General features: G+C 38.4%; 1 protein-coding gene across 1 annotated transcript; it reads right to left on the bottom strand.

The window, feature by feature from the left end:
- Positions 1–1,128: 1,128 nt before the first annotated feature.
- STXBP2 (syntaxin binding protein 2) lies at positions 1,129–38,691 on the bottom strand. The gene is given in 21 exon segments (XM_032210043.1): positions 1,129–2,745; positions 2,834–2,990; positions 3,382–3,467; positions 3,934–4,029; positions 6,288–6,394; positions 7,121–7,259; positions 7,427–7,507; positions 8,720–8,785; positions 9,539–9,596; positions 9,929–10,036; positions 10,153–10,283; positions 13,181–13,265; positions 13,752–13,827; positions 13,830–13,899; positions 15,650–15,678; positions 15,681–15,752; positions 17,371–17,449; positions 17,762–17,838; positions 18,149–18,230; positions 19,527–19,576; positions 38,289–38,691. Coding segments are annotated over 20 exon segments (1,683 nt in total). The 5' UTR covers positions 38,326–38,691; the 3' UTR covers positions 1,129–2,745; positions 2,834–2,836.
- Positions 38,692–72,089: the final 33,398 nt, after the last annotated feature.

Here is a 72,089-nt window from a genome sequence, read left to right on the forward strand (position 1 = left end):
ACAGGACATCACATAAAAACGACTTATAGGATACTGAGATCTCAACCCCTTTCATCATGCAAGAGTTTGCCAGATGGAAGTACATAAAAGTTGTATTATATACTTCTGAATCTAAAAAAATGAAACCCAGCCACAACACTAGGAAAAATAGCAGAATTCAACCAGCATGAATGGGAAATTGATTCACAAACAAAGTGAGACAATAGCTTCAGTCAATGCATCAGCCACATTGTAGCCCATCCCAGGTCATTAATGTTGCCACATAATGATGGATGCGTTTGGAACATCTAGTATACAGTATGTATTAAAGATGACCGTGCATCAATTTTCAGGTGCAAACATTTATCACAATGTTATACTGGTGTAAAAGTATTGAAGCAGAATAGTGTGCCATCATTTTAAAATACATTTGTGTGGTTATGCACTGTGTTACTCGCACCTTAGGTAGAACTGTCCCTTCTTGCAATAGTTGGATATGCTTCATACATTAAATATGAATCCATTCTAAAAACCTTTGCTTGTATTTGCATGGAGTTTCTTATAGAAACAATATTCTGCCTGCATTACTCAAGAGATGCATCACAGAATTTCAATAAGGGTTAGCTATAACAATCACTCTGTTGTAGATGTAACTCAGAAGCTGGAACATTAACTGGTAAAAATTATTCTTTCCCTGTTATGATTGTGCTTTGGGCTTTAAGAATTAATACAATTCTTAATATGGGTTTACAGCTTGAGTTGAAGTCTACTTGGAAACAATCAAAGTAAAATAGAAGGGGAGACATGGGAATTAGCTAAAGGAATCAATACACATTGGAAAGAGAAATCTACAACTAATTTGCAGTGGTGGATTGTTGCTACGTGCTTGTAACCTTTAGAATTTTTTTCAACAAAAGGGAAAGAGAAAAATTGAGCAATAGGAAGCTTTTACAATTACATATTATTTCTCTCTTATTATTATTATACTTGTCAGTTATGAGATTGTATTGATCCTTTAATACTTATATATACCTGTACTTTTGCTGATTAGTTTAGCATTAAAATATTAATGAAAAAGGACCTCTCTACCTGCAATTATCACAGGATGTAAAGCTATTCCATGTTTAGCACAAAATCAAAAGGCATATCTATTTTCCTCTCATGGCACAGCAAAATTATCTTCTCTATTTTTATTTGTCTCTGTCATAACCAATAGCTACATTTATCTGGACAGTTCAGTGAATGCAGCTTAAACGTATACAACATCAGATAGAATAACATACCCCCTCTAAACATTAAGAAACAAATACATAAGAAAGCCTGAATAAATCTTGTGTCACAGAAAAAGCTAAACAGTTCAAATGTAGATTTAAAAAACAAAACCAAAGATGAAGCCTTGTTTATTTTCACAGGCCACTTATTCCAAGGTGATCATTTATGCCAGATAAGTCTCTGTAGGATGAGTGTCATCATGGTCTCCATCTCACCTTTTGGGAAGATGTCTGAGCTGGACCATCTGAAAATCCCTAATATCTTTTACAGAAATGCATAAATAATCTTTACACATTTATTGAAATTTACTAAACTTAAAATACTGTAACATCTTTTAATAATAAATACGTTAAATATCTGAAGGTATTCTGAAGACAATTTGGAGCTCTGGTTAAATGTTTAATTTCAATATTTTAAACTAAGGCCAGAAATACAAGCAAAGACACTTGTGGAGTGTAAAGCAGTAGCCTACATGTCACTGCATCATGGTGAACAGTCTTGCTGCAACATTTTTGACCGGCTACTGTTTCCATGCTGTTATCAGGAAGCCCCTTGTAGTATATTGTGGAACAAGGCCAAAATAAAGACACTCATAAATAGTGTCTTCAACTGGCACAGTAACTTTCCAAGATAAAGGCTGACATACCCAATTCTTTATATGGGAAGCAAAATTATTTTCTTTTCTATCACAGCTTGAATTCTCCTCTACAGAAGAGAGAATGCCAACAATCTTGAATTTCATATTTATTTTAAAGACTGAGATTCCTCGGCTGAGCTGTGCAATCTTTATAACGAAGACAGCACATGACCTCTTCAGCAAAATCACCTTTCCCACTTTTTAAAAGCAGCAATCAATCATCCTTTCAAGCTAAGTGTTAAAGTCAAGCTTCTAAATGTGGGAATCCAGAAATGAGAGTTTGTTCCAGAATATTTTCATAAAGGAGGAACAAGCAATCACTTCTGTTGATCGATTTCCTTTGCTGGGGGAAAAAAGAAAAAGAAACAGGCTCTGATGAAAGCCATCAAATTTGTGTAGGTCAAGTCAAAAGAATTGATTTCTTGGCAAGTCATCATGTAAGGGAACAAATAACTTCTAGGCAAAAGTAGGAGAGACTTATTCATGAACTACATAGCCCTTCCTTCTTCCCTTATTTGTGGGAGGGCAGAAAAATAAAGTGTGTCCAGAAACCACAACATAATAAGAGATGAAGATAGATCCTTATCGTCATTCTAGGCCCCGGGTGAGGTCCTTCCAGTGTCAATTCAATCATGATAGCTGGCTAAAGGTTGGATCAAGATAAGGCCAGCCTCAGAAGAGTTCAGACAAAGGCACTGATGAGGAAGAAGCCATCTTGCTGAAGAAAAAGGTAGCTAATAGAACAGCTGCCAGCAAGTCTCTTAGGGGCTAGAAGTTTTAAGTCTTCAGCGGTGTCTGCTCAGTCAGGTTGCGTACATCTTCCAGGAACTGCTTGGGAGTCAGGATGTGGGATGACCCTGTTGGGAAGAGGAGGATTACCACAGGAACCCATAAAAAAACAAGGCACATGTGAAGAATCAGCCTATCCATTGGCTGTCTACTTACCAATCAGCACTTCCCATTTTCCATCAGTAGCCTCCGTGACTTCATAGGCACAACGCATCTCTGACATGGTAACACCGCCAAGCACATACAGGATAAGACGGGGTCCTGTCCTGTACTCAGTTGCTGTCTTGGTCTTGTGCCAATGTCCAAACGGGCACTGTGAGACAAAAATGGATATGGGCAGAGGGACCATCTGCAAAAGACTGTCAACCTAGCAATCTGGGAAAAAAGCCTTTCCTTGCATTTGGGAACAAGCAACACCAAAACAGGCCCAAGAGATGAAGGATCCCCACCCTCCCAAATGTACATAGAGGGAAAGAATCAACTCTATCATATACTCTTCAGCCGTTCAAGGAATTGCACCTACAATTCTTTCAAACAGGAGCGTACGTGATGTGAGCGTGTTCTTCAACACAGCTTAAGTGGAAAAGCAAACATCTTTACCTAAGAGGTGAGTACATTTTCTCCTTATCATTTACATTTAGATCTGGTGTCTGTGTTAAAAATGGTAGCGCCTTATGCTTTCTTCTATTTGGAGCATGACTTACCTCACGGCAGTTTGGGAACAGGGACCAGGGGCCGGGCAGGACACATAAGGCCAGACCTTCTTATCCAGCTTGTCTTCAATGGCATCCTGTGTCAAGATGAGCAAAAGTAAAAAACGGGTTCCCTTTTTTTCTGGTTTGATAAAATCTGGCATTGTGTAAAAGACTACAAAAGCCGTATGGCTGATCCTGGCTGCTCAATTTGCATGCCCGGGCACAGGCATTTTCGTTTGTTTTTCCCCCTGGGGGTGTTCTATTCTCAAACATTTCATCCTAATCACAACTACTATCTAAGCAAGAAGTCAAAGTTGTGCAGTTTGGCTGCACAATAGATCTGGATTACAGAACAACATAGTAATAAGGACTTCAAGATTTATCTTTTGTTTATTTTCTATGGCAAGAGCTTAATATTTTTTCTTGTGCAATCCAGGTCACAAAGATACACAGGGTAGATGGATTCTCAACTGGATTTGCCTCAGGACTGAAGCTGAATCCATCTTCAAGTACACAACCAACACTCAAGGCAGCCAGCTCCCTCTCCCTCCTTCTAAGTACCTCCATGACATCCTTAAGAATAGGAATCCACCGGGAGAGTTGGTAAGTAGGCTCTAACCGCACTTTCCTCACAGGCTTCAGGTTTCCAGCAGTGTCCTAAGAGTAGAAAAGCCCATTAAAAAAATAAAAAGATGAGGAGAGAAGCCAGAAGCATCACAGAGAGACCGGCTTGGAAAAAAGCATGCTCTCTGAGCCTCGTGGAAATCCAGCTGGACAAACCACTGTTGGGAGGTCTTCGGACTGAAAACCTATCCTGGAGGGACAGGGGAAAGGGAGGCTCTGATGTCCTATCCTTCCTTGTCTTGGGAAGTTGGAGACAAAACCCTTCAAACCGGCAGCAGGGGCAGCGGCCATAACTGAATGACTGCTATAAAGCTGGGGCACCTGGACTAAGTTATTGGGCAGGAGTGGTGTCTGGAACGAGTGTTGGAACCGGGCGAGTGATTCACCAACTCACAGAAAAAAGGAAAAAGCTGATTTTAATCTTAAAAAGGATCCCAAAGCAAAATTATTGGCTAACTAAATGTCTTTCGTGGAACGTTACTAAAAAAAGGTGGCAGAGGAGGCTAAGCATCAAAGCCTCAGAGGATTGTGTCTTCCGCAATGTGGAAGTGAAGGAAAAATTAACAACTAAAAGGAAGAGCCCTGGGGGAAGTCTCTTTTCTCCTTATCTGATTCTAGTCTCTCTGGATTAAAATTGTTTTTTATGGCTATTGACAACTAGCTGTGGGATTGTATTGCTGTTTGGAGAGAGCCATTTACCTGTGAGCAGAAAAGACTACGCTGGCTAGTGAAGAAAAATAATAATAATAACACAGGGAAATCCTTTTCCTCCTTATTTTCACTTTATTTTTTTGTGGATTTAAAATACTTTGAAAGAAAGGGGGGGGGAGTGAGAGCCGTAGTGTGATTCAGGAAGAGGCTTTGAGGCCATGGGAGCTGCCTTTTCAACATTGTTTTGACTGCAACTATCTACAGCTGTGTAAAACATGGACTAGACTGGATTAATTTTAAAATTGAGCAATAGAATTTGGAAGACCCTAAATTTGCAACTAAATGTGATATAACCCTAAAATTTAAAAATCTGTTAAAATAGTTAAACTTGCAAAATGGAGATTTGGATGTATGATGAATTATTTGTGAGGTTGAAAAGCACAGATGAAACGTTAATTGGTAAAGGGAAGCTAGGAACTGAAAGGGGATATACAGAACAAGAAATAGGAGAAGAGGGGGTAAAAGTGGACACAAATAAGATACAGGAAGATAAGGTGGAAAAAGAAGAATTGAAAATAAAATGCAGATAGAAGATTTCACTGGGATTTTTTAGTCACAAAGGAAAGTAGATGAAGGGGGAGATCGCCCAAAAAAGAAACCACAAAATAGTAAGGAAAGGAGGAGAACAGGGAAAATCTTGGGGGAAATTACTAGAATAATAAAGTAAATACGCTGAAGAAAAGATACAATTACCACAAAATAGGGGAAAGAAAAAGAAGAAATTAGGGGAGAAGAAAAAATAAAATAAAATTGGGATTTTAGAGAGCCCAAGAGAAAATGGTTAAAAAAGGAAGAAAGGGGAAAGAGCTATATTAGTAGGCTAAAGAAAATAGTAGTAAGATTGTTATTATTACGTAACTAAAAATAAAGAAATGATAGTATATAGTAATGGTAGGAAAAATTGAAAGAAATGCTGTCTATATTAGAGGATGTATGCTGTATATAGCAAAATATACCAATGAAGAAAATAAAAAATGAAAATTTGCTGGGGCAATTGAAGATATTGTTTATGCATTAAGAAAAAATAACTATAAATATGAAAAATAATGGAAGAGAATAATTTGACTGAAAGTGAAAATAAAACTATTATACTATAACATAAAAAGGTCTATGTAATTGAGAGGATGTAAAAGAAAAGACCCAGACAACTCTTCTTTTCTATAATATGTATAATTTGTATTAAAAAAATAAAACCTTGAATGGAAAAAAATAAAAAAATGAAAAGAGCAGGAACCGGGCCTGCTGGAAGAAGGGCAGGAGGGGATGGACAAGAGGGTTCAGGAAAGTTCAGTGTTTAGAGGAAGATGGAGTGACTTACCTAAATGGCTCCAGCAGGACAGGCTGAGGGACAGGCAAGTGAGGAAAAGAGCAGAGAGAAGAATGAGTAGAGAGAAATACAACATTGGCAGACTAAATAGTTTTCTCATCTTCATCAATAGGATAGCCAGAGATTACCCTTGTCCTTGAATTGTCAGGGCCATCATTCAGACTGCACTAGTAAGTGGTAACTATGCACAAACTGCACAGGTACAAGCTACCTGCCCAACAAATGTCACTAAGCAGGTATGCATATGAAATACCTCCGGCATGATGGCGGCTCCCAGACAGTGCATATTGTAGAGGGTGTCTCTCTCCTGTTGGATGTTGGCATGTTGGATGAGCTTTGTGAGGTTCTCCTCGTTAATGCCTAGGTGAAAGGAATGAAAGTTGAGTCATTCAAAGTATAACCTTTGCCTTTTATTGTATTATCCCCTGCTGTTGCCACATCAATCACCCACACTTTATTTTTCTCAACCGCTGCTAAATCTGGTGTGTTATGCTCCAAGGCTTTATCAGTTTGTATTTCAATTTGCTCTATGCAACTAATTTTTTCAACTCAATGTTCCCACCAATTATTACAGGTGCTCTAGTGAATCTTTTTGTGAATCTATTTCTTCTGCTTCTTAGCAGAATCTGCATTTTTCGGTTGTAAGTCATCACACTGGAACTCCTAGGCTCCTGGTTTCTAGGCTAGCAGTTCTCTCCATTTCAGTTTTCTTCACCCAGGAGTGGAAGTGGATAAGCACTAACCATGAGTCTGATTGTGCTACTATGGATTTTTATGCTTTTTAAAAAATATGTTGTGTAGAAACAAAAATTTAAAACGAAAGCAAGGACCTTCTTTTCTGTAGTGGTTCAGAGGATTATAAAATGACAGTTGAGACAACCACCTGAGACATATGAGTTTGATGTAGTTAGTCATAGAAGGAACTTAATGCCTCCTAGGAGACAGATGTAACACCTAGCAGTGCTGTGTAAATATGGCATCTGGGTATGGACAAGAAGCATCCTGAAATTTCTCTTCCTTTTGGTCCTTGCAGGGGACCTTTCCCTAACCTAGGCATTTGAGAGAGAAGTTATCCAGCAACGGTACCATTCTGGAGAAGTATGCAAAGCAGGATAATGCGAATTTTATCAAATGCCTCCACACTGGTATCAAGGACAATTGGCACGATACTCTTCATAGGGTTCTTGATTTTCTCCCCTTCAGCATCTGCCCCTGTGGCCAGGTCCTGTGAGGAGGGAGAAAAGGTGCCCATCAGAATCGATCCTTTTCACCAGGGAAGAGAAGGAGACACCCAAAGTAGGTTGTATTTCACCGTGAATACACAAGAGTTGGGCTGTGATGGCCGTTCTCTCTCTCTCTCTCTCGCCTCTCCTGAATTCATAATGTACCTACCTGCTCCACGCTGCACAGCTTCTCTATGGTGCCCTTAAAGCTATTCATACAGTCTTCAGCCAGATGCAAATGGGTGGAATACTGCAGGATGAAAGAGGATGATAAACCGTGGGCTTTTTTTTGCCAGCATTGAAGTTTTTCCCTACTGTTCCTCCAATGAACAAAACAGTTGCCTGTAGACAATGAGCAAGGCAAGATCCAAGGGACTTCTGAAAAAATAGCCACATTCTGCAGTAGCTAGAAATGCCACAATCAATAAAAGTTATACAAATGAATTAAGCTGGTCCCTGTGATTATTCTGCACAATCTGTCCTGCTTGTCCTTCTGGCAGTGCAATGGCCCCAGCCCTGACTACCCAATCTCCTTTACAGCTTTGGAAGACTGGCTGAAGAGCTTGAGAGTTTCTGGCAATTATAGACCCATCTTAACAACCGGAAACCTGGCTATTTAGAGAGAGAGAGAGATGAGAGTTTCAGGGTATCTCTGAGGCAAAGATTTTGGTTCAGTACAGTATGTGGAAAATGACTATTTTGAAGACAACACAAAATGAGAGATATCTTTCTCACAACCAAATATTATTCTAAAAAAAAAAACACCCTCAGCTAGCTTCCATGGAAGCCCAAGGAAGAAGCAGAAGTTTGGTGCAGAACATTCAGAAAGTATAAGAATAGTGGCAAGATGGGATGGGCTAAGCTTTGTGGAAGTCGCAACAATGGGGATTGCAGTCTTTTGGAGCTGTCATATTATAAGGTACTGTATACAATCCAAGTCCTGCCTCAACTCTCCTAGAGCTTAAATTTAGCCAGGCCATTTAGATACACAATGGGTGAAGGAATTAAACTTTTGGGTTTAGAAGTTGTAAACGCATACATTTTTCTACAGGTTTGCAGATAAAGAACTGGGAAGACTGTACCATGTCAGCTGAAGTCAAAGAGCCAGAAGGCAGGGTGAGGCAAACATTCTTACTGCTGGAAAAATTAGATCTCTATATCTATTAATGGGGAAAAGCTTTTTTCTGCTATTGGATTAGCTGCATGAATGAGAAATATATTAGCTCAGCAAATTAAACATAGATGAACATGTCCAGATCTGATTTTGTGGACATGCCTCCAGTTGCTTTTATTCAGCCTTTTAGTGTCAGATTTAAAGACATTTTAGAACATGAAACAATTTGCACTGTCGGTGTACTCTAATTTATGCTAATTGATAGTGGGTGATTATAAGACTTATTTTAAATCACTTATATAACTGACTGCAGCACACAAATAATTAAGTACATTTTGCAGCTTTTACCTTGTGAAGTTCTTTCTGGTATTGAGGCATCTTCTTCAGGATCTGAGAGAGGTCTTTAATGTTAGCCTAGAAAGAAAAACAGCCATTGCCCTTTACAAACTCAACATAAAGGTAATCCAAGTGATAGTAAAATTTCAGATAAAAGCAACTCTCTCATCTTATAACAGCTCCCTTCAACCTGACTGAGTGAGCTCCTAATACTCCTAGATAACTCTGGATTTAGCCCCAAGATATTCGCAGGGCATCCAGGTTGATGAAAGCTGTTTTACAAGACCTACAGGCTGATGGTTCTTCTATTTTTCTACGTTTGGCTAAGTAAGCTCTAAATTTCTAGAGCAGTCACTCAAGATGCGTGAAGAAACTCCATGTTAAAACTTCAAAGAATGGAAATAAGTCATTTTGTCTAGAATTTCTGTTTGGATGAAGGCTCTATGGGGGAACATCAGTCTCTATCCTATGCTGCCTCTTATTCTCCCAAATGAATTCAATGTCACTTTTGCTGCTCTGCCTGAAGATTCCTCATCTTGGTGTACCCAAAAACCTTCCCGTTTTTGCACCCTCTGTACCTCTCGACCTTTCTTGGGCATTGTGCACGTAACTGAGTTTTCAAAACGTTGCCCAGAACAAATGAGACCTAGTTAAGTAAGGCTGATTTTCCTCCCTGATAAACCAAACAGCAGTCGGATGTTTTCTTTCACTGTCAAGTAACTTGAACCAAAGAAGCCTGGCTTGCAAGATATAGAATGCAAGCTCCCCCCCCCCCCAGCATGTCTTTCAGGAAAGCAAATCACAGGTAAGACGAGGCTCTGGCCATCCTACCTTATCTGTGGTGAGCCTTTTGCTTTCACAGAAGGTACGCAGGAGCTCAGTCACTTTCCTGTGGAAGGAGGTCACATTCAGGGCCAAATACAAACATCCTAAAGTGCACTTCTCCATCTCTCCCACAACAATGGACTCTGTGCAGTCTTCAAAGTTCAGGGCTCTCTGCACCAGAAATGGCAGCAATTCTGGAACAGAGGGTAATGGTGGAAGAAATCCCCCCCTGCCCCCCTCCACTCTTTACAATGGACACCAATGGCAACCCAGACCAATTTAGGAAGAAAGGCTCCAGCAGGGTTATATCGCTCCAGCCAATTATCGTTCTGGCTGATTCACAAACCCATCAGGCAGACATTGTATGTAGGGCTGCGTAGATGGGTAGGGTCTCACTTGGATACGTCTGCGATGTGCATGTGGCGTAATTGCACCCAGAGGTCATCGTCCTCATCCAAGAGTACTACCTTTTCCCTGGAGTCACTGATGCCTGTGGATTCATACCTGAAGGAAGGCAACAGAGTAATATTCTGTAAGAAACTTATGGTTGCTTTCTAAGTGGGAAGGCACAGAATTCTTTTATTCTCTTCCTCATTCTTCACCCCCACAATAGCTCTCACCGGTAAGTATCGCTGTCAATGTTAAGCAAGTCATAGGCCATGGCTTGAAAAGTGAGCTCATGAAGAAGTGGTGACACCAGATCATAGCTGCGGTCAACTATCAGAAGCTGTGATCGAGATTTGTCAGGGCCCTGAAAGCAGCAAAAAGGGGAAGACAAAACAAATGAAATACTTCTTTGTGATTTTGGTCTCTGTGTTATGTTGCATCCTTCCCTGCTAAGTGGAGTCCTTAGGCGTGGTCATCCACAGGACACCCTGCATCTTATGAAATGTATGAACCATGGCAAGATTGAATCTGTAATCCTATTTGGAAATAAATTTCTCCAAGCTCAGTGGGCCTGAATAAATAAAAAGACTGTCACAGAGCTGCGCTGCTAATTATTTAATAGCAGCCCTGCTACAGGCACTAAAGAAGAGTGGAGCAGCTGAACAGTGCAGATCCAATCAATCTCCCCTCCAAACATTGTTGACTATGTGCAGCTCTCTAATCATCCCTAGCCTGGTCAAAAATGTATTATTCAAGCAATGCAAAACTCCTTCCAAGTCTAAATTGCGTCCATTGCTTTGCCCTGATCGAGATATGTAGTATATGTTTTGCATTGTATTTGTAGTTGTATATTACAGGATTTTTTTCTGAAAGCAAATTGTTTGTTGGAGAGTAGGTTGTTTGTCTCTAGGTGAAGGGTTATAGATTGGTTAATGAGTGATTCCATGACTCTGCAGATGATGCAACATAAAGAGATTGGTCTATAATTTTCAACTGGTCTCCTTTTTGAAGATAGGGATGACTGTGGCTTGTGACCATTGCTTGGGCAGGTAGCTAATACTGAAAGATTTTTCAAAACTTATGCTTAAGAGGTTCTGCTATTCCAGTGGAAAGGGTTTTTTTAAGAAGTAGGCACATAGTCCATCAGGTCCAATAGATAGAGATGGTTTTAGACTGCGTATTGAAGTAAATACCCACACAAGCATAATGAACTTATACTTGTGATACTCTGCAAGCAACAAAAGAGACAAGCTAGAGGCTATTAATTCTCTGTAGTGCAGATTTGAAACAAGTCCTTTAGATTTTACCTGGACATCCCACCATGTCCACTATATCTTTAACTGACCTAATAATGTCCTGAGTTTTGAGGGTACTTTGATTATGATGACTGGGAGAGGATGGCAGGAGAACCCAGTTTTAGCTAAATGCTGCCAGCTGTTTAACATCTAGTTAAAACATTTACAAAGGCAGCAGCAAGGGCATCATTGTTACCGAGACACTTTCAGCATGCCCAAGGCTATCCAAAACAGTTGTAGGACTGCTGGCCCACTCTTTGGTGCTAGAGTACAATGCAATACATCATTTAGCCTGCAGGTGGCATGCAAATACACTATAAAGGCCTATGGACATTCATCTTTTTTTCAGTTAGTAGCACTCCAGATGTAGGTTAGAACAGCCTTTTCTAAACAAATGTTCGCTGGTTATGTTGGAACTGCACAATCTCAGAAATCTCAAACATAGCTACTAGCAGGGGAAGCTAACATATCCAAGCACTACTGACGCAGAAAGATAAATAGCATCCTTTTTCATGCATTCAGGAGTTTAATGACTACTCAATAAAAACACATGCATGGGCTGTAAAAATGCGTCGTATAAGCAAGTGTCTCAAAATTGCTTGTTATAGATAAATCAACATCAAACGAATCTCTTCCTTAAAGCAAAAAGCAGTATTCCTCCTATTCGGAAGTAACGCACTCCCAGGTTTCTAGATAGAGTTCTGTTATGAAGTCACCTTGCCTTATACATAGAATTTTGCAGTGGTTGGGTTTTTACACAATAATGTCCTGTGTTTGCTTTTCCTTGTTTTATTGGCAGGCCTAAAGGTGCTTTTTCAAGAGGCCACTGGACTTTCTTGTATTTCTGTAAAGATGAAAACTGAAGAAGCTTCTTGGATAAGAAGCGAAATGTCTTCGAAGAAGAAAAACAACAATAAAAAGATTTAAGCCCAATTACCGCATGAAAAAACACCTTTTGGACAACTATGATCTGGATGACTGAGAATCTCCAGAGACAATTGGATTGGCAGAAATCAATCAGACATTCTCCTGTTTCATTTTGGTTTCTTAAGTCATATAGTCCAACTACATTTTCTTCCTTGATATTTCCAGTTTTGGCATTCTAGTCTCCAATCACAAGCAGCACATTCAAACTGAACTTGACCATCAAATTATGCTTCTACATCAGTCATTGGAGCACACATTAGGATAAATGTCAAACTAAAAGTCTAACTGATGTTACTGTCCACAAATCAAACTGATATATTTGATTGTAGCCAAGTACTGTTCTTGCTATACCTTTCCTAACTATAAAAGCAGTTTCCAGCCCTGTTTTTCATGTCTTTAGTAGCAAACAGTGTGATCCTCTGACTCAAAATGTGGACTTCCAGTCCATTCGCTGTTGCCGATGTCATTTTGTAGTAGTTTTACTTTTTCACTGTTGAGCTTTTTCATGTTCTTATGCTTCATGTCCCCACCAATTCTGTCTCTGCAGCTTTGAATTTTCTTTACTTCCACTTAAATACGCTGTTTATAATCAAGGATAGTACCATGTTTCCCCAAAAACAAGACTTATTTCTTTTGACCCCCAGAAATAAGCACTTGGCCTTATTTTCGGGGAGGTCTTATTTTTGAGGTGCAAGAAGCAGTGAGTGTGGTCACCTCATGGCTGCTGTGTTGCAATATTTTCGGGGAGGGCTATTTTCAAAGAAGGGCTTATTTTCGCACATGCACTCAAAAGCCTGATTGGGCTTATTATCCGGGGAGGTCTTATTTTCAGGGAAGCAGGGTATTTGGAAGATGGATTCTTCCAACTCTTCTTGAGAGACCAGTTTCTTCCTAGATATGAGAGGCTAGAAAATGGTCCATTTCTACACCCAACCTCTTCATTCTTAAATCCGTCACTAAGTGACACAACAGTCTTTGCTATCTTGTTCCACCCACTGGCCTGCTCTTTGACATTCTGGGATACTCTTGGATTGCTCACCTCTCCCATGGTTGGGTTGTCTGCTTTGAAGGCATTCAGCTTTGCCAACACTGCATGGGCCAATAGGCAACACTCTTCAGAACCACTGCAACCACAAACACATCGTTATTTAGAAACAGGGCTTCTGGCATTCTGGAAGGGAGACCAAGGGAGACAAATGCCTGGACAAAGTAAAAAGTGTCTTGTCTCTTGCATTTCTTGGCCTACTTTCTTATACACATATACTGTAAGAAAATTTGCTTTCAATCCCTGGCAGCAGAGATGTGTCCAGGGGGCTCAATTGATGAAACAATGCCTCACACATGATTAAAGCATCAGATCCTGCAGATGAGCTGGTCTGGCAGCAAACATTCATTATAAGAAGTAGGCCAGTCCCTGTCTGAATCAACTAAAAGTAGCAGGATGCTTCATTGTATAATGGACAGATGTGGCCTCCCAATATGCTCCACAATTGCACCCCAAAGTTGTCAAGTATTACACCCCAATTTGTTCTCATTCTCTTTATATAGTTTTAAACAGAGCACTGGTAAAATATCAGTTCTTTCCCCCCTCCCTCTTCCCTTGTACTAACTTCCTATAGCGAATTGAGGGGTATTCCTTGAGGGTGTCACACAGTGTGGCAATCTGCTCTGCCATCTTCTCTAAGGGTTGTTTTTATCTTCCCTGCAGTAGGGGCTAAAGAGATGATGGAAACTTTGAGCGCTGTCCAAGGTATACACCTGAAGAGAAGAAGGATGAGAAGAAATGGGGGAAATGGGAGTGTTATATTAGTGATCTATGAGAAATGCAGTGTAAATACAGTGTTTCTGGTAACTTTTTTTTCCACAATAGTGGTGTCCTTCCTTAAAAATAGTCTGTTTCCTCCAGGAACCACTTGCCCTGAATTGATCCTTGTCCTGCATTTGTCAGGATACTGTGACCTTAGATGTCACTCCTCTAGACATAGTTTCCTCATTCAGAACTTCAAGCCATCATACTACGGTAGGACCAGAGTTAATGGTTATTTGAAAATCTGGATGTACAACACTTCATTAAATGCTGCCAGTTTCTTGGCTCTGTGAACTTTGCAATTAACATTGTGTATTATGGTTCATCTAATCTTAAAAGAATCTTGAAGTTTTAAGAATTTTCTGCTTGCTGTCTTAAGAGTAATCAAAATGCTGAGTGGGGAGAGGGTATTGATAGAAAAAGATGGGAGAAATGGGTGTACAATCACAGGAGTTTTTAAAAGATTGTTTTTAAAATTCCGCCTTTATTTTTATAAATTACTCAGGTGGTGAAGATACCTAATGCTATTCCTTCTATTTTCCACACAACAACAACCCTGTGAGATGGACTGAGAGAGAGTGACAGATCTAAAGTCACCAAGCCAGCTTTCATGCCTAAGGCAGAAGATTAGAACTCATGGTTTCCTATTTTCTAGTGTTGTAGTGCCTCAACCATTAGACCAACCTGGCTCTCAAGCAGGCTAGTTATAAATTCAATAGCTAATTCATAAGAAAGAAAAAAGAAAATCATTCTCTCTATTCAAATACATGAGAATAAGCTGCAGGCTACTTGACTTATGACAGAAGTGAATGTAATAGACACAAACTGATCAAGAAGACTGACAAAAAAAACCCATTCTCAACACTTGGGTCCAGCAAGTCTTTTGCTCAAATTGGAAATGGGAAGATTACAGATTTTCTTTTAGAACTCCTACTGGAATTTCATGTAATATATATAAGCATTACATGAGTCCAAGTATTGATGATTCTTGTCACTTACTAGTAGATTCTCATAATGATCTCATAATATAGTCGATTTCACAATGCCTATCTAAATTGACATTACAATTCCAAATCCTCGTCACTAGCCATGGTTGATGCCAGTTGGAATCCAAAACAATGGAAGGGACCAGGATGTCTACATGTACTCTCCATAATTGCACAGGCTCCATCCTCAAATTCTAAAGATAAAGAATTTCCCCTAACCAGTCCTGTTGGACCCTAGAGGCGCTGCTCATCTCCATTTCTTAGCAGAGGGAGCCAGCCTTGTCCAAAGATGGTTCCATGGCCAACACGACATCACACTGCAGAGCAGAGCATGCGGCAAAAGTGGAACAGTACCTTCCCACTGAAGTGGTACCTATTTACCTACTGCATTTTCATGCTTTCAAACTGCTAAGTGGGCAGGAGCTGTAGCAAGTATGGGAGCTTGACCCGTCCCACAGTATTCAGATCTTGAAACGGGTTATTAGCTTTCCAGCTGACAATCTTGGCTTTTTAACCACTGAGCTATTGTACCTCCCTCCCCTAAGTTCCATAGGACCCTTCTTTTCTTCTGCAAGGATTTTTAGTGATAGCTAGTAGCTCAATATAATTATTTTTAATTAAAAGTGAAATCTGTCAAAGCAAATTCATTTATCCTTACAACCTTGAGATATAGTGAAAATTAGAGGCCCTTGCTTTGTTCCCTTTTCCACCTCACCTGTGATTCGTAGGGAAGGAAGGCAACATGATCTCCTTGAGTGTCTTGATTGCTTTTGTTATCCGGGACTTGCTAAGCTCATTAAAGAGGTCATCTGGGCAGGCTGAAAGACAAGGGGTGGGAGTTAATGTTCACCATCCTCCAGATTGTACCATTCATTTTACTGAAAGTTTTTTTTTATGGTTATAGGTCAACCCCAGAAACACTTTTAAGTACACTTAAACTTCCTAAGTGCCTCAGAATAGAAATGTACTTTTGAGCCTCTTGGTCAGATTCTTCTCTGGGATCTAGCACAATTCATAATCTCAGTAAAATAGGTACATGAACCACACTAGGACGTAATTTTGTTGTCTGTTGGGATGTAATGTGTTAGATGAATCTAGCCATTATGGTGTGCAAAACATGGTTTACCTCTCAACAGAATTCATGAACCAAATAATTTATTCATCAAATCATGAGTCTGTAGAGATTCTCAGTCATCCAAGTCATGGTTGTCCCAAAGGTGCTTTTTCAGGAGGGAACAGGACTGCCTTGTTTTTTCTTTCGAAGACATTTTGCTTCTCATCCAGAAGCTTCTTCAGCTCTGACACTCCCACTATCCTGTCAAAGGTGAAGAAGCTTCTTGGATGAGAAGCAAAACATCTTTGGGGAAAAAAGCCAACAAGAAAGTCCAGTTGCCTCCTGAAAAAGCACCTTTGGGTCATCAAATCATAGTTAACAAATTATGGCTTAACATGAATTGTACAATTTTGAATCAAATAGATAAAATGCATCAACTATGGATTAGAGAGTCCAATTTGGGATGGTAGTTAAAGCATGAGGCTAGAAACTAGGAGACTGAATACTAGTTCCATCTTGGGCACAAAGCCAACTGGGTGAACTTGGACCATTCACATTCTGTCAGACCTAGGATGGAGGGAATGACAAACCACTTCTGAAAAACCACGTGAAGAAACTGCAGGGACTTGTCCAGGCAGCCTCTGAGCATCCAAGATGATTAAATGGAAAAAACCTCCCTAGGCCCATACAGCTTTGCTATTATATCTCAAGCAATTGATTCATAGTAAAAAATGTAATATATTACAAGGCAACACTTAGATTGGCTAAGTGTCTCTTCAGTTGCTTTTATTCTTCTTCTTCTTCTTTTTTTTTTGCAATTTCCTTCTGTACAACATTTCCACCTGGGTAAATACCCAATGTAAATGTACTTCTCCCCTCTTATTTCAGTTTCTCTTTATTATACATATGATACTATTATATACAATCCTTAATTTACAATCCTTTCCATTTATACATGTTTATCTCTATCTATACAATGTTAATTTCTAACTCCTGTGTCTTCATTTAGCCTTTCCTTAAGCTTTACACCTGTCCTCTAGCCATTTATACCATTCATTCCATACCATATAATATTCTATTTCCTCCTTTTCTTTTATTTCTTTTGTAAATTTGTCCATCTCTGCACACTCTAACACTTTCATTATAACATTCCCTTTGTTGGTATATTATTATTCTTCCAATCTTGTGCATATGCTATTCTTGCTGCCGTTATGCTATGTATAATTTTATATTTTTTCCATAATTCCTTGTTGCTTTTATTCTTCATTAACCCAGCTTCCAATAAATGTTATCCCAGGATCCCCCAATCTAGAAGACACCAAGTTAGTAAAGATAGTCCTACACATCTTCTTGTTTGCCTGAGAAACATTCCTTGAACTTACTGTCCGTGAAGAAGACGTGGGCAGCCTTGTAGGTGAATGTGGGAGTGCTTTTAAAGTCATTTATCAGAGCACGGACAGACTGCAAATGGAGAACAGGCTGTTAGCAGCAGTTGCACAAATCCCAAACATTTTCTACTAACTCCCACATCTTGACCCTCCAGTTATACTAACCACCCTTAATCATAGTGATCTTTGGGTGGATAATATTCCTCTTGAGACTTCAGGGAAATCGAAAGCATTTGCCTTTGTTCTTCCCAACTTTTTTTTTTCCTTTCCAAGGAGTTGGCAGAAAACTCTAATTAGTAGCCTAAGTATCTGTGGAAATTTGACAAGATATATCTAAGGAGGCATTCATCAATGTATTAACTGCCTAACTAGGCAATGGACCTACCGTCTCAATGGGGCTGATCAAATAGATGGCTTCCAGACTGGGAAGGGGCTCTCGGCGCTTGTTTATATCTTCAATAACTGAAGAAAGTAAAATGTGTATTAGATGTCTGGATGGAAAGACAAAGAATTGGGCAACATTCCTAGGGGTTATGGAAGGAGGAAAAAAATGGTAAAAAGATATACATATTTGATTCTGACAGTATTAGAAGAAGCTGATTGTAGATTGATCTAAAGAAACCAGGGCCCAGCTGTACCTGGCTGGACACATTGGGTTGGAGAACTAAGGCAGGAGTTCTGCCACAAAAGATAGAAGTCTTTCCAGCTCTAGTGGAGGCTTCTGCTGACAGGATCAACCATAGACAAATAGTATCTTGCACATGCCACTCACTTGTGATTCCTTCAGCCAGAAGATCTGACATCTTAAAGCAGGAGGAAAGGATGCGGGTGCTGGATTGATCCATAATGAGGACCTTAAGCGACAGAGAGGGAAATAATATTATATATAAGAAGCCATTTTTAAAGTTGAGCAAAGGTATAATTACAATGATAGTTATGTCATAAAAAGGCATGGAACAATAGATAGCTGTATCATGTCCCAAGCACTTCCTTCTGTGTAATGAAATTATAACACCAAGGAATCCTATTCTCCTATTCAGTTCTATAGTGGCCTTCCCATTTTTCATTTCTACTCCCAAACATGTATAGATATTGAAATATGCCCACATTACATCCATTTCTTGCCCCCCACCTCCCCCAAAGTCCTATTTCAGAATAAGCCAGAATAAGAGGTTTTTAGTTTGGGGAGCTGACCTTTGTTCTAAGGCATCTTTATCATTATGAATGGCTGGACCATAATACCACTTTGCTAATAAAGGGGTATGTAAGTCAGCATTCAATAGTCCAGTTCTAAGACTACTATAGAGAAGAGTTAGCATTTAAAACATTTTATTTGCATTGCAGAGAATCCTTTAAAACCTGTTATCTCATTGGTGTAACTTCTCTGCAGAAAGGTAAAGGAACTGATACTTTAAGACAGTGTTTTTCAACCACTGTGCCGCAGCACACTAGTGTGCCGTGACATAGTGTAAGGTGTGCTGTGGGAAAATTACTTTATATATAGTCAATATAGGCACAGAGTTAAATTTTTTAACATTTTCTAATGGTGGTGTGCCTCGTGATTTTTTTCATGAAAAAAGTGTGCCTTTGCACAAAAAAGGTTGAAAAACACTGCTTTAAGATCTGCTTTCTATCTTTAGCTAGTATTTTTCGGCTAGTATAATGCAAAATTGGTCACAGCATTGGGGGTTCCGTGTGTGTGTGTGTGTGTGTGTGTGTAAACTATAGGTGTATAGTTTAAAGGGGCAACTATGTTTCAGAATATTCTGAGATGGAGAATATTTATTAACTTGACAGCAAATTGTAGGATAGATGATGAGATAATCAGCATAGCCACATAACACACTTGCAAACCCAGTAGAGCAAAACTAATTTAATAACATCTTAGTCTGTCTCAGTTAGTAATTTCAAGGCTGACTTGCCACCTTGCTGCATCAGGAAAAGATATGAGAAGCGTGAAGAACCTTAAGTGTCACAGTGAAGGATACAGCAGGTCTCTGAACACAAGGCCCAGAGTTTAATGTACGATGAATTAACTGCATCAGAGATTTTTTTTAAACACGTAAACAGAAAGTATGCAGATGCATACAATTTAATTAGTAAACCGATCAGGCAAATTTAACTCATCCAAGACACTGAGGTGTACTAACCTTCCATTCTCCTTCCTTCTTCATGCTGTGTATAACATCATTCAGAATCTCTGAAAAGTGAAGGTCAATTAAGTTAGAATGGAGGCTTTTTTATTACAATGAGAATGATTAGCTGAGCCCTGTGCCAGACAAATAATTTTCTTATCACCCCAGTATAGCTTTTTGTCACAATAAGAAAGGTTGTTCTTGACCCCAATACAAGCCAAAATTACAAAGCTAGGGTAAAACAAACAAAAACCTTCACTGATAGTGAAAAGACTATAACGTAGTCAGATGAAATTTTCTTAGGAGGGCATTCCACAATATATTAATTTTATTATAATATCTAAAACATTTTAAAAACAGCCTCCCAAAATCTTAAAAACCAGAAATACTAGGACTACTAATGGTCATTTTGTCTCATGATGAAGAAAGGCTTTTCACAGCATGTTCTCGTCTCTAAATAGCAAAATGTTGCCATGGAATAATATTTCCGTCATCTGTATAAAATTCCTCAGGGCAACCTGGGGACACTCCACAACCAGGGTCCCATCACTGGGCATTCTACCCTCTTATTTCACACATTAGGGGGAAGCTTCTGAAGATCTTGAAGACCAGGTCAACATAGGAGGTGTGAAGTGCTGTCCAGGTTGTGTGTTTAAATAGTTGATTCCAGAGAGTTTGAGATTCATCTCAGAGATGCTGCTGTATGTCAGAAATCTGAACACTTGCTGCTGCTTCAGAACACGAGCGTCACAGATCTGCTGTGTGTGTTCTGTGATTTTACAAAGTCCTACAGTCTTGAAAGGTTTCCAGTGCATGTAAAAAGAGCATTTGTTGCTCTTTCTGCTGCAGGTTCTAACTTTATATTTTAGGTAATTTTGCTACCTATAGTATTTCAGGTTTTCAACTGGTAACTGCGAACTCTGCATTGGATTTTATTGGCGTTTATGTATGTTGTACATAAACAATGTTAGAGGTCTGATTCTGAGACCCCCATTTCTCTTTGAAAGGTGGGAGAGATAGGCAGGTCCTTTATAATACTGTTGCCTTATCTGTGCTCAGCTAACATATTTCCAATGTAGGATTCATCTTATTTGGATGCTTGGTTGACTTTTCCCTGAATTCAGTTTGAAGGCTACTGTTATAAAAACTTCATTTAAAGCTGTTAATTTGAATTTAGACTACATTATGTGTGACTTTTAAAATATTGTGACCTAAGGAATCACAATATTGCTTCTTATAGCATTGTATTTTCAAGTCGGCAATAAAATGGCAAATATTAATAAGAATCCAGAAGCTTTTAATCAGCCTTTCAGATATGTTGAAACTATAACTTCCAGATTTCTCCGTCTCTGGCAGCAGAAAGCAGGGCACTGACTTGTCCCAAATGACAGGGAAGTATGATCTTGCTTCTCCTGTAGAAAAAAAAGAGCATCAGCTCCCTGTTGATTGTACATTTACTTAGAGAGGAGGTTAAATTCCAGGGATCCTGGTCCAAAGCTCATTTTCCCCTAGTCTTTCCATGAAAAGAAATAAGAGCCAAGATTTCTATTTTTAAAACTCATTCTGATCTCTAATTGACAAATGGCAGATGTCTCCCATGGATTAATTACAGAAAGCTGTTCTACAACAGTAACTATATACCAGCTTGAACCAATCTCTTGAGCTGTAATGTCCAAATACTTGATAATTATCTAAAAATTCAAACAGAAAATTGAGCTAGTGGTTAGGAATGAGATAAGTTGTCCTTCTTTACTAAAAATAGTGAATATATTTATAAAGTGCATGAATCCAAATGAAATTTGATGGAATTAATCTTCAGAAAGCAGCTCAATAGCAGTGATGTTGTTTTTTCTGAGTTTTATTGTTATCTTAATTAATCACATAGGTTAATTAAATAATCTACCAGGCACTTAAAGTGCATAAATATTCCGATTGCCCCAGATGTTTGTCTGTCTGTCTGCTTCTCTCTCACACACACTTATTCTAACAGGACAAATAGAAATGTTAAAAAGAACTGGTAATACTGGTTTGGAAAGTTGCAGCAATAACCAGAGAATGTAAAACAAGCTGTAAACAGTAGTTGCTACAAGATAAACTGAAGGATTTTGATGCCTGACCTCTGACTGAGTATAGTAGGCTCCATATGACATTTTCCCATACAAAGCAGTTACATGCAGAAAATCTTCAGATTTTTTTTTTAAAAAACCCTAAAGCATAAATTTTCATAAATGTGTACCTGTACTACATAGTGAGTAACATACTGAACCTGGAGCAAAGAAGTTTGGGTTGAATAATTAGCAAAATATTACAATAATTTATCTAGCCAGTGACTATTATAAAGCAGAAAATAAAATGCTTTCATCAAGTGCCTAAATTATCATAAGTTTACTTACTGTCTTAAGTACTGATTTACTCCTAATCAATGGTAGGAAAGATCTCATGATTAAAATACAGTACAGCACAATCCTTGTTTTATGACCAGGCATTTTATCACTGCTTTCCAGTTCCAGTTATAGTCTGAAGTTGAGGATTACATGTACTGGTAGGCTATACTTATTCAAAAGAAGCAGGCCCAACAAATTGAGAGCTGGAGTTTCATTATATGTAGATAATGAAAGGATGAAAACCCCGATGAAAGTGCCTGGGTGAATATTAAAAAGAAAGAAAGAAAAAATGACAGTACAGGTGTGGGCTTCAGGTGACTCAAGAAGATACACATAAAGTGTTCGCAGATGAGATGGCAAGTTATCTACAAAATGCATCACTTTGAGAATAGGGGAATTCAATTTCCCTGACATGAAATTTCCATTAAATTTCTTTGTGGGATGCTGGCAGGGAGCATCGAAAATCTTTCTTTCTCCCTTGAATTCTGCTGGCTTTCCCATTTACTGTATATGTGGGAAGCTTGCAGGGAGAAAGTCAGTTTCAACCCAGGCAAATTGCAAGTCAATCTACAGTACCAGAAATTGGAAGAGGGGTTAAAACACTGTTAAAATTCATGAGTAAGCATTACAGGTAATCATTGATATATGACCATTTGTTTAGGGTCTGTTCAAAGTTAGGACAGCACTGAAAAAATAACTTATGACTAGTTCTCGCACTGATGATTTGGTCACTTGGCAACTGGCATATGTTTATGATAGTTCCAGAATTCTGGAGTCATATGATTGTCAATTGCGCTTTTCTCAGCCAGCTTCTGACAGACAAAGTCAAAAGGGAAGCTGGATTTGTTTAATGATTGTGGCAAATAAGTTTGTGAAATAGGTGTAAATCACTTAACAACCACCTTGCTTAGCAATGGAAGTTCTGCTCCCAGTTGTGGTTGTAAGTTAAGGACCATCTATACATATTAAATTGCTACTTCCTAACGTGATTCTTTTACATGTGAGTGGAAAGATTTTGTAAAGCTCCTCAAAGCATACTATTAGTTTCTTCATTGCTATAACCATGTAGTTCCAGATCACTTACATCTCAGGTCTGGCAACTCTAAAGGAAAAGGATTCCTGACTAGGTATAGTTATTTTCTAAAACAAGTATTCCATTCAAGACTGTGGCCTACTTGCTAGTCTTTCTTGCTGGACAGGCTCAAGAATAATGTGATTCTAGGGTGTGTAGACTGAGAGGGATTCTGTGAGAGAAGACTGAAATTCCCAATTTTTCACACTACAAGCTTGCCTCCTGTCAGCCTATAAAATAAACCAGACACTAAGAAACAGACACTGTGGGCCTAAAGCTATTGCTAGAATAGTAACAGAAACCTGCGAGTCTGAATGTGCTCGTTTATCTTCATGTGAAATAGGGTGGTCCTGTATCAGGGGTGGGTTCCTACCAGTCCTTGTGGACCGGTTGGTTGGTGAATCCGGAAATAATTAACTTCCGGGAACGCCGGTACCGGTCCTGGCCCCTGTTGCTGCAAAGCGCCCTTGCCGACAAGGCAGTGCGACTCGCTTGGCATGTAGAAACAGCAAAAGAAGGAACAGGTGAGGAGTTCCAAGCGAGGCTTTTCAAACAGCCGAACTCCTCTCCTGTCCCTTCTTTTGCTGTTTGAACAAGCCATGTGGGTTGTGCTCCCTTGTCTTTCATAGCCAGCTCGTTTCCAATTGGGGTGGGGATTCATGAGAGGGATGGAAAAAATTGATTTCTTCCCCCCTCCCCCAATTGGAAACGAGATGGCTGTGAAAGAAAAGGGAGCGCAACCCACACTGCATGTACAGACAGCAAAAGAAGGAACAGGGGAGGAGTTCCAAGCGGGGCTTTTTAAACAGCCGAACAGACAGACAGACAGAGGCACAGAGAGATAGAGGGAATGAGAGACAGACACAGAAACAGAGGGAGGGAGGAGAGATACATACAGAGAGAGAGAGACAGACAGACAGACACAGAGAGAGAATCACATAGAGAGACACAGAGGAGGGAGGGAGGGAGGGAGGGAGAAGCAAAGACACACACACAACACACACACACACAGACTCACACACAGAGAGAAAGAAAGGAAGAAATAAATAAAGAAAAATGAAAAATGAAAGAAAAAGAGATGAAAGAAAAAAAGAAAAAAGGGACAGAGACAAAAGGAAGGAGAGAGAGAGACAGAGAGAGAAAGAAAACACATGGCTGGCAAGCCACTCCCGCCAGGTCATATGGCTGGCCAGCCACTCCCACAAAGGAGGCCACACCCACAGAGTAGGTTCCAAAAATTTTTTGAAACCCACCACTGTGCTGTATGAAGGGTTTGGGTAAAGGTTTTCTTGATATGGACTCAAGCCATATCAACTGATCATTGAATTTTCCCTGTGTACATCAAGGCCATTTTCTCTATAACCCTCTCAAAAGAAGGTATTGTTCCTCCTCTGATGTGGAATCCGGTTTGTTACAGTACTTCTAAAATCGACATAAGAATCTCAATTTCGATCATATTCAAATTCCCTTCCTTCAAAGCAATTATATACAAACAAATAAGAAGTTGAACTAAAGAAAAAAAAGGGAGGAATGCAAATTTGAATAAAAATATAGTACCGTATATACTCAAGTATAAGCCGAGTTTTTCAGCCCACTTTTTGGGCTGAAAAAGCCGCCTCGGCTTATACTCGAGTCTACAACTGGATCCGGCAGTGCTGTTGCCTGTTGGAGGAGGAGGAGGCGAACCAGCCTGCCACCGCCGGCCACCGCCAGCCCCGCCGCTCTTCCCACCCCCTTCCAAGCCCCACAGTCCAGCGGATGGAGCAGCGAAGCCCCGGGGCTTCGCTGCTGCTCCCCGCATTTTCTGCACGGGGATCCCTTGGAGAGGGGATTCCAGCCTGCCATCGCCAGCCACCGCTAGCCCCGCCGCTCTTCCCACCCCCTTCCAAGCCCCACAGTCCAGCGGATGGAGCAGCGAAGCCCCGGGGCTTCGCTGCTGCTCCCCGCATTTTCTGCACGGGGATCCCTTGGAGAGGGGATTCCAGCCTCCCATCGCCAGCCACCGCTAGCCCCGCCGCTCTTCCCACCCCCTTCCAAGCCCCACAGTCCAGCGGATGGAGCAGCGAAGCCCCGGGGCAGGCTGGAATCCCTCTCCAAGGGATCCCCGTGCAGAAAATGCGGGGAGCAGCAGCGAAGCCCCGGAGCTGCTTCTGCTCCATCCGCTGGACTGTGGGGCTTGGAAGGGGTCGGGAAGAGCGGCGGGGCTGGCAGTGGCTGGCGGTGGCAGGCTGGTTCGCCTCCTCCTCCTCCAACAGCACTGCCGGATATCCGCCCAACGCTGCGGGGGCGCCAGCGGGAGCTTTGGCGGCTTCACCTCAGCCGCAGCGCTGGGCAGCAAATGTGCTGGTGCTGTTGGAGGAGGAGGAGGCGGCGGCAGCAATAGCACCTGAGGACAGGACAAGAAGCAATGGAAACTTGTCAGAAGGAGACTCAAGCTGGAAATAACGAGAAATCTGACAGTAAGAACAATTAAAATCCTAGGAAAATGTCCTTTCATGAAAAATTACTTTTTCAGTTAACTCTGCCTGACATTAGTTGGGTGAACAGAAATATTAGTTGGCCAATTCTAAAAGGGAGCACCAGAAAGAACTTAAAATATTTTTTAAGAGAGCTGGGTTTTTCATTTATATTATATGTATGAACAGAATTAACACAAATTGCAGATACCAATCAAACATAAAGAAAAAAAGGATGAAATAATGCTCATTTTTAAAAACTCAGTGAAAATAAAAACAATATACCAAGAAGGTGGCATACTGGTTGTGATTTGATCTCTTCGGGGGATCCCGGGGATCCCCTACACAAGTATTTTAATATTGCAGACTTGCAGTATTATAAGTCATACTGATATTATAGAACACTTTAATTAAGCGGGTCCCTTGAATAAACATAACTTTGAGTTTCAAATAACACTGATTTTTTATTTTTGAAATTTACCATAGCTGCTACATTTCCCACCCTAGGCTTATACTCGAGTCAATAACTTTTCCAGCTTTTTGGGGTAAAATTAGGTGCCTCGGCTTATATTCGGGGCGGCTTATACTCGAGTATATACGGTAAAATTGAAACACAATAAAGATACAAATGAAATTTTGAAAAATTGTTTAAAAAGAAAATAGAAGTAATGGTTATACTGGGTACTGTTTAAAGGAATAGTAAAGAAAAACCAAACGGGAAATATCTAAGACACATTATGAAGGCATATTAAAATAGTATTCCCATAGAGTTTTCAACAAGGTAGGTGATAAACTATTGAATTATTTTTCCATTACCCGATTTCTTAATTCAGTATATTATTCAGTGCTCCCATCTTTCCAGGCTCATTTGATTTTGTCCTTAAGAAGTTCTCTAGCAGGAAATGATTCACACCTATTCATTCACTCTTGTACAGCCATCCCTTTGAACATTACTACTGATAAAAGCTCTTGAAATTTTTTTATATACTTTCAATGAAAAAAAATCATTTTGAACCAATTGAGTGATCAGGCAGGCAACGTAGTATCAAGTCTGGTTTCTATATTTGGCAAAACAGATAGTCTTCCATTTTATGCTATTTCCTATAACCATAGCCTGCATTTCCTCATGAAGTCTAAAGTAATGTACATGGAAATCTCTGAATATTTGACCTTCATCATATAGCCATATGAGGATGGATTTAGTTCACACAAAGGTTCCAACTGTGAATAGCTTCAGGATCAGATGGGGATTGAAACTCAGATTCTTCACTGAAGTACAACTTAATCATGAAAACATACTGGATTTGAAACTTTCATTATTTCTTTTTAAATCAACATGTAAAAAGCATTTATTTATCAGTTGTAACATTAAAAATAATTTAAGCACTTAAAATATTCAGTTAGATTTTCCAGATTAATATTCACTAACATTGCACTTTACAACCCCTTTGTATTAGTGTTAACTTGCAAAGATAGTAGCAAACAAGCACAAACCACCCAAGGCTCTGACCAGAAAACCCATAGAAAAACCGATTGTAAACTAAAATATACAAAAATTTTAAGGCTCAGCTTATCTGTGGCTGGCCCGTTTTCCATGATATTTTAGTTAAAAATTTGAGGGTTGGTTTACCTACGAATGGGATTCTACAGGAGTATATATGGTAATGAATGAATGGCACAGTGACCTAGAAGTGAAGACACTTGCCTCCCATACAGAAGGTTGGAAGTTCAATCCTAGGCAGTGACAGATGTTTCTCTATTAGCGCAAAGAGACAGTATCTGCTGCAAACTCTTCATAGGTGTCAGTAAGGGCATCTGTCCAGTAAACGCTGAGCTTCATTTAATCGCCCAGACACCAGCCAATGCAAGGGATCACAGGATCATAAAAAGAATATCTATCTATCATCTATCTATCTATCTATCTATCTATCTATCTATCTATCTATCTATCTATCTATCTATCTATCATCTATCTATCTATCTATCTATCTATCTATCTATCTATCATCTATCTATCTATCATCTATCTATCTAAATAAATCATCAAAATTATCATTTCCCAAATGTTAATTTTATATTTATGATTGGATCAGCTCCAATATATAGAAGGGAAACAACTTTTTCTCTGAATCAGAGTGTCTTGAGATCCTCTTCATTATCATCTTCATTTATGTCAGCTTTGGGGAGAGATTTTAATTCTGGAGCCAATACTAGAACTGTGGGTTCCAGTTCCATCAAACAGGTATAATTGGTAATACCTTAATTCCTTATTAAAAAGACATCAGCCACTACTCTGGTTTTAGGGTTAGGGTTAAGGTGAGGTTAGGTTCCATTTTTGTCCTATATTTTACTTATAGGAATAGGAAACAAGGAATGCTGGGTTTTTTCACATTTAAGGGCAGCATCCCTCTGTACAAAGCCTGATTATGGCTATCATAATGTACAAATATATTTTGGCTAAAAAGCAAGGAAGTCACAATCTGTCAGGAACATTTTGAGTGCCTATGACTTTTACAAATGGATAGAAAAGCATTTTGTTCTTTAGGCTAAAAATACTACTTGTTCAAAATGTTCAATAATGATGAACATTTTGTTATAGGAACAAGTTGCACTGGGACTTGAACTCATGTATGTTTCTTTTTCATTCCCTTAACTTCAGCTATAATGGGATTGGAAACTCTTTTTTCCAACTTTCCATTAGTCCCAATTTAGCATTTCACATGAATTCTAAAGGGTTGTTAATTTTGTTGAAAAACAGCTATCTTCCTATCTTGGAATATGAATCTCTGGATCACATAATTTGATAGGAAAGGATGACTTGGAAACCTAAGTCACAGAAGCCCACTGGGTGATTTGGGGGTTTCCCCCCTCCCCCTCTTTTTCTCTTTCTCTCCAGCTGAACCTACCTCACCGGATGGTGGAGGTGAAATTGGGGAAGGGAGTTCTATGTTCACCACTTTAAGCTCCTGGAGGAAAGGAACTCTAGGAAATCTATAAAATTTCAATAAATGAAAAACTAAGAGCTATCAAATGTACATAGAAACACTTGATTCTGAAATGTAGCCTTCAGCCAAATATAAATTGTATGAAGCATAACAGTTGTCTTATTATGTTGTGAGAATTATAGTAACTAAATCCTGCTATAGGATAGGGTCATTTTATCCAGGCATGCTGGGAGTGGATCAGAGCAGAAACTAAATCTGAGTTGATTTTATTTGCAACATTAGATATAGTTAATAGACAATTAGTAACTATTAATTGTTAATAGACAATTCTAATAATATATATAATTGTTTTTCACTTCCATCACATTAAAATTTACAATTTCTGAACAATATTTGGAGGGGTCCGGGACTAAATCCTGCATGCAGCTTTAGGCTGTACATCTTTACTTTACAGTTTGTTATATCAATGCAGGTAAATGTCATTTAGATTAGATATTTTTATAATGATTTTATTTTGCTTTAATACTTTTAGAAATAACTCAAAATGGCGAACATACTTAATATTCCTTCCTATTATTTTTCTTGCAACAATGACCATGTGACAAGAGTTGGACAGAGCAAGAATAAATAGCCCAAAGTCACCCAGCCAGCTTTCATGTCTAAGGTGAAACTAGAACTCAGTTTCAAGTTTCTAGCCTGGTGTCTTTATTTATTTATTATTTATTTTATCAACTTTCTAAACCCCCAACCCATCACATTTGCATGCTTCTGGGCAGTTTAGAAAAGAAGACTGACTTCCCTACACTGTACTAAACATTAGCTAAAACTTTCAACCAGATGCAAATGGATATACATCAGTGGTGGGTTGTAGGCGGTACTCCCCGATATGGGCGTACCAGTGCCTGCCCGGAGCACTGGATACCATTCTAATACAGTGCTCCGGAGGGCCAACCCGCCTGAGCTCCTTATCTGTATTTGAGCTCTTTGGCGCTTCCATGCATGGCTCCTGCACAAAACTCCACTGAGCAGCTGGAGCATTGCAGAGGCTCGCGGAGGCGTCGCAAGAGGTAAGGGCGCATGCATGAACAGCGCATGTTCATGTGGTGGATGCCGGCCCTGTTGCACCGTACTGGGATCCGGAACCCACCACTGATATACATGTTGGACATGATGCAATATTTATCAAGTAACAGTGTGTGACTTCTAAACCAATTATTTTTGCTCAGTCTGATAAAGATAGTTTTCTTTCCTATTCATAGATATCCTTTGAACAGGTCTGCATCTTAATGGTAATGAAAAGGATAATAAGTGGCAGCCCTGAATTAAGGTTTTCATTACAATGGAAGATAAGACAGCAAACAAGAGACTAGGCGGAAAGCACACTTCATTTTGTGGGTGTTTTATGTTCCACCCTTCCTTTCTGTGGTCTAGAATTAAGGCTTAGTTCAAAGCCTTTATTGTCATTGTACATCATGTATACAACAAAATTAGCAGACATTAATTGGGGAACTTGAAGGACCAGATCAAACATGATGGAGGTTTCTTTGAGTGCAGGTCATATACCGTGATGGTGAACCTATGCCACGCGTGCCAGAGGTGGCATGCAGAACCCTCTCTATGGGCACGCATACCAGCTATCTGGTCTTTGTGCATGTTGGAGCATTGGAAACCCAAAGACCAGCTGGCCAGCACTGCAGGGTGTGCGAAGACCAGCTGGCCGGCAAGCATGTGTGCTCTGGAAACCCGAAGGGCAGGTGGTCAGTGTGTGCATGCACACTGGCCAGTTGGTCTTTGGGTTGTTGGCACTCCAGCACACGCATATTCTGGTTTGGGCACTCAGTGCCAAAAAGATTTGCCATCACTGTCATAGACCAATACTCCTTTGCTCCTCCTATTTTCTCCACAACAACCCTGTCAGCTGAGTTGGGCTGAGCGTATACAATTTTACAAGTTATTTTATCACTTTAAGACTGGGTCTGTTAAGTAAATAATTTACTTAGATGGATATGACAGCATATCTCTTATCTTTACATCGCCTCCAAAATTGGTTCATAATCTGGAAAGTACTAGAGTAGATTAGGAAAAAGATGGAAGGAGAAAGGAAAAATGATAGGGACAAAAGATTTGGGGAAAAGGGATAACTATTCAAAATTTTGAAGTGGAGGAATAAAACAAGCCATTTTCGAAAGAAACGCAACTGGAAATACTGTAGGTATAAATTGAGCTACATTTATTTGAAAATTAGCTGCTGGACTTATTAAATGACAACCTGAAAGTTAACACCGGGGCTTTTAAAAATAAATCATAGCTTTTTTCCAAATGCCACTGTGGCCCTTTTTGGTAGTTTGTTTTGTAAATTTGTTTATATGCAATGTAATGAGAAAATGCAAAATTGTCATTAAATGTAAAAAAATTCTGGATTATAGCGGCAATATATTTCTATTTAGATGAAGACATAGATTGCAAAGGAGTTTACCACTGAATTGAATGCTTCTGCTGTCTTTTAGAATCCAAGAGAACCTGGACTCTCTTGTTACCTAAAGAAGCTTGGATGGACATAAAGTTTGCTCGGCCTCACTTCTTTCAGAAATTGCTTAATTGCTTTTAAGTTATTAGAAACCTTTGCAACAGCACACTTTAGAGTACCTGGTCTGTTTCTTTTAATTCTTAGCAAAAGAGATTTTGAATACAGGTTTGAGGATTTGAAAAATTCAATAGCAAAGGGGTGATGATAACATAGATTTTGGAAAGTTACAAATGGACCAAAGGTCCAGATGGATTTCAAATAAGATTTTGCAATTAATTATAAAGCTTAATTATAAACATTATAAATTCACTTATTTTGAATTCTAAAAAAAAACACAAGGATTTTGAAGGTTAAATGCTAGAGGAGACCAGAAGGAACTAAGATTATAATTAAAGGAGAACACAATTTGATTTACTAATACAGAATGGGGCAAAATATTTTTTTCATCTGATATTAAAGATTTTTATTTGATTTAAAAAAATCTCTGCCATTATGACTATATTTAAAAGGGGTAATGGAAGAGGGACAGGTTTTACCAGACAAAATTGAGTCTGATTTGAATGTGGATTTAAAGAGTGATATAGAAAAAGATACTACACTGAATATACAAGTGAAATTGGCTGTCTTAATAATTAAAAAGATATAGAAATAACAAATGAAAACAGTGATATGACTAACTTTCTTTTAATCTTTAATCCTTAGAAAAACAGTTTGAATACAGATTTGAGGATTTGAAAAATTCATTTATTTTTGAATAAACAGCAAAAGGGTGATTAAAATATAGATTTTGGAAAGATCCATATGTATTTGAAATAAGATTTTGAAATTAATTATAAATCTTAATCATAAGTCTTATAAATGCTCCTGTTTTGAATTTTTTTTTAAAAAAAACAGATTTTGAAGGCTGAACACTAGAGAAAATCGGAAGGAACTATGATTACAATTAAGGAATACAATTTGATTTACTAATACAGAATGCGGCAAAATACTTTAACATCAGAGATATTAAAGAATTTTGTTTTACTTTTAAAAATCTCTGTCATTATAGATAGCCTGTATTTAAAAGACATAATGGAAGAGAAACAAGTTTTACTGGAGAAGACTGAGTCTGATTTGAATGTGGATTTAAAAATGACGTCTACAAGAATGATATGGGAAAAGATACTATACCGGTTATACAAGTAAAATTGGCTGATGTCTTAAAAATGAAAAGAAAATATAGAAATAGCAAACCCAACCAGTGATATGGCTAACTTTCCTATATTTGATTTACAAAAGAATCTTAAAATTCTGAATGGTTTTATGAGAAGGGACCAAAAAAGAATACAAATCAAATTCTAGGACAGTATTTCAAGGGATTAAAGATCAAGATTAAAGATAAAGGGAAGGGATGCAAGTTTATTTGATCAAGGTTAAAATACATATATTCACTGATTAGGACTGAATGAGGTTTTAATGATTTGCTTAGAGATAGAAAATGAAATGTAGAAAGCAGAGATCATTTATTGTATTTTAAGAGAAAGTGATGTTACTAAAATGGTTATATTTGTTATGAAATGGGAGATAATTTATATATTTTTTTCTTTACTATATTCTTTTCTTTCTGCATATTTTTCTTTCTTTTCTGCATTTATTCTGTCATTCCTTTTTACTTTGTATTAATTATCTTTTAAATCAAATATTCAATAAGATTATAAAAATGTTACAATATTAACTTCAAGGTATAGATTCCTCCAATAACTTTTCAAAATTATTGTCCTCACATACAGATAAAACATGCAGAATATTTTTAGGCATAATGTGTGGAACAGAAGATTAATAGGTTCTTTTCCTCCTATGTATTGAACTTGTGGTTGAAGGGGAATTATGCCAACATCCTGAAATTTTAGTATAAATCTTTTTCAGTCAAATGATGATAGGTTGATGAAAGAACCAAAGTGCAATGAAAACTACTGCATTTTTTGGAGTATAAGATGTACCCTTCCCCCACCCCTAAAAGAGGGTGAAAATTTGTGTGCGTCTTATATACCAAATGTAGCCCCCCCCGGCCCCCATCCTTTGGCCTCTGCCTCCCTGCAATTTACTTCCTTGCAGCAAATGGAGAAAATTGGGCTTGTGGAGGCAGCAATAGGCTATGGCAATACCTGCAGCCTGAAACAGCTGATCATCGGGAAGCCTGTGCTTAAACTGAAATTGAAAGGGAAACTTGCTGTTTGCTGCAATGAGGCAAATTGCTGGGAGGCAGAGGCAGATTTTTTTTTTACCTGCAAAGGTAAGTCAATAACTATAAAAGCCTATAGAATGTTCAAATTATTACACTTATTTTTTAAAGACTACTTTAAAATTGTTGTTCTAGACAACTTAACAAAATGAAGCAGCTTTTTAAAATAAATGCTTGATCTGAAGAGACCCAGTGCTATTGTATCTTCTTTTAAATAGCAGAGAATAATGTATACTTCCAGAAAGCCGTATCAATTTTAACAGCATCTGTACAAATATAGTCTGAAATGTAACACCATAAACAGTGTATATCTTCTGTACTTCTACAAGGAGGCAAAGGCAGATTCCACTCCCCACCTTGTTTTCCTCCCCAAAAGCTAGGTACGTCTAATACTTCAAAGTGTCTTATACTCTGAAAAATATGGTAATATGTTTTGTACTAAAATGTTATTTACTTAACAATACAAGTCATAGGAATCTGATGATACGCAAAAAGGAAAAGAAAAATTACTCTGAAAGTACATGAGACACACTCCTTTAATATAAAAAATGCTTACTGTGCCTAATAATTGCTAAATAGATTTATTTATAAAAGACTAACAAGATTTCAGTCTTGTTTAAAATATCTTCACATTCAAAAGAAGTGCATTTGCATATTTTTTGCAACTATTGTTTTAAAATGTCTATAGAAGAATAGCAAAATATTCAACAATTTTATTTAAACTAATGCAATCTCATTTCATTCCTGAAGGAAATCAGATCATTGTTTGCACATCTCATAAAGTTGTAAACAATGTAAACAAACAATGCAATTGTGCATGTATCATTGGATTTTAGTTTGGGGTGTATCCTAAATCCGCAAAATTGGAATATTTCTCTTTTGCTAACTGAAGATCTTGATCTGTATGGCCATTAACTGTAGAATAATGCTCCAAGTGAAAAGATATTTTGGATTGTAAATTGGTAGTATTGTAAAATACTACCAATTAAAATCCAACTATTTATGATACATGAGCTAGAATATTTATGTATTTATTCTTAAGTCTAATATATCAGCAACGTACTAACCTTTCTCCTGTCTCAAAATGTTCAGGGAATAATAATAATAAAAACAACAATAACAACAACAATAATAATAATGTGCAACAATGACAACCAAAGCAGGCAAGGTCCTAGAAGATGATGGAACGCAATTTGAGAATGAAGAAATGATAAAGACAGTAAAACCAGAAGAAGACTACAAGTACTTGGGAATTTTAGAGGCCTCTGACTTAATGCATAATAAAGTCAAGGAATTAACTTCAGCCAAGTACATTCGACGAATTCGCAAGATATTAAAGTCCAAATTGAGTGGAGGAAACATAATAAAAGCCATAAATACCTGGGCAATACCTGTGATTTGATACTCTGCAGGAATAATTGACTGGACACAGCTGGAGTTGGGCAATTTGGACAGAAAAACAAGGAAGCTTATGACAATGAATGATTCTCTGCACCCTAAAAGTGATGTTGACTGATTATATCTACCAAGAGTAGAGGGTGGTCGAGGACTCCTACAAGTAAAACAGACTGTGGAAGAAGAAAAACACAGCTTGAATGATTACATCCAGAAAAGCGAAGAACCAATGATTAAGGAAGTAAATAAAGGAGGTCTTTTAAAGACAATAAAGTCAAAAGCTGTATATAAGAACTAATTGAGAAGTGAGCTGAAAATTGGAAAAGCAAAGCTATGCACAGCCAATACTTGAAAAGTATTGAAGGCAAAGCTGACCAAAAGCTAACTTCGAACTGGTTAAGATCAGGAGCACTGAAAAAAGAAACAGAAGGCTTTATTTTGGCAGCTTGAGAGACCGCCTGCTGCCAATTACCTCCCACAGACCCATTAGATCTCACAGGGGTGGCCTCCTCCGGGTGCCATTTACCAGCCAATGCCATCTGGCTATTACCCGGGGGAGGGCCTTCTCTGTGGTAGCTCCGGCCCTCTGGAATGAACTCCCCGCAGGGATTCAGACCCTCACCTCTCTCCAGGCCTTCCGAAAAGCCGTCAAAACTGGCTTTGCCGGCAGGCCTGGGGTTGATGAGTTCCCTCCCCTCTCGACATGTATGGCTGTGTGACTGTTGCTTACTTTTACTATTTGTATTTTGTTTTTTATGTTCCCCTTTTTCCCCCTTGAATTGTTCGCCGCCCTGAGTCCTCCCGGAGAAGGGCGGCATACAAATAATAAAATTCTATTCTATTCTATTCTAGCTCAAGAACAAGCCTTAGCCACAAACTACATGAAGGCAAAAATTCAACCTGTTACCACCAACAGCAAATGTTGCCTCTGTAACGAGAAAGACAAGATAGTCAACCACTTGATCAGTGGGTGCAGCAAAATTTCACAAACTGACTACCTAGCGTTGCTAAGATCATTCACTGGAAATTGTGCCAAAAGTTTGGATTTGAGTACAGCAAAAACCACTGGGACCATCAGGTTGAGAAGGTTTTAGAGAATGAGAAAGTCAAGATCTTGTGGGACTTCAGAATCCAGACTGACAGGCACTTGGCCCACAACACACCTGACATAACAATAGTTGAAAAGAAAAAAGTATGGGTCATTGACATTGCAATACCTGGAGATGCATGAATTGAAGATAAACAGCAAGAAAAAATCACAAAATACCGGGACTTGCAAATTGAAGTTGAACGACTGTGGAAAAAGAAATTGTGTGTTGACCCGATTGTAATTGGAGCCCTTGGAGCAATACCCAAAGGGCTACCTCACTATTTGAAAATTTTAAATTTATCAAACTTGAACATTCTGATTCTACAAAAAACCACCCTACTTGGAACACCTTTTATCTTCCGACGTTACCTTAACAGTTCCTAGGTCCTTGGTTAGGACTCGAGCTGTTGAGTTACCCAACCAGCCCCAAAGACTGTGAATCTCACCAAAGATTAACATAATAATAATAATAACAACAACAACAACAACTCAACACAGTTCAACTGTTCAGCAGTGACATCAAAATGAACTTTGGGCTTGAAAAATGTGCTATATTATCCATGTGGCGAGGAAAAATGGAAAAAACAGAAGGAATAGAACTGGGAAATGGAAATATAGTGAAAGCATTAGCAAAGGATTATGGTTACAAGTACCTAGGCATATTGGAAGCAGATAACATCTTGAATAGAAAAGTCAAAGAGTCAACGCAACAGGAATACATCAGGAGGGTCCGCAAAATATTAAAATCAAAGCTGAATGCTGGAAACATAATTAAAGCCATTAATACATGGGCAGTTCCAGTGATACACTACTCAGCTGGAATCATCAACTGGACTCTGGCTGAACTGGAAAACTTGGACCAGAAAACACACAAACTTTTGAATATGTACCATATTTTATGGTGGCGAAGGGGAGGCCATTTTGTTTCAACTATACCAGAAGTGAGGAGTTAAAATGAGCTCAGTCAGTACAACTAGATAGATCACATCAATGATAATCAAAACATGAATAAGTATTTAACATTAATCAATTCCTACTACAATGTTTTAATTCTGTCTTATCTAGCCTAGTTCCCTCTCTATGTGTTGGAATAACAATCTCAAAAACAATCTCAAAAATTATATATTTCATCAGTATATTTTGGAAACACCTGATTGGTTTAATCAATACTTTTCTTAGTTCAAATAAGGAAATTGAGCAAAAATACCATTACTAAGTTTCGGGATTTATTGCAGAGCAAGAAGTACTGGGTCTTATCAGAAAGATGAAAATCAAGAGGTTTTAGGGCTTGAGGCTGCACTAGGCAGGTGCTAAATAACTTCATAAGGCAACAAGGATGTACAAGTTTTAAGGGCATTTATTTTAAGTAACTAAGAAAGGTTCAAAGCTGTACATGCTACTTACTGATAGTGGCCTACAACTGCACCTGCAATTGTAGGCCATTATCAGTGATACATTGAAATTAAATATTTAACTATGAAATAGTTTACTAAGGAATGAATTCCCAAACATGAAGACATGCTTATAAGCTTATGAAGATACAGAACCAGTTTTGTGAAGTGGTTAAGGCACCAAACTAAAAAGCAGGAGGCTATGAGTTCAAGTTCCGCCTTAACTATGAAAGCCAACTGGGTGACTTTGGGCCACTTCCTCTCTCTTAGCCCAACCCTTTACCTCACAGGGTTGTTGTTGTGGGGGAAATAAAAGAGGAAGGTGTGTTGGATATGGAACCCTTCGGGATACAAATAAAATTTACCTAGAAGAGGAACAATTCAAACCTCCACTTTTAAACCTGAGTTGGAAGAAGGTATTCTCAGTCTCATTTTTAAATTACCCTTTGTCAAACAAATCACAATGGCCTAGTTCAAATATGTTAAGCTTTGAGTGATGGTTCCCTAAACAGGCTAAGTCGATAAAAACTATATCATGGCTTAATGTTGTGCATGACTCAAATTTAGCGAGGAGGAAAAAACCGTGCATTTTCGACTGTTTAAACTAATAAAACCTTAGCATCTGGTAGTTTAAGGAAGAGAATGCAAATTCAGATTTACTACAGAGTGTAGAAGATAAATCACACTGACATAAAGACAAGAGTGTTTGATTTAGGGGCGAGGGGGGGGGGAGAAACCAGCATGATACTCTAAAATATGTCAGCAATGAAATCTGGTACTATTTCTGTGGAAAAAAACAAATTAAGGACACATTAAGACAAAAATTAAGGCTTTATATAAGGAGTTGAGTCTTCTCCATGATTAGTGATTGCAAATATGTTGACGGTTTAGTTAAGACAGAATAGACTGCTGTGCGTGGAGATGAAGAATGTAAGAAGCAGCAGGAAGAACGAAGAAACGTAAGCAACAACGATCGCCAGAATTGAGGAAGTCTATCTCCATATTCAGACCTCAGTGGGGCATGAGAAACGGGTGAGGAGGAGGAGGAGGCGGCGACTGGATTGTCAGCCCGCCCTTCCTCCCCCCCACCTTCCCCAATAAGCCTGCTCCTATCAGAGAAGCCCCTGTTGCTACCAAAAGCATAGGACAAATAAACCCCGGGAAAACTCGCGGGAAAAAGCGACGTGGAACGGAAGGCGCTACTCGCGCCCCCCCCCCATCCCGAGAAAGCTACCATTCCTCACAACCACGAACCCCGCATATGTTAAGCGACCCACACTGCCCGTTCACACTCACTCTCGCCAACGACCGCCTTCAGCCCGGTCGGCGCCATGTCCCACCCAGTCCCTCTTTGGGTCCTGGTGCTGTTGTTGCTGCTGCTGTTGCTCCGCCGGAGGCTGCCACTTCCGCGTCTTCAGGCGGGAGGAGCCGACCTCGAACCTCGCCACTTCTCAGCCCGGCCCGCGGGGACACACCCCTCACGTGCAGCAGGGCGCTCCCGGACTCCCGCGTTGGCGCGGTGGACCGGATGTGGGAGCCCGCGTAGGCGCGGAATGGGCCGCTTGCTACGGGTTGTACCTGCCGCTGAGTGTCAACTGGGTGCGTAGGTCTTGGGGCTGCAGCTAATCGCCCAAGAGAAGCAGCCTTTTCACAAGCAGGGCGCGCTTACGAAAAGGGCGGAGGTGATAAATACAAGGCAGCGACTGGCGATAGATAAAAGAAACCACCCAGTACTGAACAGGAGCTCCGATCGGTGCTTTTTTCGATTTGTTCCATAGCATCTCGGAACGAACTTTCCTCTTTCTCACTTTAATTTTAATGTTCCGGTTTAATTTGCTTTATTTTTTTTTAGTTTGATCTTTTTGAATAAAATAAAAATTTAGGGGGAAAATAACTTTTCTCTTTCTCTTTAATTGGATCAAGGTGTCATTGGTTTCGGGTTGTGGAAACACTGCAAAGTGAAGGAAGGTTTTGAAGGGAAAAATAGTTTGATAGCAAGATGCGAGTTGTAAAATAAAGAAGGGTTGGGTTAGATGGAGAGAGACAATCTAGGGCCACAGAATCAAAAGAGGGTCCTGCTAACCTATTATGAATTCCCTGGAAAGCCATATGATTTAGGACTTTACCCAGGAACAGTCAGAGGCCCAAATCAAAGCCATGTTGGTCAGCCCAACACTGGATTTATTTTACCTAACACAATTTGAGCCAATAATTGGGCTGAGATAGGAAACTGCAGTTCAACACTTTATTTCTAAGAATTAAAGACAAGTATGATGTCCTCTCTTGATACTTGATCACTTGTTCCTAATTTATGAATGATATGGCAAATTTAGGCTAACATCCCATATAAGCATAAGGAGGGCACTTAATTAGCTAAAATTTTCAACCTCTGATTTTTTTTTAACATGCTAATGATGACCTTTTTACCTCTGGATCTGTGCCTGGACATTGATCAATTCTTGACCACAGTTTAATATTACCTTTCCTTGCTGTAATAGACCCACTTGCAAAATTCTTCAGGACAGCTGCAAAAGGCCAGCCATACTAACACTTCTATAACTGTGTAGAAACTTAGTACCCACCCCTTTTCTAGAAAAATGAAATATTCTAGAAAATATTAAAAAGGCAGGCACCTCCCTGGAAGAGAAAAGGAGAAACATGCTCTTGGAAAGCAGTTCCCACCTTTGTTAATAGCCTCAGAAAGACTAGGCCACCTTATTTACAAGATAAAAGACCTTCAACTCCAGGGTGACAGGATTAGCCCTCAGTCAAGATCCAAACCAGGACAAAGCCATTAAGCCCCTTCATTACATCACCCAGCAAGATTCAACCAAGCCTGGGACTCAAGACAACCTACAAAGTTACCCCGTGGGAGTTGACAACAAATTGGAATACATTTCTTTCACAGGAACAGGAAGCAAGTTCAAAGCCCAAGAGGAAGTATACATTTCTCTCTCTCTCCCTCTCTCCCTCTCCCTCTCCCATGTGCTTAATTGCCCAGGACCTCAAATGATGTAGTCTTATCCACTATTAAACCATCTTTCCAAGCAATCTCCATGTTTCCAGTGTCTTTCTCACCATTTGGAACTGAACCCAGATGGATATTTCTTCCAACAGCTGAAATGTTTGTGGCCAGCCTCTGTAGCTTCTTCTGGGTTCAAAGTGGGTATTAGCTAACTGTTGATTCTAACAATGGCTACATCAAGCAAAAGGATGGACAAACTGATTAAAATTAACTAGCTTTGGTTGAAGCTACTTCATGGCTCACTTATAAAAGAGCCCTTTAATAGTTTGCTAATAAAATAATAGGCCAGGCCCTCAGCCCAACCCTGAAAACAAATCCTGAAATTCTGAAAAAGAAGAGAATATTTTCTCCTCCTTAAGGCCTGGAAAGGATGGCGAAAAGGTGCAACCAAAATGATGAGAAGAGAGCTAGAATCCAACTCTTGGGGATTTTTAGGACATTTCAGACAGCCATTCCAGGATGAGCATGGTGCTCCTGTACTCTGCTTGTTCTCAGTGGAGCCAATTAAAGTCTAACTCAGCTGTGCTGAACAGGTATATGCAGATGTAAGTTCATGGTACCTATCCTGAGGTGAATAGTTTTAATTAGTTTTTTTTCCTTTGTCTCACCTCATCTTCTGGCCTCTGGGCTTCTTCCTCCTCATGAAGGTTAAATGCCATACTATCATTGCACACTATCATTGGTTGAATGCCAGTTTTTGCTTTCCAACTGAAATCGGAAATCAGCTGGAGGGAATGATAGACAGCTCTTGTAGTTTTTAGTGGGCTCATCCTCATATTCCACTAAGCATGTATGAAATACCTTGCACAGAAGACATATCTGCTTGTACATCACCTGGCCATTTGTAGAGTCAGCTTAGATCCACCTTATCTATACAGATTTTAATGAAGTGCTTCCTTTTCCAACGCATGTTTAGAGTGTCAAATCAACAGTGTTAGTGATGATGTGGTTAGGAAGCTGGAATCTTCTTAGCTCTCATTGGCCTCTATAGGATCCCCTTCTGATGACAGTGTAGTGCCTTCTATGACCATTTTGGCCTGGACTCCTGCAGAGGGATCTGCCTATGTAATATCTCAACAATACTTTGCAAAAAATAATAATAAATCTAGGCACTACAGAGTCTCTATGCATTTTGCGAAACCTTGTTTTGAAGTCATTTTAGCAGCTTTAAGAAGCACAGTTCTTTCCACAGTGAAATTGTAAAAACCTTTGTCTTGATTTTGTCAACAGAGCTGAACATTCCATTGTGAGGTATGCATATTCCTGCACCATTTTGCTTCTTGCTGGGCTGCTTTGGATGCTGCTACTCATAGCCAGTTGCTGCCTGATTGATCTGCCATTTTTGATTCACCACATAAACCCCTGCTTCAACTCATGTGATGGAGATATGAGGGCTCACCTAATGGCCCAAGTCAATCTTCTCCAATTTCAGCTCATACTCCTACCTGTCAGTCATGCTGTATCAAGAATGCTATTAATGTAATTGTGAGGAAGAGTCCACTGTTTAGTGGTGATGATAACAAGTATAGGACACTTAAACATTATTCTGAGTGTTTAAAGATTGAAAATGATAGCTGTATGGAGATACCTATAGTTTAAAAAGAGGGAACGGGGAAACAGAAAAATTATTTCCAAGATCTTGGTCACCAGTAGGCATGCACACAGAAAACAAGAGGTTTATTGAATAAAAGCTGGAATAATGTTCATTGATCGATGCATTGATTCATTGATTCATTCATTTATATTTCACATTTCTGAACTATCCATCTCCCTCAGAGAAGGACTCTGGGTGGTGTACAATAAAACATCAAATATAAATGCAGCCTGACCAGGTGCAACGGGAAGATTTGACAGAACCAAATTGGTTTCATAGTTGCCCTGACCCCATGCCATTTAGACTTTTATAGTTTGTCACAATTAGCACCTTCAATTGGACCTGGAAACAAATTGGCACCCAATGCAGTTCATGGAGCAGGAGTGTTACGTATGCCCTTCTGACACTCATAGTTCGTGCGGCTGCACTTTGCAGCAGCTGAAGCTTTTGGATACTTTTCAAGGATAGTCCCGTGTAAAGCACATTGTAGTAGTCCAAATGGGAAATGACCAGGGCCTGATTGACCGAGCAGAGACCTTCCCTATCCAGAAAAAGGCATAACTGATGCACAGCACAGAGTTGATCAAAAGGCCTCCTAGCCTTGTTACTGGAAAGATACAGGTTGACAATGAAAGTTGGTAATAAAAAAATAGTTTTTTTTATTATTGGTGATTAATAAGTAGGAATTTTGTAACTCCTAGATTGTTTTAGATTGTTATTAAATGTTTACTCATTAACAATTAAACATAAATAATAATAATGAAATGATAATGGATACAGCGTAATGATATATACATGTATTGACAATTAAGTAAAAGAAATTTGGATATAAATTGTAAATTGTGACTTGGGAAAAGACCTATAAATTTTATTAACAAATTTTCATTTAGATCTTGTTATAAAGGTGTAAGGTTTTTTGGGGGGTGGAGGCCCTGATGAGAGGAGATGGGGCATAAATAGTAAATGATTTTAGCCAATTATAATAACAACAAGGAAATGTTAATGCACATTGTTTAACAATATATCATGCTATAGTATTGGCTAAAGTAACTTGGATATAAATTTTAGTGAGTTGGGGAAAAAAGGGTGGAGGCTTAGAAACTTTATTAATTGACTTTTACTTAAAAGATGCTATAAAGCTGTAATGTTATTGGAGGATTTCTTGAAGTAGCTAATGAATGCCACTATGTGGTTATGTCTTTAAGTATGAATGATTTGAGGTAAAATCATGTTCAAATAATTGTAGTCAAATGAGAATTGTGGTACATTGATAGTAAGATATAAAAATATTTTTGACTTAAAGTGTATAATCTAATATGAACTATAAGTAATGACTGTGGAAGAAAAGAAAGTTATCTGTAACCAATCGAGACATTTTCTACAAGATGTAATGAAGGATGATTCTTTTTTTGTGTTTTTGTTCAATTAAAATAATTTTTTTTTTTAAAAAAAAAGGCCTCCTAGCCATGGCTGTCACCTGCTCTTCATGCTCTTTCATGCATTTCTCAGTTACAACACATCTAATTTGGGATACACAGGACAGTTAAACATGATTTTTTCTAACTAATGTAAATAGAGATGATGTAAATTAGAAATCAGTAGTTAACAAATGTTGTGTTGTCGCTTCTTGATTCCAGAGTGATTTTCTAGAGTAGAAAAGATTGTGAGAGTTGTTTGAAAAACTAATAGCACGCACTCTTACACCTACACATGAACTTGTATTTTTTAATACACTTCTTCCATCTGATGTGTAGAAATCCCTTTCATCCATTTTATAGCCTGAAAGTTGACTTTGGCCAACAATTGGTTTTCATCAACCATTGTCATGTTATGTCGTTACAATTCTGAAGACAATTTTGGGAGGATTATAGCCGTTCTTGAACAATTCTTGTTCCTGGAAGTCCACATTCTGACTCTTTGTTACATTTTCCCATCAATCCTACTTTCATTTTCCCCTGCTGTTTGGCACATTATTGTTTTAGTTTACCTTAACTTGCTGTTGTGTTTCATCCACCTCGGCATTCATGGGTGGCATGTACTTTATTAGATGGAGTTTGTTAAGCTCTTTATCCATCATGATCAGTAGAAGAAATTAGTTGCTGGACCCGTCTGCAAAGGGATTACCGTACATTCTGATTAAACATGGATTTTCTCAGTTTCTCTAGCCTTTTGTTTCTATATATCCAAAGTAATTTTTAAACAAAGGGCAGCATTATATTATAGCTATAAAATAATATATAGTATGGAAAATGAAAATAAATAATTTTCCTTATCACTTATTTTTAGAATTTGGAATCAGCCATTAAAAATAGATCACACTGTATCAGAAAATGGAATATAAATTCCAGAGAAGAACATCATTTATATATGTTGGGGCTAAAAATTATATACCATTTTAGAATAGGAATAGCCAGGTGATAACATTGATGTCAATGAGCAACAAGCACATTAGGAGCATATTTTGTAAACAAATTATTCAGTATCAGGAAAAACAACAGACCAATCAATTGTACAGATGGTATGTTCTTTCAGAAACCACAAACCCAATCCTGGATGCTCAATTCCATTACTGCAACAGGGGTTGCTGGGATTACATATAAATAAACAGGGGGGGTTGATAGGATGGGAGATAACATGTTTCAAAATATGAAAAACTGGCTGTCCTGAATCACTTGGGTCAATGGAGCAGTTTCTATACTTTTTCCCACAGCTTGCAAAGCAATTTCTCATTGCTACCCTCATCAGCATATAATAGAATTGATCTAAATGTTTGTTTGGGGATCCTTCTTAAGTTAATATAATTGTAAAACATTCAAGATTAGGATTGTGCAATTCCTTCATAAGATGTGCTTTATTCTTCCCAAATCCTGAATAAACAGCTTTTAAAAGAAAAACAAAACTAAATAGAATTGTGTCCTACTTATAAGATGATGGAGGAGGGAATACTTTATCTTTAGAAAACCTAATTCTTCTCTTTCATATTGTTTGTGAGAATTCATTTTTTTCTCTGACTTTTCTTTAAAATATTTTTTTAATCCTCTAGCTCCTAGAAAGCAGGGTTCAGATTGTTTAGTTGGTGGAAATGTTCAAATCTTGCAAAACTATCCTGATGAAATTAATCACTGGAGTTAACATATTCTTGAAAACAGATTATACCAGATTTGTTTTAGATAAACTCTTTGATTTTGCTCCTCCTTGCTCTGTGGCTCAATGGTGAATAAACCAGGATGTTGCCTAAGTTTCTGGTAATATTTAAAAATATTTCTCTTGCTGCAGACAAGAATGGTATCTCAGGTAGGTATGGGGAGGAGTGAACTCACTCTTGAAATATTTAGACCAATCAGTTGAAAAAGAGTGGACAACTCTACAGTATTTAAAACAGTAATTTGTTTGGGACAAAGAACCTATTGAAAAAAAGCCTTCCTATTAAAGTTAAGCTTGGTCTTCTTTTGGCAAAGGAATGAGGAGATAAGGAGGCTACTCGAAGGCCATAGAGTATCTACAGTCCCATATGTTTATCTGAGAATCTTTCCCACAGAACACCAGTAATAATAATCTTTATTATGGTCGAAGACCAGCAATAGACATTACTTTTTACAATATATTAAAAACTACTGACATGAAAATATATTTAAAAGGTACTGATATTAAAAGTGGATAATAACTTACATGCTCTCAAACTGTTTGGGTCACTCCCTGGTTTACGTGGGTGAAAAGCCGATAAGTATGGGAGTAAATACAATGGTCCAGAAATTGTTAGCGATATGTCCAAATAATTGGTGACAGCTATAATTCTGTAACCAATTTTTTTCTTGTGGACATTGCAGCAACATAGAATTTTGCCACTGCATGCGAGGTAGACAGGTTTGAGTCCTGTAGGAGAAAGCCTACTTAAAAATTGTCTGCCCTCCCTGGCAATCTCTTTAGTAAAGGGGAGACTATATGCAGACCTATGAACTCTGTATAACTCACAGTACAATAAAACATATGAAATATCTTCAACTTCTCCTTTACCACATATCCATACCTGTTCTGCTATTGGAGTTCTCTTATACCTGCCCTGGAGAAATGCTGAAGGAAGAATGTTAAATCTGGCTCGGAAAAATGCTATTCTTTGTTTTAGGAATATCAGATCATTTAGATATCTGGCCGATTCCCACACACCCTGTTTGATTCTAGCCCTACTGTGGAGAGGCAACCTATTTAGTTCTTCTTGGAACTCCATGTCCTTCATTCTATTGATTATTACTTGCATGCTCGGTTAAAGCCTAGGGACATTAAGAATATGGTGAGAGCCCATAAGAGCCCAGCTTGTGATCAATTGCCTGTTTCCAGTGGGAGGGGAAGTTGTCAGTCAACACTAGTGGGGACAGTCCCTCTGGAAAGAAATGCATTTTAAGCCAATGAATAATCATCTTCTTCCAGGCTCTTACCTGAATTTGAGGCATGCCTGTCTCAATTCTTAACTGGGCATCTGGAGTTCTTTTTGGTGCAGCTAAAATGGCTCACAGGAATTTGGTTTATATGATTTCTAGCAAGTCTTTCTTTGCAAGGATTCCTGTTTGCACCCCATATAGAATTTGCACTAATGTTTTGTCCTCGAAAAGTTTTAAGGCAGCAGGTACTAACTGCCCTCCACCTGTGTAAAATAAGTGTTTAATTGCATTTGAGGATCTATTGGCTGCTTACAATGTATTGTTGGAAGAAATGTCCTTCTGGGTTTGGCTCCAATTGGGGAAAAAGACACTGGAGACATGGAGGCTGCTTGGAAAGATGGTTTATTGGTGGACAGGACCACATGGCTTGAGTCCTAACAGAAAAGGTGATCACATGCTTCAATGTTGGTGGAGAAAAGAGAAGGAACGGGAGAGAAGCTGAGTCCCTGGTTTTATGCCCTCTCTGGCCTTTGATCTTGAGCTTGTATTCTGATTGGCTGTCAGACTCCCATGGGCCCATACAGGGGCAACTCTCTAGGCTGCGTTTTGAATCCAGGTTTGGTTGAGTTCTCAGATACCATGTGGTGAGTTGGGTAAAGGGCCAATATTATCATGCCTTAATCCCATCACTCTGAAGCTGAAGGGGAGAACTCTTTATTATGTAAAGTGGACGAGCTCAGGCTTTAATGGCTCATTGACAAAGGGGGATGGGCAGGAAGCTGCAGGCAGCTATTCTGTCTTTTAAAACATGTTTCTTCCTTTTCACATCCAGATAAATATTCTGCCTTTTCAATATTTCCTAGGATATTTCATTTTTCTGGGAAAAGGCTGGTTGATAACTTCCTACAGGTGTGCCTTCCATGTCCCTTGCGAGTGGAAAATCACCCCAAGGTATCTAAATGTTTCAACCTGTTCCAAACTATGCCCTTCTACATAAAAGATTAATTTGACTAAATAAATGGATGAAATGCTGTAATTGCCAATTAAATACTCAGTAGAATTGTCGATTTAGGAACTGAAGTATCTGTCATGGTTTATTTAAACTTTCCTACAGACTTATATTGATCCTGACCAGAGAAATTATTTTAATTTTTATTTGTAGGAATCTAGTGGTTAAACATTTTGTTATATTACCATGTTGGTAGCCTATCTAAGAACAGTGTTTTCTGGCTGGTTTATTGCAACAGAATATTAAAATGCAATAATAATTTTAAGACAACTAAAAACTTCAAAATTTCAACTTCAGCACCTTTTAAAGAACCCAGCATAGCTACAATTTGGTGAGCTAAAAGTTCAGAGAAGTCAATATGCAAGAACTTTCACAGCCTTCATCAGATACTGGAAGCAATACTGTGTCAGGAAAACATTCATGGTTCTAAATTCCATCCCTGGGCCTGTAATAGTCAACATTCTTCCCAGTTGCAATCACCTACATCTTATTAAGTTGGGAGAATGAGAGATGAACCCACAAGAATGTATATGACAATGATTTTCCCCACAACAACAACAACTTTGTGGCTTGGGTTGATTGAGGGAGTGACTGGCTCCCATCCAGCTTCCATATTAAGGCAGGATTGAAACTCTTAGTTTCCTGGTTTCTACCTTTGTTCATCACACTTCCATGCCTTTGGTGCTTTTCCTGTTCTCCTATCATCAGATGCTTTCTGGAGGCAACATAGTGTGTGTTGCTGTGCATGGGAGAGGCAGCCTGCAACAATCTGTTCTCTGTTGGCACATGGGTGGTTCCAATTGGTTTTGCTGATTCTTTGCGGGACCAGCCTTTCCCATCCGAACGATGTGCAGCCACTTTTTGTGGTCACTTTTTAAAATTTTTATAAATGGGTTGGTAACCAGATCAGTGGTTGAAACTGACTAGCCTGTCTCTTGTTAACATTTCTAATGGAATCATCTTTTATACGCTTAAACCTGCCTGGCAGGGAATTCCCTTCCCTTCCCAAGGAAGTCTTAAGCCCTGGTTCATGTTGTCCTTTCCTTAATCTTTTTATTATTTTTCCAGAAAAAAGCACATTTTTTTTTACATTTGTAAAAAAAAAAATTGTAATATGTACTTTTGTAATGGAGTTCAATTTAGATAATTAGGCATCATAGAACTGCAAAGTCATTAAACAAATCATCATAATAAAGGAAATAATAAAATGGTTAGATTCAAAAGTTGCATATCCTTGACTCTTTGGGCTGATACAGCTCCCACACTGGTACTCCCCCCCCCCCCCCAATTCTAGCTTTTCAAGAACATTTATCCAGCAGCTGCACAAATCTCTTGGTTGCCACCTAGTGGTCAAGAGGTAGAGGAATTGCCTGGTCTTTCCAATATATATATAAAAAATTGCACTGAATAGAAGAACCAGAATGTTATGCATGTCAACTGGAGAAGACTTTTATGTTGGATAGGCAAAGGTGCAGGATAAAGAAAAAAAACCAAAAGCAGTGACTTCTGACTTTTTTCATTGCTCTAGAGAAATGGTTCTCAACAGAGGTGGCATTCAGCAGGTTCTGACCAGTTCTGGAGAACTGGTAGTGGAAATTTCGAGTAGTTCGGAGAACCAATATATACCACCTCTGACTGGGCCTGCCCCCATCCATTCTCTGCCTCCCGAGTCCCAGCTAATCGGGAGGAAATAGGGATTTTGCAGTATCCTTCCCCTTCCATGCCCACCAAGCCACGCCTACCAAGCCATACCACACCCACCAAGCCACGCCCACAGAACTGGTAGTAAAAAAATTGAATCTCACCACTGGTTCTCAACCTTTCCTTCACCACAGATCCCCTTTTAAATATCTTTTGTGGCCACGGATCATGTCTATTAGACCTGCAAGACTTAAGATTTAAATCATAACATTTCTTCAAGCCTTCACAGACCCCTTGTGGTGGCATTATGGCTCTGCAGGGGTCTGCAGACCACAGGTTGAGAACTATTGCACTAGAGTACAGCAAAAGCTACAAACTCAACTTTTTGCTTTACATTTTAGTTAATTCACTTCATTTCTATAACAGCAAAGTCAATCTGATAATCAAAACCTAAAATCAAAGTTTCATTTTTTTCTGTTTTGAGCATAAAGCAGCAATTTTGAGCATCCAGAAGTAATCCTCAAGTAGGAAAAATATAAATTCTTCTTTTTAATTAAAACAGTCAGTTTTGCCATCCTCACTATCACCTTTACATTCTTTCATTGTGGGAATTGATGTATGTTTCCATCTTTGTGGATATAAAATCCTCAGCGCTGTCGGCATAACAGAGTAACGGTTCTGAATTTTATTTCAAGTTCTTTATCACATTAAAAAAGAAAAGTTCTGGTTTTAGCTTTATATTTATTTTAAGAGTCTTCTAAATTAAAATAAAGTTCTGGTTCCGTTATCTCTTTGCTTTGACACAAGTCCACCAGAGGTAATAAAAAGTATCCTTATTACATTTACATTCATCAGCATACATATAAAATTCCTTTATACATCTTCGATGGTTTCCTGGCACTAAGTACTAACAATACATTATTTTATAAAAGTTTTCTTTCAGATTGTAGTTCAATATAAAAGTCAATTCTTTCATTCACATATTTTCCCATTAATTCTAACCAAAGTTCTTTGTCCATTGAATCATAGTCTTTAACATAGCCATTTTCCAAATTCAGTCTCAACATTTTATACATCTTAAAAATAATATGTCTGCCATTAGCACACAATGCAATTTCAAACTCACTTTTTGCAAACTTTAGGTATGGATTTTCTTATCTAAGTTAAATCATTTTTTTAGTTGTAAATATGTGGACCAGTAACAAATATGCTTTCTAACTCCATTTCTTCTTCAACATTAAATTAAATTAATCTTGAATAAAATGTATTATTTCACCATAAGTTCATCCAAGTTGTTGTTACTATTATTTCTTTTCTGAGAAAGGCTTCTTGAGGTGAACAACCAAAGAGATATCTGAGCAAGAAGCCTTATTTTAAGTTTATTCCAAATTCTTAGGATGGCATGTGTAACAAAATGATTCTTGAATGCTTCATTGACCTTAATTTTGTCATACCACATAAAGGCCTACCCTAAGGTGACCATATTTTAACATTGGTAAAGAGGGACACCATTGACCGGGGGGGGGGGTGTTTCTTGATTAATTTTTTTTAAAAAAATGGGACTTTTTAAAAACGCCGTGGGACGCGGGACAAATTGTTCAAAAGCGGGACGTCTGGTCACCTTAATTTAGATGCCCCTCAAAGGCAAAACTCAGGGGGCTGAATTCTACAGGGGGAGGAGGAGTAAAGGAGGGGATTTGAGGGGCAGCCCAAAGCACCGTCTGTCTAAATTTGCAGCAGGCAGGCAGTAACATTTTCATAGACCATGATCAGAGGAGCAGCTGATCCTATGGAGAGACTCCTCCTGCATTCAGTCCCAGGCCTACAAGTGGAAGTACCCCTTCCTTCCTTTCTCCTTTCACTTTCCTTCCTTCCTTCCTTCCCTCCCTCTTTCTTCCTTCTAGCCTTCCTCCCTTTCCATTCTTTCTCCTTCCTTCCTTCCTCTTGCCTATCTACCTTCTGTCTTTCTGCTCTTTAGATCTCTCTTCCCATTCCCTTCCTTCCTCCTTCCATCCTTTCACCTTCCCTCCTTCCTCCCTTTCTTCTTTATTTTTCTGTTCTTCCCCTTCTCTTCCTTTCTTCTTCCATTATTTTCTTCTTTCCTCCCACCCTCTCTTCTTTTTTCTCCCTCCTTCCATCCTTCCTTCCTTCATTCCTCTTGCTTATCTACCTTCACCTTATCTGTCTTCTGCTCTTCCCTCTCTTCCTTCCTTTCTCCTTCCATCCTCTCTTCTTTCCTCACTCACTCCCTTCTTTTCTCTTCCTTCCTCCTTCCATTCTTTCAGCTTCCTTCCTTTTGCCTATCTACCTTCTCTGTCTTTGTGCTCTTTCCATCTCTCTCTTCCCCTTTGCTTCTATTCCTTTCTCCTTCCATCCTTTCACCTTCCCTCCTTCCTATTTCTTCCTTCTTCCTTCCTTCTGCCTATCTACCTTCACCTTCTCTGTCTTTCTGCTCTTTCCCTGTCTTCCCCTTTCCTCCCTCCCTTCTTTCCTTTCTAGTTCCATCTTTTCTTCTTTCCTCCCTCCCTCCCTTTTTCTTTCTTCCTTCCTTCCACCTTCCTCTTGCCTATCAACTTCATCCTCTTTGTCTTTCTGCTCTTTCCCTCTTTTCCCCTTCTCTTCCTACCTCCTTCCTTCTTTTCTCCCTCCCTTCCTCTTTTTCTTCCTTCCTTTCTTCTTCTATCTTCCTCCTTCTCCTTCCTCCTTCTTCCTTCTATTCTTTCTCCTTCCTTCCATCTTTTCTCCTTCCATCTTCTTCCCCCCCCTCTCTTCTTCTTTTCCTTCCCCCCTCCCTCCTTCCTTCCTCTCCTTCCCTCTCTCTCCTTGGGAGGGGACAAAACCCAAGGGCTAACGGGGTTGGGGGTGGGGGGCAGCAGAGACCAAATAAAGTCAGAAGATCTTATTAAAACTTTCCTATTTGTTGGATCGCATTGCTGTGAACGTATAAACCAAATCAGGGGAACATTTTGCAACTGATGGTGCTGCAAGGAAAGGGGAAAGGGAGGCGGCCCTGCCGTTTCCCCAGTTTTGCAAGGAATGAGAAACAGTGCTTTAATCCGAAGCAAAGGACGACTGCAATCGGAAAGAAAGAAAGATCCTTGTAGCACAAAACCCACCTTTGCATGGTTGTGAGAACACAGGTAAAAAAAAAAAAGCACAGCGTCTCTCCACCCTCTGAATGGGATTCAGCGTGACTCCGATTTGAATACGACCACACGGAGCTGGGCGGGGAGATAAGCACCTTCATTTGCATTCTATGTGACCATGATGCTTTGTGAGGAACAATCCCCGGGGCTCCCCATGACCTTTTGCAGATTTTTCCTTTCGTGCTTAAAAAAAAAAACAGGACTTTTTAAAAACACCGCGGGACGCGGGACAAATTGTTCAAAAGCGGGACTGTCCCGCCAAAAGTGGGACATCTGGTCACGTTAGCCTATCCTCCAAAACTCAATTCATAGCCCTTCAGATCTAATAATAATTTTAATTAATAGTTTTTAGGATCTTCCTTCCGTAACATGTCTTTTAGACATAGTGCATCCATAGAGACAGATTCTCTATTGATACTTAAATTACGTGATTCAAAAATATCCTTCAATATGTTCAATATTTTGCTTCATTCCGAAATTTTAAGTCGTTATTATGTGTTCTTCTCCTTTAATTGTAATCTTTAGTTACTTCTAATTCCAGCTAATGTTCAGTTTTTAAAATCTTACCTTTAAAAAATAAAACCAAACAAAAAGCATTTTTCCATGGAAAAATTCTTTATAATTAATTTCATTTTTTAAAATTTCAAATTTACCTGGATCTTTGGACTATAATTTTTTAAAACCAAAGTTTTAATCACTATTTTGCTGTTTATTAAAAATAAATTATGTACAGTAAGTTGTTAAACCCATTAAAACTTTCTTTTATAATTAAAAAAAAATAACAAAAAGTTTCTGGAACTGATTAGGAAAAAAAGTGAACTTAGTGTTTTCAATGGTGTCACCATAGTTTGAGCAAGATGGCTAAACTTGCTAGAGACTGCTGTTGTGTGATCTTCCCATTAGAAACAGCTATCTGGAGTATGTGTGGGCAATCTCAAATCCTCTCCTTGTCTGGAGAGGAATTATTGAAGAGTCAATCTACAGGTGCTTTAACTTACATCAGTTCATTTAACTTCCAGCAGTCTCATAATTTAACTTCCAGCAGTCTCATAATATACCGAGTGTCATAGTAAGACTGCCAGGCTCTCCATGGATCGTTGTTGGGCCTAAGAGGTAGTGAAGAGAGCAGGAGCAGAAGCGGGGATGCAGAGCTGGTTTGCTAGTTCGGTTACGGAAGCAGCCTCATAGACCAGCATTACCAAGCATTTTTCTAACCAACTCTAGATCTTTTGCCAGAGAGGAGCCTGCCCCATTGTATATCGAGGGGGGCTGTGTGGAGAGGGTTTCCTCTTTTAAATTCTTGGGAGTTCTTATTAGTCAAGATCTCACCTGGAAAAACAACACATCTCTGGTGATTGGAAAGGCCCAACAGAGACTTCATTTCCTTAGAGTCCTGCGAAAAAATCAGGTGGAACAACAGCTGATGACCACTTTCTATCAGTCCACCATAGAAAATATCGTCATATATTGTGTTACAGTATGGTATGCTGGTTTAACTGCTGCAGACAGGAAAGCCCTACAGAGAGTGATCAATTCGGCACAAGAAACCATTGGTTGCCCTCTGACACCACTGGATGACATCGCCAGATCTCACTGCTTTAGCAGAGTAAGGTACTCAGAAATGATTCACATCCTAGTCAGTGTCTCTTTGCACTTCTACCAGCTGGCAGAAGACATCAAAGTATAGCCAGCCGAACAAAGAAGTTTAAAGATAGTTTCTACCCTTGGGCTGTCAGACTTTTAAATACAACCACAATCACTCCATGCTAGTTTTTTTTTCTTTCTTTTTTTCATTTCTGCTATAATTTTGCACCAGTGAGGTTAAAACCAATGTCGCTGTATTTAAGTCCAATGACAATAAAGATTATACTTATACTTAATGACCATTCAAAGTTACAATGGCACTGAAAAAAGTTACTTATGAGCATTTTTCACACTTACAACTATTGCAGCATCCCCATAGTCATGTGATCAAAATTCAGATGCTTGGCAACTGGTTCATAGTTAGGATGGCTGCGGTGTCCCAGAGTCACGTGATCCCCTTTTGCTACCTTCTGACAAGCAAAATAAATGAGATAGCCAGATTCACTTAACAACCTGTTGCTAACTTAACAATTGCAGTGAGCCACTTAACAGCTGTGGCAATACGTGTCATAAAATGGGGCAAAATTCAATTAACAAATGTTTCACTTAACAGCACAAATTTGGGGATCAATTTTGGCCATAAGTTGAGGACTACCTGTACTTGATGACTCTTCATATTATGGAAGTTGTTGGCTCTGCTTTTTGTGGCATTCATTCCTGCCATTTCTTCCTCAGGAAATGCATGAGACATAGATTATTAAACAATTATATTTTTAAAAAATTATAAAAAGAGGAGCCATGGAGACAGAATGGTTAGAATGCAGTATTGCAGGCTAATTCTGCTGACTGCCAGGGGTTCAATTTTCACCAGCTCAAGGTTGACTCAGCCATCCATCTTTTTGAGGTCAGTAAAATGAGGACCCGGATTATTGAAGGCAATTTGCTGACTCTGTAAACCGCTTAGAGAGAGCTGTGAAGCAGTCTATACAGTATGTCTAAGTGCTAATGTCATGTGTTATCAAGAGTCCATTTTTCCTACTTATAATACGTTTTCCTGTTACTTCATGATTTTTTTAAAAGTGGTCTTTTCCACCCAAGTTTTTTATTTTATCTTACATATACACATCAATGCATGAACATCCAACTTATATAATTCTAATGCTAATACACATATTTGTATTAAGTTATAATCTTTCATTATTTAATTATTAAATGTTTCAATATATTATTATGATGCCAGTCACACTATTCTTTACACATACATAATTCCATTATTCAATTTCTAATCTTCTCTCCAATTCTTGCATTTCTCATTATATAAAAATGTGTATATTATATTAATAATCTTCCCTCTTATTTCTATCTCCATTCTAATTTTTAATCATGCCACTATTATATTTTTTAAAAAGACTTTTCCTTTTTATCCCTCATCTCTTATCCAAATTAATACTTTAATTCTTATTCACTACAGTTAATGTAGTTCTAATATTAGTACACATATTTATGTTAAATTATGCTTTCCCATTATTTGATATTTCAGTATGTTAGTCCAATGCCAATCACAATATTATTTAAACATACATAATAATAACACCATTCAATATCTAATTTTCCTGCCTTTTGTTGCTTTTATTTTATTATATAAATGTTTATATAATGTTTTCCCTTTTTAAATTTCTATCACTATCGCTATTCTAGAATAGCTATTTTAATCATGTCACCCTTATATTAAAAGACATTTCCTTTCTAACCATTATCTCTTGCCCACATTATATTTTAATTCTTATTCATTTTTTGACTCACCTCCCATATTCCTCTCTTAAATTTTTGCTTCTGTCTGCTTCCACATCCTGACTATTCAATCTAAATATTTCTCCCTAGCTGTCTAGCTGTCTAGCTTTCAAAGTACTGTTTACTGTTTATTAAATTTATAGGCCGCCCAATCCCGGAGGACTCCGGGCAGCTTACAGAAACAAAAATTAAGAAAGATTAAAAACAAATAAAACACAACAATTAAAAAAAAGACACAACATGCACCAATCTAAGCAGGGCTGGACCTCAATCCAGAGGTCAACAGCCCCAGGCCTGCTAGAATAGCCAGGTTTTAATAGCTTTTCGGAAGGCCATGAGAGTCGGTAGGGTCTGGATCTCTGGGGGTAGCTCGTTCCATAGGGCCGGAGCAGCAACAGAGAAGACCCTGCTCCGAGGTGTCGCCAGCCGGCATTGTCCAGCTGATGGCACCTGGAGAAGGCACCTGGAGTATCTACCATGCCAGTCTCCTTTGTCAAAAATATTGTCCTGTGTCTCCAAGTCTCTTCTAAAAACTCTTAAAGTATTTTCCCTTTGTTTGTTTCATCAGTCGTTATTTGTATTGTTGTCTCCTTTTTATCTTCTTTTATTTGCTGGTTCGTCTGTTCTATTTTTTCTTCCTTTCTTTCTGTTGACTCCTCCTTTCCTGGGTGTCTTGATTTTTACTTATTGTCCCTTGTATTATATTGTCCAGCTTTCCCTCCATGCCATTCATTATTTCCTTAATCTCCATGTGATTTCTTATTATAATGTCCTTTATACTTTGATACATTAATCCCATATATCCAAGAATCCACTTATTTTCCCCTGATGGAGCATCTCATCTTATTTTAATAGGTCTTGTTCTTATCCAGTAGTCCAAGAACCATATATTTAAGCCTGAATTTGCTCTTCAAAAAAATACACTGATCATAATTCCTTATGTCTCATAGTTGATCCTTCAGTTCCATTAAGTATTCCAGGGAGTTGTTCAAAATCTCTTTAATTTCTCTTTATAAATCCCATCATGTATCATAATATTCAGGGGTCATTCTAATTAGACATCTTCCTTGTTCTCACATTTGTGCATATAAAGCAGTAAATATCTCCACAGTCCCCCAAATAAGTATTGTTTATTCCATATCCAAAATCTTGCCAGGCTTGTAAATATATGTTGTATTTCCTTTCATCAGCAGGTGGTGCTTTTAGCTTAAGTTTCAATGCTATTACAAAACTAATAAATTTCAATCCAATTTAATTTTAAATCAATTTATAAAATCAAAATTAACTTTTTAAGTAAATAGTTCCAGTATTTTAAAATGCCTTCCCAAAACAATTCCTTCCCTATTTAAAAATCCAATTTTCTGTATTTTTAAAGATTTTTTTTGTTTTTCTTCCCGTGATCTTTTCTTTCCAATCTTGTATTTTTCTCAAAATGTTCACTTGCCACTTTAACAAGTAATTCTGAGCAAATATTACTCCTGGATTTTCCATTTTGGAGTTAGATTTTGAGTAAAAAGAAATCGTCTCACCCAGTTCCAGACACTTTTCACCAACTCCCCTCCAGCATCAGTCTTAGCTGTTCAGTCAGCTGTGCCAGCTTCATGGCAGACATCTTAAGGCTGCCTCTTCTCCTCATTATGGCTGAGAGTGGAAAAAGAGTTCCAGGCCAAGCAGGAGAGATGTGGCTCTCTGCAACCTCAGAGGGTGCCCCTCTTTGCTTTGCCACCCCTACAGGGCAGCTTTGGCTCCTTTCAGAGCCCACCAACAGGGAGAACTCAGTACAGGAGTGGGAAGACCCGCTCTCTGTGACCGATACTGCTGCGACATCAGCTGGAAGTCTAAAAAAAGGTGAAGTCTTGATGTTTTAAATCATTTGATAAAGTGGATGCTATAATTGTTTAATTAATATTTTATATTGTTTTCATATAATTTAATTTGCAATAGATGTTTTAATTAAAAAAAAGAGGATGCATTAACAGAGGGATGAATGAAGATCACATGAAATATTAATACCACTTTATAATGCCTTGGTAAGGCCACACTTGGAATACTGCATCCAGTTTTGGTCGCCACGATGTAAAAGAGATGTTGAGTCTCTAGAAAGAATGCTAAGAAGAGCGACAAAGATGATGAGGGGCCTGGAGGCTAAAACATATAAAGAATGGTTGCTGGAATTCAATATGTATAATTTAATGAAAAGAAGGACTAGGGATGACATGATAGCAGTGTTCCAATATCTCGGGGGCTGCCACAAAGAAGAGGGACTCAAGCAATTCTCCAAAGCACCTGAGGGAATAACAAGAAGGAATGGATAGAAATTAATCAAGAAAAGAAACAACATAGAACTAAGGAGAAATTTCCTGACAGTTAGAACAATTAATCAGTGGCACAACTTGCCTACAGAAGTTGTGAATTCTCCAATACTGGAAAAAAAAAATTAAACATTTTTTTTTATTTTTACTAAACAAACAACACACACAAAAATAATCATCTTACATTACATCTTGTAGAAAGTGTGTCAATTGGTTACAATTAGCTTTCGTGCATCTCTTCCAGAGTCATTACGTACTTTCATATCAAATATCAAAGTTCTTGATGAGTCTTACTTTCAACATATCATAGTTCTCATTTAACTGAAATTGTTTTAATGTCCTTTTGCCTAGAATAATCCATAGTTAAAAAACACAACCACCTAATGGCATTTCATTAATTATTTCAGAGTCATCCAGTAGCCTTAAACCTTTATAACATATTCTAAACAAAAATTAGTTGACAAAATATCTAAGCCCTTTTCTCCCCTCAAATCACTGTTTACAATTTGTCTCCATGTTCCTTTTGTTATGATGGTACATGTATGTATCATTAACTGTATCCCTTATCCTTATCATTCCATTGTTGGTTGTTATAATTAATATTGGTTAACAAAAAACCCTGTACTGTTATATCTATTTTCTTCTCATCAAACCAACATATATGTATACCTTATTGCCCTTATCAATTATTTTTTAACATAACCATCTATAAATTACTAAATTACTACTTACTAATTATAAAACTTAGTTAAATTTTTTGTTATCTACTTTCATATATCCAATAACATTATACCTTTATAACATATTCAAAATAAGAATTAATTATTTAAATTTCTAAACCTTCTTTCCCCAAATCATTGTTTGCAATTTCTATCCAAATTCCTTATATTAAGCCAGTACATATATGTGTTAACTATAAGTCTTATCATTTCATCATTATTATTATTATCATTAATGTTTGTAATGAAATCATTTATTACTTATATCCAACTTCCTCACCTCCAGCCAACATAGAAATATACCTTGTTACCATTATCAACTATTTATTTAAACAAGCAATCTAAAGAGTTACTAAATTCCTACTTACTAATCATCAAACGTAGCTATTATTATTATTTTTTATTATCGATTTTCATATATCAACCTGTGTCCTTCCAAAATGCATGTAGTCTTATTTCTTTTGCCATTTGTGGAGTTAATTTTCTACTTATTTCCTCGGTAAAGTTTTTATGGATATCTCTCCGCACTTTATTGTCTATTGGATCTCTCAGGTAATCTCGGCGCCCTTTTACTACTTTAATTGATTTATCTTTGGTTGCCAATCCTGTTTCTGATAATATTTTTTCCTTTAAAACCATCATTTTTTCTCTTTTTTCTTCTTTTGTGCCTTGAAATTTGGGATAAAGCTCCAGGCCATCGAATTCTCCCTTCCAAATTCCCATTTTTTCACTTTCAACCACTTTCAGTTCAGAAATCAAATCATTAGTTTTCTTATCTTTGTGTTCCTTTTTCTCTTCAGTTTTTGGAACTCCACCTCCCTCATTTTTTTCTGGTATAAACTCTATGTCCTTGTCAATTCTCCAAGTTACCAATAAATCTTGAATTGCATTCCAAATCTTTTGCAAAGTTAAAGCTTCCTCTTCTGTAAATTGTTCCATGTTCCAAATTGTAAATTACTGCCGCTGTAGCTTTAATCTTCACAAGAGAGAAGTTCCATTTTTTTCCTTCTCCCGTACCGATAAGGCTCTCAAGAGACAGCTATGGTAAACAATTTATAGCCTTGACTCTTATCATTTTTAGTTACAGAGCTTTGAAGCACGAACACATTAAGCTTCTGGGCAGCAAAATTAGTATTTTTTCCCCACTTTCTTGTGTTGACTCAGATTTAGGAAGGACAAAGTTCTTAAATGGAGTTTAATAGCAAACTGGTTACCATGGTATGCCAGATGATTCTGTTTTCACAGAAGGATATCCTGGGATGTCTGAAAGACAAATTAATTACCTTTCAACCTGATTCTCTCCATTTTATCCAGAAAAACCTGAGCATAAAGGATTAATTCCTTTCCTTTCCTCTCCTCTCCTCCCCTCCCCTCCCCTCCCTTCTCCTCTCCTCTGCTCTTCATTTATCCTCTCAGGCCTAGTCTGGAACCTTCTCGATGTTCAGTCTTAAAGTTGCCATGGTTGGGTGCCCTTGGCCTAGAGAATTTTTTTACTCTTCTAAAAAAAAGTTCCATAAGTAGAAAAAACCTCTATGGGTAGAGGAGAATATGGCAGCTGAAGAAATTGTGCTGGTAGGAAGAAACCATGTCACCCATGACAAAATAGAGCCTCCTAAGAAATGTTTTTCATGTGATCTCTCATCTCCTCAGTTTCGCCTGACATTCAATAGTTTTAATTTATAACTCTTCTATAGGCAGAGTAAAAATATTTACCTTACTTCTACTCTTTGTTTAGGACCTTCAGATTTCCTTTCTTCTCCCTTATCCATTTTAACACATGCTAAGTTTGATGATGAAGTAACAATTGCTTTTGGAAAATGAATATATAGACCATATCTCTGGTTTCTTTCTTTTTGTCTTTTTTCTTTTTAAAAGTTTTATTCATAAGCATTTTTGAATACAGTGTATTGTTGGGGTGTATCATTTACAAAAAAGAAAGTCCAGAATATAATAATAATAAATATTAACACATAAAATAATAATAGCAATAATAATATAATAACACATGTACTAATGACAATAATCAGTTGCTATATCCAAGTAATTTTAACTGATTTTCTTTTTACATTGGTTTATTTACATTTTTGTTACTTGTAATGATTGTAGTTATAAACCATCAATATTTTTAATACAAACATTCATAGGCTTTCTTTCTGTAATTTCTATATCTCTCTGCTTTGTTGAGAATGAAAGCAAAAGGACAAGAACAAAGCAAAAGCCAGTGAGACAAATGATTGCAAAACAGAAATAAAGAATCCTATTTGGATAAGGTTGCATTTTTTAAAATAACAATTACTAGTTTCATTCTCCAGGGACTTCAAATTTGGTTTGCCAAGATGTGAAAGCTCAAGGCGCTTTTGCCATTTCTCGATCAGGTGAGAACTAATAACTTGTGAGAGAAGATCAGAAGCTAAGAGAAGAGGATCAGGTGGGGGGAAAACTCCTCTAGAACACAGATCTGTATAACCTTCATCTTTATTTTCTACTTCATATGCCTATGGAATGGCTTGTGGATCTTGGGATGTTAATGATGACTCAGTTTGTTACTGCCAATGTATCAGTATGGACTGGATTTCAGCCCAGTGCTGAAAACTGATGGTGTTTTGATGGCAGTTTGGGTCCAGTTTCTGTGCTCAATAAAAGTATGAATCAATAATTCTATGAGTTGTTTTCTACTTAAATTTCCACCCAGTGTGCAGATGGAATCTGATAAATGGCTAACTGTTGAATTGTGTGTCTGCGTTGCAGTGACGTGCGGTGATGTTTATGGCTGGTGAAGCACTGACACAGGGGTTTCAAATTTTTTTAGACTCGTGGACTTCAACTCCCAGAATTCTATAGCCAGGCATGCTCAGTTCTGATTTAAAGCAACAGCATTTGTTTTTCTCCTTTGCGAAAAAGTTTTCCTTCATTCTTTTTCTTCTCCCTCCCCATCATCCCTCCCTCTCTCCCTCCCTCCCCCTTCTCTCAAACAGACACATGCACACAGAGAAGTTGGATCCCTCTCTCACTCACTCACTCTAAACAAACACAATTACAGAAGTTGGATTGGATATATTTTCCAAAGCATCTCCTCTGCCATACCCCCCCCCCCGCATTCCCCTGCTGCCTTCCGATCTGAGCCTTTGATTGCAGGTGGAGCCACGTTGCCTTTTCAAACTTGTAATCAGTGAAGATAGGCTTATATACTTTTATCCAGCTGTGTGTGTGTGTGTGTGTGTGTTTGAAAAGGCAACGGGGCTCTGCATGCAATCAAACTTTTTGAATTCCTCCCCTCCCTCCGACCCACACACGTACCTTTTCCAGCTGTTTCAGAGAGGATTTCAACTCTGCTCTTATCTGCCATCATGAAAAGAAAAAAAAATGTAAAAGGAAAAAGGCATGAGCTGAGGTCAGGCTGAGGTAGTTGCTGCCAGAGCCTCTAAAAAACGCCCTCTACAGGAGGCAGGAGAACAACATGCCTCATCTACGTCAGGAATTTTTTGGCTTTTAACCCTTGCTTAGCTCTGCTCGAGTGATCATAAAGTCAGACTAGATGAGGCACTTCGTTCTCATGCCGCCTCCTGTAGAGGGCACTTTTTTAGAGGCTTTTTTTAAACAGTTAAGCACTAAGCAGAGTCATCCATGGTGATTCTGGCAGCAACTAGCTCAGCCTGACCTCAGCTCTTGCCTTTTTCCTTTTACATTTTTTTTTCTTTTCATGATGACAATGGTAAGGCTCTGCCTCCCCTGCCTCCCCTGACTGCACGTCCCTGCTGTGCTGTGTCTCTCTGGCCCCAAACTGAAAGCAAGCACTGGTTTCTTTATCCTGTTGCAACTCTCTTTACATATAGAATGACAAAAGTCAGTTTTGGCTCTTAAAATGTTTTCCCCATATTCTTACTGTGGCTGGGAAAGGGAATTGTCTCCGTAGTTTGATTTTAAAAAATACAAAAAAAAAAAAAAAAAAGCAAATGCCTTTAGAAGCAAGGATCCTGTCCCCTTTTGATCACATGACTGTGGGGATGCTGAACTGGTTGTAAGTGCAAGGATCGGTCATAAGTCACTTTTTTAGCACTATCATAACTTTGAATGGTTGTTAAACTAATTATTGAGGATTATCTGTAAGCATTTCTAGTAGTAACTGCCCATCAGCTGTGGTCTTGTTCAGATTCCGCAGATTAGTAATTAGGTGTGAGTGCTACATATATCAATCAATCGGTAGGAATGGCTGAAACCAGGCAAGATGCCCCACACATATAAAGAGATGGGACTTGGATTGTGTTGCTGCAACTACTATGGTGCCTATTTGATCCTGCTCCTCAGTGTTATTCTTGCAGAATATTGACATAAGAGCCATGGAAGCACAGTGGTTAGACTGCAACATTGCAGGCTAATTCTACTGACTGCCAGCAGTTCGATTCTTACTGGTTCAAGGTTGACTTAGCCTTCCATCTTTCCGAGATCGGTAAAATGGGGGTCCCAGATTTTTGGGGGATAAGATGTTGCCTGTACAAACCCCCTAGAGAGGGCTTTAAAGCAGTATGAGGTAGTATATAAGTCTAAGTGCTCTCTAAGTGGTTCATATTCATATTGTAGCCAACAAGATACAAGCAGAACTAAACAATCCATGTTTTTTTCACTAACACTATACTAATCCTATGCTCTGTTTGGGTGATTTTTTCATTTCCATTTATATAGATCAAACTATTTCCATATGATGTTTAGGACATTATGCAGAATACAGAAAGCAAAAAAAAGATATAAAAAATATATAAGGAAAAAAGAAAAGGAAAGGAAACATAGCTAGGTTTAGCTATGGTTACAACCCCATTGACTCAGCCTATTCACATCCTTCTACTCTTGCAAACCATTCTTTCTTCCATCCATCACATCCATCTATCACATCATACGTTGTCTTTTGTTCTTCAAATTTCCCACCATTTCCTTTGGGGTGGGGGAAGCTTGTGATAAGAAGTAAAGTAGATGAGTGGAATTTGAACACAGTGAAACTGGAGAGGTTCAGAGGAAGGTTGAAAAAGAAGAATAGTGACCAGATCAGTTTTACATACCTGATAGCAGAGATAAGAGCTACCTATGGCAATCCTTCAAGATCAGAGAAGGACAGGAAGACAGAAACCAGAGACAAGTTAATTGCCTTGCAGTAGGACAAGAAACAGTAAGTTAAAAGCTGAAGTGACATGCAGAGGAAAGTGTAACAGAATTTGAGACAAAGGATAAATGGACTAGTTGAATAGGTCTTGTAGGAAGTTATCACCCAGCCCTCTCCCAGAAAAATGAAATATCCTAGGAAATATTGAAAAGGCAGAATATTTCTCTGGATGTGAAAAGGAAGAAATATGTTTTAAAAGGCAGAATAGCTGCCTGCAGCTTCCTGACCATCCCACTTTGTCAATGAGCCATTAAAGCCTGAGCTCGTCCACTTTACATAATAAAGAGTTCTCCCCTTCAGCTTCAGAGTGATGGGATTAAGGCATGATAATATTGGCCCTTTACCTAATTCACCACATGGTATCTGAGAACTCAACCAAACCTGGATTCAAAACGCAGCCTAGAGAGTTGCCCCTGCAAGGGGCCCATGGGAGTCTGACAGCCAATCAGAATACAAGCTCAAGATCAAAGGCCAGAGAGGGCATAAAACCAGGGACTCAGCGTCTCTCCCTTCCTTCTCTTCTTCTCCACCAACATTGAAGCATGTGATCACCTTTTCTGTTCAGGACTCAAGCCATGTGGTCCTGTCCACAATTAAAACTATCTTTCTAAGCAGCCTCCATGCCTCCAGTGTCTTTTTCCCCACTTGGAGCCAAACTCAGAAGGACATTTCTTTCAACAGTCTCTTGTGGGAAAACTCCCAATTTGTACAAAGAAATAGACCAAATAAAAGAGAAGGTGGAGTTACACTATATATAAGAAATAACTACGTCGCTACAGAAATAGAGCACGACAATGATAAAAACCATCTTGAATGCATTTGGGTCAATATTAAAAGTGGGGGGGGGATGACATTGTCATAGGCAGTTTAGAGAATAAGGCTGACTTCCCTACACTATATCAAGCAACGATGTATGACTTCTAAACTAATTATTTTGCTCAGTCTGATAAAGGTTTTTTCCACTATTCATAGACATTCTTTGAACAGTCTGCACCTTAATAGTAATGAAAAGAAGGTGAGATACCCAGATAACACAGTTTAATTAAAAATGGAATTTCTATATGTTAATAAATAAATAAAAACTTTATGCAGAAAGAAAGAAAGAAAGAAAGAAAGAAAGAAAGAAAGAAAGAAAGAAAGAAAGAAAGAAAGAAAAGGTGAGTAAGTGACAGCCCATGATTAACGTTTTAATTACAATGGAAGATAAGACAATTCCAAGCAAACAAGGGACTAGGCTGAAAGCATTCTTCAATTTGTGGGTATTTTATGTTCTGCTCTTCCTTTCTGTGATCTAGAATTAAAATAAAGCTTTAGAAGAATTAAGGATTAGCAGATATTAGTTGGGAGATATCAGACAAACTGATTAAAATGAACTAGCTCTGGTTGAAGCTACTTCATGGCTCAATTACAAAAAAGCCCTTTAATAGTTTGCTAATAAATTAATAGGCCAGGCCCACAGCCCAACCCTGAAAATAAATCCTGGAATTCTGAAAAAGAAGAGAAAGAGTATCTTCTCCCTGTTGAGGCCTTGTGAAGGATCCCCAAATGATCATTTAGATCAATTCCAAACACTTCTATTATATGCTGATGAATTACGAATGAGAAATTGCTTTGCAAGCTGTGGGGAAAGAGGACAGAAATTGCTCTGTTGACCCAAGTGATTAAGGACAGCCAGTTTTTCATGTTTTGAAACACATTCTATTCTATCCTATCAATCCCTCTTGTTTATTTATATGCAATCCTAGCAGCCCCTGTTGCAATAATGAAATTGAGCATCCGGGATTGGGTTTGTGGTTTCTGAAAGAACATACCATCTGTATAATTGATTGATCTGTTGTTTTTCCTCATACTGAAGAATTTATTTGCGAAATATGCTCCTAAATGCTGATCATGTGGCCACAGGGATGCTGCGGCAGTTATAAGTGCAAGGGCTACTTCAGCCTCTGTTTTGCTGCTTGCTTTCGGCTGCCATTGAAACGGGGAGGGGGGCATTGTATGTGGGTGGGGAAATGTCAGCACAGGACTGTAAAAAGGGAGATGTTCTCACCATCTATTGTGCATGCTGCAGATAAAGGTTTTGCCGCCCAGACCAACTATCTGGCGTACCAGCCTGATGATGCTTTTTGAAGATGTCTCCCACATGATACCTGTGGGGTATACTGATTGGACTATGGACTAAGGTTACCAGGGGGAGGGGGTTGGGTCACATATTGATATCTATGATTATGTGTGCTTTTGCCTCAGACCTCGCTTTGCTTAGCTACTATCTACTCATGACCAGTAAAAGTACTCTTAATTCTGCAAAATGGTGTTGAGTGGTTTCTTTCTTGGTTACTGAGTGAAGCAGCCTTGACATTAAGCGAGGTATCAGACATTTATTCATCCCGGAGCTGATAACTTCTGAGGGGAGTGCACCCAATTTCTACACCACCACCCTGGAACATGTCCCAGCAAGGCAGCGACCAGGGGGAGAATGAGGAGACCCTCATGAAACAAATTGCAGAGGCTTGGAAAAAGAAACATTCCAGTCGTGACCCTGGAAAAGGAGTGGACCTCCATGGAACAGAGGAGAGACATCTCTGCCTAAGAGAGGTCGGGGGACAATCAAAAGATTTATGGTATTTCCTTTGGCAGCTGTGGAATTATAGGCAACAGTTTGGAGACGTATTTTTCATTGAAGAAGCCAAGGTAAGAAAAATTGCAAAGCCTTGGGGAAGTATATCCCAGCGCTCTACATGGGGCTGCCCTTGAAGAGTGTTCAAAGACTCCAATTAGTCCAGAATGCAGTCGCGTGAGCGATTGTGGGTGCACCAAGGTACACCCACGTTACACCTATCCTCCACGAGCTGCACTGGCTACCTATTAGTCTCCGAATCCGCTTCAAGGTGCTGGTCGCTACCTATAAAGCCCTACATGGCATCGGACCTGGGTACCTGAGAGACCGCCTCCTGCCAATTACCTCTCTCAGACCAATTAGATCACACAGGTTAGGTCTCCTCCGGATTCCATCTGCCAGCCAATGTCGGCTGGCGACTCCCTGGGGGAGGGCCTTCTCTGTTGCAGCTCCGGCCCTCTGGAACGAGCTCCCTGTTGAGATCCGGACCCTTACTACCCTCCCGGCCTTCCGCAAAGCCACCAAGTCCTGGCTGTTCCAGCAGGCTGGGGGGAGCTGAGAAGCATCTACCTCCACGGAAATTGTGAATGTTGGTTTTGTTTTTAATATGTTGTCTTTGTCTCGTTCCCCCCTTTCCCTTGTCTTTTGTGAGCTGCCCGGAGTCCTCCGGGAGTGGGCGGCATATAAGACAAATAAATAAATAAATAAATTTATGGCAGATGCTCTATCTAGACTCCCTCAGTACAACAGCTCAAAGCTTAGCGTGGTTCACCCAGACATCCCAGCGAAAAATCTTGCTGCTCCGATGCTCTGGTGCTCCGAAGCCAGAGCAGCTCTAATTTTGAGGTCACAAAAGACCTCGTCTCCAAATTCAAGGAAAACCTTGGGTCCGATGAGTGGTTTAAACAGCATTCAAATGAGTGTACCATGAAAGATGGTCTACCTTGGATAGGGGCTAAATTGTATGTTCCTGCTGCCATTAAACTTTGGTTCTACAACGGGCTCATGATTCACGCATGGCAGGCCATTTTGGATTCGTGAAAACTCTGCATTTCATTAAAAGGCAATTTTGGTGGCCGTCATTGAAGAAGGACATTGAGTCCTACGTGGCCAGTTGCTGTACATGTGCTGCTGCGAAGCGCCCACCAGGGAAACCATGGGGACTGCTCCAAAGCGTAGCCCGTCCAGAGGCACCGTGGAAGGAAATATCTATGGATTTCATTGTGGAATTACCAGAAAGTCAAGATAATACTGTGATTTGGGTCGTTACGGACTTATTTTCCAAGCAGGTTCATTTTGTTCCGTGCTCCAAAATTCCGTTGGCTAAATCCTTGGCTAAATTGTTTATTGACCAACTCCACAAAATCTGACCTTTGGCATACAAAGTGTTGGATGCTGCTCATCGAGCACACAAGAAACAGACTGACAAGAAGAGGACTAAGCAAAGGGAATACAAGATTGGAGATCGTGTGTTTTTGTCTATCAAGTTTCTCCAAACCACCCAGAAGTCTAAGAAACTGGGTCCTAAATACGTCGGTCCGTTTCCAATTGTAAAGATTGTTAGCCCTGTATCGGTGCGACTGGAACTGCCAAAATACCTTAAACATGTTTACCCAGTGTTTCATGTCAACCTTTTGAAGCTGGAACACACTTCCTCTCCGCAAGTTCCTCTGCCTGCACCACCTGCCCCTCTCCTCATTGAGGGAGAGCAACATTTTGAGGTTAAGGAGATTTTGGACTCTCGGAAGCATAGAAATTGAATTCAGTATCTCATATCCTGGAAACAGTTTCCCCCCTCTCATGCTGAATGGGTCGATAAGTCCCACGTGAGGGCTCCTCGACTTTTGCGGAAATTCTACTCTACCTACCCCGACAAGCCATGACTTGAATTGTCTTGGACATTTTCACCTTCCCTTGTTCTTGTTTTCTGTTGTTTGTGTGTCTGTTTGTTTTTTTTCTACAGGAATGATTTCCTTCCATGACAGAGGGCCGGATGTCAGCCTCTGTTTTGCTGCTTGCTTTCGGCTGCCATTGAAACGGGGAGGGTGGGCATTGTATGTCAGCACAGGAGGACTGTAAAAAGGGAGGTGTTCTCACCATCTACTGCGCATGCTGCAGATAAAGGTTTTGCCGCCCAGACCAACTGTCTGGCGTACCAGCCTGATGATGCTTTTTGAAGATGTCTCCCACATGACACCTGTGGGGTATACTGATTGGACTATGGACTAAGGTTACCAGGGGGAGGGGCTTGGGTCACATATTGATATTTATGATTATGCGCGCTTTTGCCTCAGACTTCGCTTTGCTTATCTACTATCTACTCATGACCAGTAAAAGTACTCTTAATTCTGCAAAATGGTGTTGAGTGGTTTCTTTCTTGGTTACTGAGTGAAGCAGCCTTGACAGTGTTGTTGTAACTTCAAACCTATATCATTATTTTCAAGTCTTACCAAACAAATAGAGTTTTCATTTTAAAATGTGTAAAATTGTTCATCTTAGAGGAAATATCCTAATCTTGCCAAGGCTATCCTGATGAGATTAGTTGCTGGAGGTAACATATTCTTGAAGAAAAGCTTTGCATCAGATTTGTCTTAGGTAAATTCTTTGACTTTTGCTATTTCCTGCTCCATGGCTCAATATCAAACTAGGACATTGCCCAAGTGCCTGGGATTACTTAAAAATAATGTTCCTGCTGCAGACAAGAATGCTATGTCAGAAAGGAAAGGGGAGGAGTGAAGCCATTCTTGAAACATTTAGACCAATCAGGATAAAAAGAATGGGCAACTCTATGGTTTTTTTTTTTGCAATTTTTATTTTATTTTTAAACATAGAAAAAACAATATAAAAAATTCTTATCCATTAAATACAGCATGTCGATTGGTTACAAGTGTTTTTGCATCCATATTCTCAATTACATTTACAATCACAGATTTTTCATCTAATATAACTAAATACCTCACTTTCATTGTACAACGTATATTCAATTACAATTAATATTTTATTTCTTTTCAATAAACCTAATTCCCTTACATTCTTAATTGTCTGTTTAATAACAATATACCTTTATATAATCACTTATCCCATTCTGAATATTTTTACAATATAAAAAAGATTTACCAACCATTTATATTTGTATATCACTGTTTTCAAATATGTATCATCCCACCAATCATCTATTGCGTATGCTTATGTTCATTATTCTCCTTGTACATCATACATTCAAACAAAGATGTTATTCCTTCATTTTTCAACAAGGTATTCTAAATAGTTACTTCATATATATACCAATTATTAATTACTCCCTTATTAAAATTATTTATCAACAACAAGATATCTTTATAATATATAGTTATAGTTATACATTATATCACCAATCCTCTATCAAGTATTCATAAATTTATTGTTATCCTTATCCATTTTAAAATAAAAAGTTCTAAAGTATTCAATTCATATATATATCAGTCTTTAATTGTATCATTATTAATCTATTTTACAGCATAATTGTATTATCACTTAATTCCTTCAGTTAAAATATAAGTAAAATCTTTTTCATTTCCAGGGTTTTTTTCCCCCAGCCACTGATAAAACAAGTCCCATATGTTATAAAATTGCTCGTCTTCTTGTTCTTTAATTTCCAATGTCAATTTACTCATTTCAGCACACTCCATTATTTTTCGAATAACTTCTTCCTGTTTTGGTATTGTTTCATTTTTCCAGTTTTTGGCAAATATGATTCTAGCTGTTGTTAAAACGTTTACAATCAAATATTTTAAGTCTTTGTTATAGATTTCTGGTATAATTCCCAATTAAAAAACCTCTGGTTTAAGATCTATGCATTTGTGTATCATTTTCTCCAACCACATATGAATTTTAGTCCAGTATCTTTTGGCTTCAATACAAGTCTACCACATGTGATAATATGAGCCCGGTATCTGATGACATTTCCAGCACTTTTCTGATTTATTCTTGGACATTCTTGCAATTCTTGTTGGGGATAGATGCCACCTGTAAAACATCTTATACAAATTTTCTCTATATGCAGTAGACATTGTCATTTTATAATTTTGAGACCACAATTTCTGCCATTTCTCTAAATCAATCCCATGCCCAAAGTTTTCCTCCCAAGCTATTATGGTTTCTTTAACTTGTTCCTCTTGTAATTTAACCTCTAATAAATATCCATATAATTTTTTAATTACTTTTTCATCAGTACCTGTTAAAATTTTATCTAACTCAGTCATTTTGTTGTAAAAACCTTTTGATTTTCTATCTTCATTATATCTAGATTGTATCTGTACATATGAGTACCAATTCATTTCTATTCCTTCTTGTTTCAACTCTTGGATAGATTTGAGTTCACCCTCTGCATTCAGTATTTAAACATATCTAACTGTTTGTTCCTTTTTATATATTATTGGATATGAAAATGCTTCAATCGTTGATATCCAGGCTGGAATTTTTAAGTAGTGTAATCTTTTAACCTTTTCCCAATTTAAAAACAAGGCCTCCCTTATTATATAATGTCTTCTAAAATAACTATGTGCTTTAGTTCCCTTATACCATAAAAAAGCATGCCATCCCAACAGTAAATCAGGACCTTCTACATTCAATAGTCTAGAGTTTTTTAGTGTTATCCACTCCTTAATACACATCAAGTTTGTTGCTTGGTAATATAACTCCCAATCAGGTAAGCCCAATCCTCCTCTAGTTCTAGCATCTTGTAACAGTTTGAGTTTTATTCTTGCTTTTTCCCTTGCCAAATAAACTTCAAAACTTTTATTTAGATCTTGAAAAAAGGCCTTACCCAATCTGATTGGGATTGTCTGGAACAAGTATAAAATTCTAGGTAAGATGTTCATTTTAATTGTAGAGATTCTTCCTATCATTGATAGTTGTAGGTTTTCCCATTTCATCAAGTCAGTCGCAATTTGTTGTTTTAGTCTAGTATAATTGTCCTCCTTAAGAGTACTACATCTAGATGATAAATATATTCCCAAATATTTAATAGCAGTAGCAATAGCAGTTGGACTTATATACCGCTTCATAGGGCTTTCAGCCCTCTCTAAGCGGTTTACAGAGTCAGCATATCGCGCCCACAGTCTGGGTCCTCATTTCACCCACCTCTGAAGGATGGAAGGCTGAGTCAACCTTGAGCCGGTGAGATTAGAACCGCTGAACTGCAGATAACAGTCCTTGCTTGTGATTTGAATCTGCAAAATTTCTGACAACTCTTCCTTTTGTCTTTGTCAAAATCTTTGTTTTGTCTTTGTTTATTTTCAAACCTGCTACTTTTCCGTATTCCTCTATTCTTTCTAACAATTTGGGTGCTGTTTCTAATGGATCTTCAAGAATAAAAACCAAATCATCTGCAAACGCTTGTAGCTAGTATTCTTCTTTTTTCATTTTCATTCCTTTTATTTCTTCTTCTTCTCTAAACTTTCTATTTAAAACTTCTAATGTTAAGACAAAGAGTAACGGTGATAATGGGCAACCTTGTCTCGTACCTCTCTTTATTTCAATAGAATCTGTCAATTCTACATTTACCATTATCTTTGCTGTTTGTTTATGATATACCATTTGCATGGTTTGGATAAATTTATTACCAAAGTTCATCTGTTCCAATTGTAGAAACATAAATTGCCAATTCACATTGTCAAAAGCCTTCTGTGCATCAAGAAACATCAAAGCCATTTGTTTTTCGGAATGGGCCTCATAGTATTCCAAAGTATTCAAAATCATTCTCATATTGTCTTTAATTTGTCTCTTTGGTAAAAAGCCATTTTCGTCTGAGTGGATAAAGCTATTTAAGTATTTTTTGAGTCTCTCTGCTAGTATAGATGCAAATAACTTATAATCTGATAATAAAGAAATTGGTCTATAGTTCTTAGTTTGTGTTAAATCAATCTCCTCCTTAGGTAGCAATGCAATGTATGCTTCTGACCATGATTTCGGAATTCTACTCTCAGATATCACTTCATTCATAATTTCTAAGAGTGGGAGAGTCAAGGTTTCTTCAAATGTTTTGTAGAATTCCACTGGTAGTCCATCCGGACCTGGGGCTTTTCCATTATTTTGTTTTTTAAGTGCTTCCATTAGCTCCATCATTGTTATTTTACTTTCCAACATTGTTCTAG

This window comes from Thamnophis elegans, chromosome 2, assembly GCF_009769535.1.
Source record: "Thamnophis elegans isolate rThaEle1 chromosome 2, rThaEle1.pri, whole genome shotgun sequence".
Taxonomy (NCBI): domain Eukaryota; kingdom Metazoa; phylum Chordata; class Lepidosauria; order Squamata; family Colubridae; genus Thamnophis; species Thamnophis elegans.